This window comes from Ornithodoros turicata, chromosome 1, assembly GCF_037126465.1.
Source record: "Ornithodoros turicata isolate Travis chromosome 1, ASM3712646v1, whole genome shotgun sequence".
In the NCBI taxonomy this organism is placed as follows: Eukaryota; Metazoa; Arthropoda; class Arachnida; order Ixodida; family Argasidae; genus Ornithodoros; species Ornithodoros turicata.
In genome coordinates this window covers 168,505,731-168,577,008 of record NC_088201.1, presented here as the reverse complement: position 1 = coordinate 168,577,008, position 71,278 = coordinate 168,505,731, and the positions used below count along the sequence as shown (strand labels likewise).

General features: G+C 46.9%; 5 protein-coding genes across 5 annotated transcripts; 3 read left to right on the top strand and 2 right to left on the bottom strand.

Moving 5' to 3' along the window:
• Nucleotides 1–13,381: 13,381 nt before the first annotated feature.
• Nucleotides 13,382–13,960, top strand: LOC135389368 (uncharacterized). Its single transcript, XM_064619425.1, has one exon. It carries the CDS (start codon nt 13,382–13,384, stop codon nt 13,958–13,960), a length of 579 nt encoding a protein of 192 aa, XP_064475495.1.
• Nucleotides 13,961–14,223: 263 nt separating this feature from the next.
• Nucleotides 14,224–16,666, top strand: LOC135389362 (uncharacterized). Its single transcript, XM_064619422.1, has 5 exons — nt 14,224–14,472; nt 14,637–15,106; nt 15,226–16,003; nt 16,077–16,150; nt 16,219–16,666. The coding sequence occupies exons 1-5, from the start codon at nt 14,224–14,226 to the stop codon at nt 16,664–16,666; spliced, it is 2,019 nt and encodes a 672-aa protein (XP_064475492.1).
• Nucleotides 16,667–25,908: 9,242 nt separating this feature from the next.
• Nucleotides 25,909–27,147, bottom strand: LOC135389355 (uncharacterized). The gene has a single exon (XM_064619416.1). It carries the CDS (start codon nt 27,145–27,147, stop codon nt 25,909–25,911), a length of 1,239 nt encoding a protein of 412 aa, XP_064475486.1.
• Nucleotides 27,148–51,745: 24,598 nt separating this feature from the next.
• On the bottom strand, nt 51,746–58,317 carry LOC135372785 (uncharacterized). Its single transcript, XM_064606257.1, has 4 exons — nt 53,509–58,317; nt 53,095–53,225; nt 52,889–52,965; nt 51,746–51,939 (listed from the first exon to the last, which is right to left on the bottom strand). The coding sequence occupies exons 1-4, from the start codon at nt 53,547–53,549 to the stop codon at nt 51,766–51,768; spliced, it is 423 nt and encodes a 140-aa protein (XP_064462327.1). The 5' UTR covers nt 53,550–58,317; the 3' UTR covers nt 51,746–51,765.
• Nucleotides 58,318–61,850: 3,533 nt separating this feature from the next.
• Nucleotides 61,851–65,477, top strand: LOC135389349 (uncharacterized protein K02A2.6-like). Its single transcript, XM_064619408.1, has one exon. It carries the CDS (start codon nt 61,851–61,853, stop codon nt 65,475–65,477), a length of 3,627 nt encoding a protein of 1,208 aa, XP_064475478.1.
• The last annotated feature ends 5,801 nt before the right edge of the window (nt 65,478–71,278 follow it).

The following is a 71,278-nucleotide window of genomic DNA, read 5'->3' as shown; positions in this document are numbered from 1 at the left end:
AGGGGATGTTAATGCGAAGCACCAGCTATGGGGCGGTAGCAAAGAGGACGACAGGGGGGAAGACCTGTTCAACTACATTCTGGCTAACGACATGGCCATAGTAAATAATCCCAATTCACTGTCCACATTCCATTCTCGGAATGGGGATTCATGGATAGACGTAACTCTTGTATCAGAAAAGGACTTTGATAAAATTGGTAACTGGATGGTTCATGATTTAGTGTCAGGTAGCGATCATCGCTTTATCACATTTATTTGTTTTGACAATAAAAAGCCGGGTAGAATCCAGTTGACGGCGACAGGCAGAAAAAGATGGATTCAGGACATAGTTGGGGATGACTGGATAGCATTAATTAGAAGACAGAATATCAGGCAAATTAAAGATTTGGAAGGGATAGTTAGCATTTTACAACAACGTATCGAATATTTTAGAGTTAGGCAATTAAGATGGGTAAAGAAAAGAAATAGAAACGTTGAGTGGTGGTCAGACGAGTTAACCGCAATCAGAAAAAGAGTGCGCGCTATGCGCCGACTATTTCAGAAGGCACGGGGGGATAGGAGAACTGAATATAAAGATAAGTATTTTCAATTATTTAATGTTTACAAAGCTACTATTAATAAAGCAAAAAGAGACTTAGTTAATGAGAAAATTAATGGTATGAGCCCTGTAAGGCCCTTTGGGCACACGTACAAAGAATTTATGGCAAAACCCAAACATAGGATAATTATACCAGCAATTACGCGGTCAGACGGAACCATTACCAAAGATTATATACAAACATGTTTGGCAATTTTGGAAGCAATTTATGGCGTTAATCACAATAATTATCCAGTATTAACAAATTCTCTCGTGAGCAGCATTGGTTCGGTACATACAAATTATATAGATAAACCATTCGGAGTACATGAAGTTAACCATGTCATTAAATCACTAAATAGGCGAGCGGACAAAGGACTCGATTTTGTTAATGTAGACATTTTAGAAACTTTACAGGCTATTCACTCAAACTTTTTGACATGGATTTTGAACAAAGCCTACTTATTCGGTGTCTTCCCCGATGCATGGAAACAATGCAAAGTTATATTGCTACCGAAAAAGTAGGTAGGTCAGCTTAGTCCCAGTGACTTTAGACCAATTAGTATATCAATGGGAATGGGCAAAGTGTACGAAAGGTTGTTACATGGTAGACTCGAGTCTTACCTATACAGCAATAATTTTTTTACGGAAAATCAATATGGTTTTTACGATAAACGATCATGTACACTTGCGCTCGACCGTATAAATTCATCCCTGATACGTGTGAGGCATCGTGGACAGTGTGCAGCTTTGTATGCATTGAATGTATCAAACGCATTTACATCAGTGCGCCCTCAGCATATTATGAACAATTTGGCTGGTATTAATTTTCCACGAAATTTACTTACGACGTTATGCGACTTTTTGAACAACAGAAGTTACATGGTAATGACTACGCATGGGAACGTAGGGTTGAAGGGAGTGTCGGGATGTCCCCAGGGGTCGCCACTTCGTCCCATATTGTGGAATATCGTCATTAATGAACTTTTGTCGAGAGATATGCCGGATGGAGTTGGTATATTTGCATACGCAGACAATATAACTATCATAGTGGAGGGTAACACCAGTAAGGAGGTTGAGACGAAGTCACAGGAAGTGATTGATTCTGTTCTTCATTGGGGTCAGAAGGTGAAAATTGAATTTAACCCAAACAAAACAAAGGCGGTCATGGTGGCTAAGGGCACCAAGTATGTAGGACGCCCACCGGTTGTTAAAATGGGAGACAGGTCCATTACATTTGCCACACAGGTAACTGTCCTCGGAGTGGTCATTGATAATACTTTAAGTTTTATCCCACATCTGGATAAAGTAAAAAATACGGTGGCTGACTTAACCCTCAAGGTAAATAGGCTTTGCGCAAGGCATAGAAACGAACGGTTTAGATTATTCCATTCAATTTATAAAAAGTGCATTGAGCGAATAATGTTATATGGCGTGGGCGCTTGGTACAAAGAGTTAAACAATTCACATATGAAAAGAAAATTGGAGAGTATACAACGAATTCCATTACTAAAAATGTGCAGGGGGTACAGTACTGTGCCAAACGACATTTTGCCGGTGGTGTGCGGTACTATTCCAATTATGCAAAAAGCATGGGCCGAATGGGTGTTTTTTAATATTTTTCAGGCGCATAAAGAAATACAGGTTGGGGATAGAGTCATTCGGCCCGACGAGGTTGATGACGATTTTTCAATTTGGGCCTTGCATCCGTTGCAACGTATATCGATAACGTTTGACAGAAATGAAAAAGTAATATCGCAAGGTTGGCAATTGTATACGGATGGATCGAAAGGACAAGGTAAAGTGGGTGCGGCATATTGTGTCATTGAGGGGGGACGGGTGGAGCGATGCGGCAGGGTGGCTCCTCCGTCTCATGCGTCGATTTTTGAGGCCGAACTGGCTGCTATGGACATTGGTATAAAGGATGTCATCCAAAGTGGATAGAGAGGGCCGGTTCATGCATATACAGACAGCCTATCGCTCTTACAGGCCCTAAGCAACTCGGTACATACAAACGTAAGAATACAAAAATTAAAGGAAATCGTTAAAGCTGCCGAGCCTGGAATAACGTTCTTTTTTCACTTTGTTTACGGCCATACAGGCATCTTTGGCAACGAGATTGCCGACACATTTGCCAATGAGGCGAGGGGGGGTCGGGTGGACTGGCTGGTTCACTACTCCAAAACGTCTATTAAAAATATTATCTACGAGGAGGCAATTACAAAATGGCAGGAGAACTGGGAGAGGTTTCAACATTGGAGTAAGAATTGGATCAGGAGTGTCCGAAAGGACATTCCACCGATACCGGACTATTACGTCACGCAGGTACTGACGGGGCATGGGGGCTTCCCGGCATACCTCAGGCGCTTTGGGCTCCGGGACTCTGCACGATGTGGCTGCGGCAAGGAGGACGCCGATGTAGAACACTACCTGTTTGAGTGTTCGGAGACCCGGGGTCCGAGAGAGGTGCTCGCGAGTGTCCTGGGGGGGGCCTCTGGTAGCTGAGAGACTGACCTTCCTGCTAAATAGGGGCGGTGCCTTGCCGCCTCTAAGAGAGATTGCTGCAAGAGCAAATGACATGTAGTGTTTTTTTTTTTTTTTAACATTACTTTTCTTTTCTTTTTTTTTTCCCTCAAGTATATTTTCTAGCCATTACCGGGGTTGAGGCCCCAGTCAGCCGTTTCCGGTTTCTGGGGGGACCGGGGCGGGGCTCTGATTGATTACAGGGCCAGGGCACGCCATGGGGGGGGGGGGGGAGGTGTCATTCAGGCCAGAACTTTGCAAGCCCCTGCGTGTTCGCACGCGGGGCACAAGTAGCAGAACAATACATCATCTTTTGAGGACAAAAAATGGAAAATAACTACCCAAGTATCTGTAGCTTGGTAAAAGGTGTAGTCTGTTGTCTGGTAAATCTGAAACGACCATATGTTGGTGTGAGACACGCCCAAGGGGCCTCCTCCCTTCCCCCCTTGAGTGAGGCGCTCCCCTCATGGCGAATGTCGTACATTTAGGCATAGCGATCAACCCCGATGTTGGTTGGTTTTTTTGTTTTGTTTTTTTGCATACATGTCAAGTTTTTTTCTTTTTTTTTTCTCTAGAAACAGCTCGGAGACAGTCGTGGGCTGCTGGGGTTCGTCTGGGGCACTGCGGGTCGACCTCGAGGGCTTACGGGAAGCATGTAACGGAAGGTGGAGCGGTGGAGTCGGGTGGCTCGGAGCCGGGTCTGCCACGTGAGTGGTAGGCGTCTGATGGCCGGGTATCCCCGACGAGATCGTTTTGCCAGGTGGATGTGCGGGTCCGGAGTTTGGGCCGCCTGGGGTGTGTCGGGGGGTCTCTGTGCTCCGTTGTGCCTCGACTGTAGTCTGGTCAGTTACGCCTCGACTGGTCCTTCTGTAGGGGTGGGGGGCGGGGTTGGTTTGCTCAAGCTCCCCCTTGGCCGGTGGTAGTTGTCGGTAATAGATGGGTCCTGGTAGTGGACTCGATGGGGGCCGGTGGCGGTACTGTGGTTGGGCCCACCCGTTTCTCCCTCCGACGGCATTTGTCAGTAGCTGGAACCCAAGTTAAATGCAGGCTGTATGGGAATCTCTGTTGGTTTCTGGGTTTTGGCATGTAATGAGGCAATTGGCGACTCCCTTTTCCTCCCTCTGATGGCATCAGTACTAGCTCGCACCCAAGCTAAATGCAGGTTGTATGGGAATCGCTGTTCGTTTATGGGATTTGGCAAGTAATGAGGCAGGTGGTGACTCCTGGGGATTTCCTCTTCTTTTTTTTTTTTTTTGCTCCACTCGGCCTTCCTGTGGGGGGGGGGGGGGTTACGCTCTGCTGCAGCCGCTTCTCCGCAGGGGGGGTGGGGTGGGGTGGGGTGGGGCCGAATGCGCCGGGAGAGCCGGGGTATATAGGCACTTTTCAGAGAGCACTCTAATGTATTCGTGCACGGAGCACGTGGACGTACATGCAGGGTTCCCGGTAAGGCGATTGGACTGCAGACGGAGCGGCTACGATGGCGTGGGAGACTCGGACCCAGGGATGAGGGGTGAAGGAGGCCTGGAGCTGTGGACTGGTCGTCATGGAGAGCTCCCGGAGGTGCAGCGCGGGCAGGCCAGGCAGATACCTGGCCTGGCATTGACGGGAAGGCGGAAAGGACCGGGGTCCGTGCGGTGGCGACGGGAGGTGCCTCTGGAGCAATGAAGAGAAGCCGGCCCAGGATCAGCGGAATCGGCTCCCGGACGTGCAGCATGACAGACTGCGGCGGTCGTGCCCGGTAATGCCAGGAAGGCTGAACAGACTGCGGGCCGTGAGTGGCAGCTGCAGCGCGGGTCACGCGGGAGCGAGGAGAAGGTGCTCCAGGAGGAGCGGGCCAGGCCGCCGGCCGCGGAACAACGGTGCCGACGGACACGTATACGGCGAGGAAGCCGGCCCAGGAGGAAATGTGGGCGGCAGAGAGCAGGAGAGACGAACAGCTACCAGTGTGAGAGCAGGACGGGAAGTCGCAGACATAAGAGTGGTGCGATACCCAAGTTCAAGGAAGAAGTTGGCCCAGGTGGTGCCAGAGGTAGAGGAGGAGGCACAGAAAGTGTCCTGAACAGACGTGGCACCTGGTGAGGACTTTGAACTTGGCAGGGTGGTTTGTGGTGTCATGAGGGCTGTGGACAAGTCGGATTGAGGCTCGGATGGAGGGTCGGATTGGGATTGAGGTGTGCCCTACAGCTGGGACTGACTCGGTATGACTGGGGTGGTGCGCGTTGCTTTCTGGGTTCGGTATGGACATGACGCTATGATATGTAATAATTACAATCCTTTTTTTTTTTGGTTGTTACTTTATCCGGACGGAGACAGCCTCCGGGGATGCAATGTAAGTTGTCTTGTTACTTTGTGTACATTGTGTGATATGTCTGATGTGATATTATAATATGATGAGTGATTTATAAAAGCTGCTGTCTTTTGCCTGTTCCCCGTTCCCTTGGCTGTGGTTTCGCGACTCCCAACCCATCTCCTTCTTTCTGTATTCGTCTTATTTCCGGCTATACTAACCCTTGCTCACATATTTTCACTATCCTTAGCTGTGTCTTTTCTATCTGAGGCCCAGGCCTGCGATACCTTGTGTGGTGCGGGCCTGGGTCTCCCTCTCCCTTCTCTTTCTGAAAGTAATGTCTAAGGTCAGGCTCTAAGGTCAGGGTCTAAGGTATGGCTCATCCCCGCCTTGGTGTCCCCCTGAACCGTACTTTTTGGGGGTTCCGCAGCTGTAGCGTTTGTCACTATGTTGTTGTTCTTGTTACGTTCCCCGGTCGGGCTGGGCGCCCGCTTGCGCTCTCCGGTGGTTACGCTTAGGCTGCAGCCGGTGTCGCCGGGGGGTGCCCGGCTTGATGGGGGGTATTTTGTTTTGGTTCCGTTTCGTGAGATTTTGGTGCCTCGTCCCGACCTAGTTGAGGTGGGGCTTGGCGTGGTGGGGGGTGGTGATCTGGTCGTGGTTTCCCTGCCGGACCGGGGGGCCGCCTGCGCTTGCGGGTGGTTACGCGTTAGCTGCAACCCGTGGCGGGGGCGGGCCCGTGGTCTGGTAGGGATTATGGGAGCTCTGGTATTTCGGTGGTGCTCTTTGATTTTATTTTTTATTTTTATTGTTATTTTTTTTCTGCCGAGGGGGTTGCCTTGTCCGCGTGGTAGTTTTTTTTTTCTCTTCTTTTTGGACATGTGTTTTTTTGTTCTTTTCGTTTTGTTTTTCCCTCTCCCATTCACGGTCTTGCCTGCTGTACATGTTGGGGTTGAGGTGTGTGTGGCCGCATTGGAGGACATTGCCTCGGTTACAGTGTGTGGCTGGTGGTCTTGCGGGATTTCATATTGGCTCTCGGCTATGAGGAGTTTTTTTTTTCCCTTTTCTTTTCTTTTTTTTACATTATTAATATATACATATATTATGTATTGTAGGTATTGTTATTATTATTATTTTTTATTTTTTTATTATGCGGTGGGGCTTGCTCAGGGGCATCCTCCATTTTTTTTTTCTTGCCCACGGTGATCAGGTGGTTGTGTTGACGTTGACGGGTGTCAAAGGTGTTTGTTAGTACTACTAATGGTATTTCTAGTTTTGTTAGACATGTGCTCGTGGGGCTTATGTTACCTTGGTAGTATGTGGCTATGGACTGAGACTTCGAGTTGAAGGTACTCTGGAGCTGGTATCTGGATTGGAACTGGAGGCAGAAGCTCGTCCTGGAAGTCATTTTGTCAGCCACGTAGCGGAATTATGAATTTTTTTGCTTTTATTGTCGGGGGCTTTCCTGTTTTTTTGTGTGTGTGTTTTCAATAAAAGCCGTTGGATTGCTTGGCCCGTTCGCTTGCCTGTGGTTTCGGTAAGGTAATTAATAATTCTTTTCTATTTTCTGATGTCCCCTTTTAACTCGGGTGGGGGGGGGGGGGGGGTTCCGTCTGTCTTTCTGTCTTCACATTTTTTTTTGTCTCTTTTGCTTTTCCCTCTTTCTTGGCTGTTCCCTCTGCGATACCTTGTGTGTGTGTAGTTGGAAGTTTAGTGGCGCAAGGGCAACTAAGGCCAAAAAGTGCGATACCTTGTGTGGTGCGGAGGGGGCAGTCTTTGTATTTTTTTTTGTATGTATCTTTTTCCTGATCTTTATGTCTAAGGTCAGGACCCCCGCAAACCGCCGATAGTGAGCGGACGCACCTCAGCTGCTCTTGGAATCGACGCCCCTTCCACGTCGAGCGGCTCGCCTGCATCGCCGTCGGGTTTATTGTGTGTCTGTGCCTCGTACCATAAGTCTGTGGACCAACAACTAACAACTGGAATTCGGCTAAGCACAGTAAGTTAGTCTCTTTCTTTTCCTTTTGGGGGGTTTTTCATAGTTTTTAGAGGCACACACAAAGGGGTGTATCGATTCCGAATTAGGCTTAGCTTTAGCGGCTGGGGTGGGTAACCGCCCGCCACAACATTTTCGGTATTGCTTTATTGTGGTTATAAAGTCATCGGTACGGTTATTTTCGGGGGGTAGGGGTTTTTTTTTATACTTTGTTCAGTGTGGCGTGAATCCTTTTTGGGTATTTAATATTCGAGAATTTGTGTTCGTTTTTGCGTGATAAACGTTTCCCAAGTAGTAGCGGAAGTTTGTAGAAGATTGTTCAAACTAATTGTCGCCCTACGTTAATAGTAGTGCTGAGCATCTGTTTTTTCTTTAAGTAAATCTTTTTTAGTAGTTTTGCATCACACGTGCATAGTTACACGTAATAATAGCTAAAAGCTGGTTAGAATATAACATAGGCAGTGTAGTAAAGCTTATAGTCTGACCGAGCACCTGTTTTCTTGTTGATTAGTCATTTTGTGCATTTTTGAATTACACGTGGTCAGACTACATTAGCACTAGTTTGACTTTGTCGAGAATACCCCGGCGGTTCATGTTGCGGATATTTTATTTCATGTGTAAAGCGTTTCGTATTGTCCATAACAAAGTATGAGAACTGTCTGCGGTTTCGAGTTTTATTGATAAGCGTGTATTATGAGTTTTGTAGACGATAGTAACGATGGGTACCCCTTCACGCCATCCAATAGGTTAGCAAGATCACCGGTTAAAGTGGAAGAGGGGACAGGTAAAATGAAAAAGAGAACGTCCCTGGCAGGCGCGTCGCAGACCCAGCAGGTAAACACAGCAGGAGAGTGTAAGGGGTGGAAGCAGGGTCATTGACATGAAACTTACTGAATTGAAAGCAGAATTTCTCAAACTAGAAGCAAATCTAACGAAGCCCGTCAGAGTCAGGTTGGGTAACATCTTCTTGGAATGTGAGCGTATCATTCGTGACACCGAAACAAAACTCGTTGAGGCCGTTACGAGGGCCAATATAACGTTAGACTAAGCAGATCAAGTTGTCAAGCCACTTACCGAAAAAAAATGAGAAACTAATCGAGGAATGTGCGACAAAGGAAGAAAATAAATGGATACATGCTATGCTGTTGGAGGAAGCGAAGGACAGGATAGACGAACTTCAGAATAGGAATATAGAATTGGGGCGTGCAGTGAGCGTTATAAAGGAAAGGTTGCAGGTTGCTTCCGAGGATGTAGACGAGAAACGGAATGAAATAAAAAACCTCACAGAGAAGTTAGCAGCTCCGCGAACATCGTACGCAGAGACGGTTAGGGATGGCGTGCTGCACACGAGTTTTTCGACTCATGAAAAAGATCCCGTTATGTTTATTTACGCTAAAGAAGGTGCAAGGAATGATGAGATCAGAAACAAGATCCAGACCAAGCTAGATCCTGTGGCACTGGGTATCCCAGAGGTCGAACTTAGAGATAGAGATAGATTTTCTTCCATGTCCCACTCTTGCTGCCACTGTGTGCAGACAGCTCTCTTTAACACTGGCAGGATGTCTTGGTAGGGTAGTCCTAGAGCTGACTCCTCTTGTGCCAACGCTCGCCGAGCCTCACGGTCGGCTCGTTCATTCCCCGGGATCCCAGTGTGGCTGGGGACCCAGCAGAGACAGATTGAAAAGCCCCGGGAACAAAGTTCAGTCGCAAGCGCTCGTACTCGCTTGACGAGCTGATTCTTGGTGTCATAGCATGAAAGCAGCGCACGCACAGAGCTTAGCGAATCGGAATAAATTACTGAATTTTGAAGGTCGTTTTGTTGAATGTGCATTGATGTATGCAAGTGTATTATGTGTTGTTGATAACTCATAAACGCTGTTGGTTTTTGCCTGTTCCCCGTTCCCCTGGTTGTGGTTTCACGGCTCATTACCTATTCTTTTACTCATTTCCTGTTTCGTCTTCTTTCTATCTCCACTAACCCTAGTTGAGCTGCTTTCTCTTTTCTTAGCTTTTTCTTTATTTATGAGTCCCAGGTCTGTGATACCTTGTGTGGTGTGGACCTGGGACTCTCTTCTCTTTCTCTGAAAGTAATGTCTGAGTTCCTTAGAGACTTTGCCAGCGGCTGGCGAAGTGAGCGGACGTGTCTGTCTGGGCTCCTGCCTCCACTCTTCAGGGATGGATTAATTGGCACATTTGAACAGGCCTGCGAGGGATTTTGGACGGCTCACGGACCTCCTGGGGCGAATAATTGGAAGAATGTCGCCTGGTTTTCCAAGAGTTTTCATGGAATTCAAGACCAATAACAAGTGAAGGTTAGGCCTACCGCCGCTGGAGAACCGTGAGTCCGTTTGAGTTCCCGGGGCCTTTTGGAGTTGACAAATTGAAGGAAAACATTAATTAGGCTATCTAGAACGCCTAATAGATGTAGTTTCCGCCGGGGGGGGGGGGGGGGTTGTATTTCGCAAAAATTTCCTTTGTTTACATGTGTGGGCGGACCCGGGATGCGTGAGGCGGATGTGGTCGCCGTGGTGAAATTAGGACCTCTTGATGTGGACGGGGGGCTGGTTTTGGTTACTGGAAGGACCTTTTGTGCCTGGAGTTAATGCTTTTGGGGTTTTCCGCAGTGAAATTCATGATTCAGCAAAAAGGCATGCACCTGTGCCAGCCTGCTGGGTAGTCTAATTCCGTCCCGGGTTCGGTTCCCGGACGTGACACTTTTTTTTTTTTTTTGGAGGTGAGGTTAGGATGAGTGCAGCCCCGGATCCTTTTGCTCGGAAAAGTAAGATCCTTAGAAGCCCGCCTGGCAGAGAGAGGTCCCGTAGTGCTGAGGCACAAGGCGGTAGTGAGTATCAGGTTGTGGTAAAGGAAGTTGAGAACTTTGGTTCACCTATGGAACAACAGGTTAGGCCTGTAGAGACAAATTCGGGTGGGACTACCCAGGCCATAACAAAGGGAGAGGGAGATGGCAGGAGTAAATCTGGGTCCACTACTGATCTGCGGGAGGGAACAGACATTACCATCCTAGTTAAGAGTGACGAATGGGGAGAGTGGCCTCTCGAGCATCGACTAAGGGGACTTAGATCAGGGTATATTGGCCATATACACTCGTTAACAGTACCTAAGAGAAATGCCCTTACGGCTATATTTTTGGAATACGAGCAAATGGTCAGGCAGTTCGAGTTGATGCATCGGGAGGCCTCCTCTCAGCTGTCGTTACTGCGTGAGGTCAACAAGAAGGGCGAAGAGGTTCAGGCTGAGCTAAGGATCGAGGTGAAAGCCCTGATAGATAAGGCTGCAGCTCACGAGGGTGCTAGGGTGCTCGCGGCGAGACTCTTCGACGAGTCGCAGGAGCTGATTGATGACCTTCGTAGAACAAATTCGGAACAGGACTGTGATTTGGCAATCCTTCGGGAGAAGCTTACGGCGGCCACACGGATGGTTGAAGATATGAAAAAAAAAAAAAAATTGCAGAGCTCGAGAGTCACGTCGCCGCGGGCAAAACCTTTGCACAGGTGACTAAGGAAGTGGGGGAGCAGCTGGCCCGGGAGTCTGTTGGGGAATCCCCCGAACCATTTGTGCATAGTAACGGTAAGGATAGGCCCGAGGACATCAAGACAGTGTTGCGAGAGAAATATAGCCCAGAGGAGATCGGGACACCTGATGCAACCTTAACTGCGATGAGAAATGGGGGCGTAATCGTTAGGTCGAGGTTCCGTAAAGGCTTAGAAGAACTCATGGAGCGAGTAAATAGAGACGAGCGTCTGGAGAGCCGACTGCGGGCATCATTCCCCAGGAGTATAAACCCCTGAGTTAGGATATGTAACGTCGTAAGACGGATAACTGCGGACCAGTTGCTGTCGGTGATCAATCTTAAAAACGGGCTATACATTGGGGCAGATGACTTTAAAATACTTGACGAATACTCGACACGCAGTGGGAACACTTTTGTTGTTGAGGCCACGTGTGATGTTGCGAAGGCCTTGTGCTCGGTGAGGAAGTTATACACAGGGTGTTCTAGCTGCTTTGTCGAGGAACACGTCGTGGTCAGAGCCTGTAGGAAGTGTTTAGCGCACGATCACTCGACGGGAAAGTGTCGGGAAGAGAGGAGCAGATGTTTCCGATGCGGGGAAGATGATCATTTTGTCAGGGACTGTAAGATCCCGCGAGGGAAAGATATCTGCAGGGCATGCCAGATGGCGATTTTTGGGATGGCCGAACCGGAACTGAACCGGAACGAAATCAAAGCAACGTGAACCCGTACCCGAACCCAACCCGTATTGTTTGCGGTTCGACACCCTGCTCAGGAGTAGAGTGAAACAAAATGAGGCAATAAAAATTGCTAAAGAAAGCGGCTAGATATTCTGGCCGTACAGGAGACCTACATATACAATAGAAAATACATTAGGGATTTTGACTCTATTTTTAACGTTAAACGTTATTGGAGCTTCTCAAACGACCGATGCGGTGGAGTGGCAATAATAGTTTTTGGAAATGCCATGCAATTGTGCCTCGGCTCTTGTCGAGTGAGGACGTGTTTTGGGACTCTCCTAACCTCGAGTTAGCGCATCCCTGCCTTAACAGCCCTTTTCAGGGCTAAATGCCTCGTTCACCCTTCTTGTGTTTTTCTTTTTGCTTTTACCGGAATGAACCTGGAACCGGATCCCGCCATGCTGCTACCGCCGGCGACCCTGTGGCCTTCACGCCCGTGGACCCCCAGGTAAGTCTCCTCAACATTGACCCGAATCTTATTGCTGCCCAGGCACTCAAATCCACCCAAGAACGAGTGAGGAATCACTGTTTCTCGAGGAACGGAAACCTAACTGTGACGGTCGTCTCGCTCCAAGCTGCCAAGGCCCTGCTCGGCGTCACGTGCCTCGGAAACACCGCCGTCACCACCCGGATCCCGGAGTCCTACGCCAGGAACGTGGGAAAGATCGTCGGCGTGAACTCCAGCTACACGGACGCCCAGCTGCTGGAATACCTGCGACCCTTCGGAGCCATCGACGCCGGCCGCCAGGTACGCTACCGCCCGAACCCGGACGGCAGAACCAGGACCCAGGCAACGAGCAGCGTCGTCGTCACCTTCAAGAGCGACGTCGCCATGCCCAAGGAAGTGCCGCTGGGCTTGAACAAGTTCAAGGTAAGTGAGTACTTCTCACCCACCCAGTGTTTTTCGTTGCCAGGGCTTTGGGCAAGTCGCCAAGTACTGCTGTCTGTCGGAGCGCTGTCGTGCCTGCGGCGGGAGCCACACCTTCAAGGACTGCACGACGCGGAAGGAGCAACTGTGCGTCAACTGCGGGGGTCGTCACCCAGCCAGCTTCGCAGGATGCCCCAAGAGGAAGGCCGCCATCGCAGCCGTGAAGACCGAAGCCTGCGAGGTCCGCCCGTCCCGGAGTGGCCGCATCAACCCAGCCGTCGTCAAGCCAACGCGTCCAGCTCCCGTTCACAGCGCCGACGCCTTCCCAGCACTGCCGAAGCCAGCGGCCCCTGCCAAGAAGCCCGCAGCAGCCAATTCGGCCCCAGGTAAGAGTTCTGACGCTAATGCTACCCCCAGTGTTTGGGATCTGCCCCGACCCAGAGTCAACTGCCGACCGCCGCCGACAGAGCCCCATGGACGACGCCGGCCCCTCCCAAGCCTGCGGCACAGGCAGCTGCTGCCAAGCCGGAACCTGCACCTCCCCAGGGCACTAAGCTGGTGATGATGTTGGTCCCTCTGTTCATCACAGCCTTCCGTGCCATGCTGGCTGCGATCCCAGCTGCCAGCAACATCCCTGAAGTCCAGGCCTTCAAGGTAATGGAACCGATGCTTGCCAGTCGGCTTTCTCCTTTCAGTTATGGACAGTAAGCCCCACCGAAGCCAACAACCCACCGCACCCGCCTTCCCTCGCGTCCTGCAATGGAACTGCGCCGGACTACGGCCCAAGCTACCCAGCTCAAGCAACGCCTCACCAAGACCAGCTACAGCGTCATCTGCCTCCAGGAATGTAACATCCCGGACACGATGGGGCTACCAGGCTTCATCATGTACACCTCTCCCAGCATACCACACTTCAGCCACGGCTGCACGGCAGTCTTCGTCGCAAGGCACCTGGCACAAACTCAGCTGCCCACAGACCAGCTGTCATCAGCCGTGGTTGAAATTACAGCTGCAAAGGTAAGCTTTGGAAAGGACGAACTCACTGTCGCCTCTGTTTACATCCGTCCCAGCTCAGCGGTTACGGTGGACCAGGTACCTGACGACTTCCTGCAGCAAGTGCAGTCCTCCCTGCCAGGCCCTCTGCTTCTCTGTGGAGACCTCAACGTGCACCATCCACTCTGGGATTCCTGCAACGCTGACCGCAGTGGCCGACGCCTAGTGCAGTCTCTGGAGGATTGCAGCCAGCTCGTCGCTAACACAGGTGAGATAACCTTTTACAGGCCACCAGTATCTACTGCTATCGACGTCACCCTGCACACCCCGGACGTTCCTGCACACTGGGAAGTCGGAATGGACAGCTGGGGCAGCGACCATTTCCCGATCGACGTGACCCTGGCCTACAAGCACCGGGCCCCGAAGCGCTGGACCACCATCGTCGTGTGAGACTCCTTCCGAGCCTGCCTGAACGGAACTCCAGCCTCCCAGGACATCTGCGAAGATATCAGGACAGCCCTGGCCGCCGCAACCAAGTCCAGGACAGCGACAGCAACCGGCCCGAAACGTGACCTCAAGTACTTCCGTCTGTGTGCTGCAGGGCGCCGTGCACAGAGGGCCCTGCGTCGGAACCACTCCCCCACGCGTCTGACGGCATACCGACGAGTTTCCGCCGCCCTGCGCAGATATGCGGTCACGCTGCAGCGCTCCCAATGGAAGCAGTTCTCAGCCTCCCTGACCTGGACCACCCCTTCACAGCCAGCGAACTGCGCTTCGCCCTCAGCCACCTCGCTCTGGACCACAAGTCAGCCCCTGGGATGGACGGACTCACCTACCAGTGCCTGCGGAACCTACCGCACAAGACAACCTCACGGCTCCTGGATACCATCAACCAGCACTGGGACCAGGGCACGCCACCACCATCCTGGAAAGAGAGCATTATCGTGCCGATATTGAAGCAAGTGAAGCCCCCGGGCGAACTGAGCTCCTATCGGCCGATATCGCTCACATCATGCTTGGCTAAGTTGACAGAGCAGTTGCTACACCGCCGCATTACATGGCTACTTGACTCCGAGTCCTTTTTTCCCCCTGCATGACAGGTTTTTGAGGCAACCTTTCCTGCCAGGACTCTGTGCTGGACCTGGTCTCGGACGTGGACGCCGCCGCCCAACGCAAGTGCCGAACGGCAGCGGCGTTCTTCGACATCAAGGCTGCCTTCGACAGCGTCCCCATCAACACCGTCATGGACTCCCTCGTCGACCCTGGAATCGGAGGCAAGGCAGTTGCTTTCATTCACGCTTTACTTTCTGACCGCTCTTTCAGGGTCCGACTGGGATCGACGCTGAGCTCCCCACGTCCCCAGAACCTCGGTCTACCTCAAAGCAGTATCCTGAGCCCCCTGCTCTTCAACCTCGCCATGGCTGGACTCCCCAAGGCCCTACCAGCAACAACACCTCCCCTGCAACTCTCCATCTACGCGGACGACATCTGCCTGTGGACCAACGGCAAGGACCCCTGGAAAGTGAGGAAGACCATCCAAAAGGACGTGGATGCTACGACCGAGTACATCCGTGGCCTCGGACTCACCCCGTCAGGGTCATGCTGCTTGCCTCCATGTCAAACTGGTGTACCCTGCCCGAACCGATCCTGATGGAAAAGACACCACTGGAACAGGTACGTGTCCACCATTTTCTCGGAGTAACCTTGGATTCCAGGTCTTCCTGGGCGCCACTCGTCAATGACCTACAGACCAGATGCAAGACAACACTGAACGTGACCAAGCGACTTAGCGGACGGCACTCCGGCTGCCCACAGAGGACCCTCCTTACCATCCACAACGCCACCACAGCCGCACGGATGCTGTTCGGACTCCCCTACGCCAAGCCCAGCAGAACAGCGCTGGAATCCCTGGAACTGCTCCACCGTCGCGGACTGAAGCTGGCTCTCGCACTCCCACCTGGAACGCGGAACGTCGCCGTGTACGCCGAGGCTGCCGCTCTCCCTCACCAACTTCGAGCCACCCAACCCATGCTGAACCAGCTCACCAGACTGAACAGGACAACAACCGGAAGGGCGCTACTGCAGTGTCTAAGGGACCGACAACGGAGCCGTTTTTCGTGTACACTTTTCACGCAGGACCGGCTGTTCCAGCCCATCCCACCAGTCCCCAGCCCAGATGCTCCATGGAGGCACTTCGGGACCGCCATCCACACAACACTGCCAGGCCTGCCACGGAAAAAGGACGTACCGGATGCCGTGGCACAGTTCCTGGCCGCCCAGCGCCTTCATGAGAGCTACCAGGACTACCTGCAAGTGTACACGGACGCCTCTGTCGACCCTGGACGACGCGCCTGCGCCCTGGCCTGCTGCATCCCAGCAACACAGTTCTCCTGGGCCGAAGGATTGTCCGGATCCCTCTCCTCCACGGAAGCAGAACGCCTGGCGATCACGGAAGCCCTGGACATCATCGCCAAGACGAGCGCCACCAAAACGGTTATCCTCAAGGACTCCTACGGGCCCTGTCGAGGCTGAACAACAGTTATGAACACTACCCTCTCTCTTTCAGAGCACACCAGAAGCTGCAGCTTCTCCTGGCATCCGGACACCGCATCGCGCTGCAGCGGATCCCATCCCACAAAGGCATCCCCGGCAACAAGATGGCGGACTCCCTGAGCAAGCAGGCCACCACCAAGACCCTGGTCCGCCAGGCACCATCCACCACTGAGCCAGGCTAAGAAGAGCATCGCCCTCCATGTGCGCAGCTTCCACGCGGACAAGCCCACGGTGGAAGGGACAGCACCCCCACCCGAGACAGCACTGTTGCTCAGGCTCCGTGCGTCGTCTGCCTTCACACGGGCGTACCGCTTCACGATCGGCCAGGTCGACAACCCACGCTGCGGAACCTGTGGTGTCCAGGAGAGTGTTGCTCACCTATTCACCCGCTGCAGAGATATCGCTTCTCAGAGAGATCTTTTTCAGAACCTGTCCAGCGCCGGCATCACCGACCACAGCCTGGTTAACCTGGTCTACCCCAAGGGCACACGACACCATCGCCGACGTATCCAGAGGGAGCTGCTGCAGTTCCTGAGCTCTACCGGCCTGAACACCCGCCTGCAGCTGCCACCCTCCGGACCTCCACAGCCTGACACTGCTTAGGGCAGCGTAGGACACCAAGAGTCACCCGTGACCCACCCAGACCCCTCGGACCACCTCTCCAGCTGCCGTCGCCTCCCTCCACCGCCTGACGTCTCCCACGGCAGCGTAGTACCCCCAAGGACCTGCCAGGATCCCGAGAGCCAGGACCCTGAGAGCCTCCCTGACTCACCCAGACCTCCAAGACCACCCCAGCAACCTTGGACCCTTGCCACCCCGACCACACCTGACTGATTTCTTCTCTCCTCTCTCTTTCACTTTCCCTCACTCTTCTCCCACCCCTTTCCCAGCGGGTGAAACTTGCTGTCGGTGTTGACAGGCAGACCTCCCCGTTTTCTCTCTACGCCACTCCACTCCACTCCGGTATGGAAAGAGATTACGAGGACAAATTAGTGAGAGTGAGTCTAAAGACAGGTGTGAAGGTGGTCAATGTGTATGCACCAGTGAGAAGCAACAATCAGGTCCCCCTTTTTGACAACTTAGATGACTATGTAAATAACACGAGAAAGCTAGTTATAATGGGCGACTTAAACTGCGTCGAAAACGAAATAGCAGACAGATTCCCAGCAAGGGACAGATATATTAGCTACGGCGCAAAAGCACTAATAAACTTTAAGAAGGGCTGCAATTTAGTGGATTGTTAGACTTCCCTAAAACCAGGAAAACCAAAAATGACATTGAGAAATAAAAACTACCAAGCAAGGCTAGATCGAATCTATGTTACGGAAAGAATTGAAAAGCAGATTAAGGGCGTACGAGTCGATTTTTCGCCTGTGTCAGACCACGCCCTGGCTTCTTGTATACTTGAAAAAGTAAAAATAACAAGAGGGAAGAGAACATGTAAATTAAATACATTGCTCCTAAAGGATGACAGAATAGACGAGGAAATAAAGAGTATGTTATCCGAAAACTTAAAAAAAGCAATCTCACCCGGAGAATGGGATAATTTTAAATATAATGCGGCGAGAATATATAAAGAGTGGGGCAGGAAGATCGCCAAAGAAAGACGATCAGAAATACGCCCCGTAGCGGATGCTGGGGAGGAAGGGCAAGTGACGTTGTGATCACCAAGAGATCTGCATTTTTGGGCGAAGTAAAGCCAGGTGACTTCATCATGGCTGATAGGGGATTCCACCTTGAAGAGCTCCTTGCTGTGCGTGGTTCATCAGTCATAATACCATCATGAACCTGACGGAAAATCCAGCTCACAAGGAAAGATGTTGAAATATCCAGAAGGATATCTAGGGTTAGAATACAAGTGGAAAGGACAATCCGTCAGCTGAAGACGCTCCACATATTGAAGGCATTGTCCCAATCAGCATGTTAGGAAAGTGTGACAGAAGCCACGCAAGAGTGAACAAAATCCGTATAATTTGTGCAGCTCTATAGCGAACATGCAGCTTCCAATATATTGATTTGTTGCCTGTATGAATGTGTAAAATCATTTTACTTTTCCATTTCTTCAGTAAAGGTACATTTTTCGATAAGGCAGAACAAGCTGTTTTTCGAGTTTTAGTCTAATTGACGATGATGCCAATCGGGGGTGAAAACAGGTTCAACCAGGTTTAACCCTAAAACACAGGGCCCCCTAGCCCCCTACAACGGAAGTAGTTTTATCTTTTATTTTTTGCAATGTGAACAGAAGAAGAAGTTGCTGTCAATGTCATCACTTTCAGATGCAGTGTCAGTTACCTCTGCATCCAGGAACCTTCGTGGCAGCATCTTCACTATTTTTGCACTTGGCACAGGATCCTGCGCCAATGACATTCATGTCCAGTGTTTCAAGTGTTGGGGGTTCACCTATACACGTTTTAAGAGCTCCATGGTATCACCTCTTGTGAGTGACGAGCTGGACCCAGCACATCGCTGCTTGGTTTGACTGGAGCGTTTCGTCTTCGAAAAGCCTATTTCGCAAATTGGAGCTGGTTGTACCTATAACATTTCGGACGTGACCTTCAGTACCTCACATCGTGACCTGTAACCTGAATTTGAGGGCACTGACCTTCGTTCACATTAAGGCACAGCCAACAGTACGTGGAGATTTGACCACAAGGCATTGTGTCCCTCGACACTATCTGAAAATGCATGCCAGCAAGTCGAACAACCTTTCCCTGGTTCTGTGATGCCTCCCATGCACAAAGCTGAGATGCGCAGGAGATGTGTGCCTGGCCATGTCGGACAGCAGCTTCAGTACACAACAGAAGAGCTGCAACGTGGTTGTACACCTCACCAGCCGCTGCAGTGGACAAGTTCTGTGAAACACATGTCACGATCAACTGTCACGAAGATGCACGACATCCCACTCGTGTTTGAACACGCCACCGTGAATAAAAATAAGATTCGCTACTTAATGCACAACGACTCCAGGCAGTACATACCCTGCCATGCAGGTGCAGTGACCACAGGCTACTGTTCCTGATGCTTCTGACACAATTCATGCACGGTAGACGGTGGCATCACGCTGTCCAGAGTACACCCCTCTTATAGCGAAACACTTCACTTTGTAACTCCTTTCAGCTCATGCACGCGAATGTCTCGAACTTTGCCGCACACGAAGTAATTATATGCTTCGAGGGATCTGTATGCTTTCCGTTTCTCACCTGTCTAGAATCCACGGGTGTCTACCAAGTACGCATGCAGCTGGGGCCAGGTTATCTTCGGCAGTTTACTCGGACTTTTTGTCAAAAAGCTTGGCGTTCGTCGGGTCGAAAAGGTCAGGGAGCAGTACGGCGCCATCATACGACAATTTCTCCATGTACCTTCGCTGATCATCCACAGATAAACTCTGAAAATATGCGCTCGACATGCTGTCGCAAGTAAAAACAGTCCAACAAAACTGAGCTTCAAAGCTTCCGAAACAACCGCTCGTGAATGAGCACTCGGAACACACCACCGCAAGCCATTTTGGCAACCGGAAGCCACCACCTTGATAGTTTATGTTTTCGCGGGAGAAGGGTGTATACGCTTTCCAGCCTGATGTCACGTTCGCAACGTGTGTGCAAGCGCTCGCCCACGGCAAGCTACGTAAACAGAAAGAACATCGATGCAAGGTTGGCCTTATCCCGCATGGGACTTTCACACACACAGCTTTTACGATGTTATGGTTTTGAGAAATCGACGTGGTGCTTTCAATGTGTCGCAAATCTGCAACGCGTTAGAGCATCTCTTCGCTGACTGAGTTTCTTCGGAGCACGACTCATACGAGAAACGTACTCAGGATCCTGTCTTGTTTACGTCGTCGCCCTGCGTGTGTTTTTTGTTTGTTTTGCACTGTTTTCAGGGCGTCCCTGCTTATGAGCGTGGAAGTTGCCGGTGTAGAGACCCCCTTCGAGTGCGGCGGGTGCTGTGCTTAATTCTGGCCTCCTTTACTTCAGCATCTCTGCAGATAAGATTATTCTACAAATCATCAAGCACTGAATTGATTGTTCTGTTCAGCCAACAAGGATTCATCGTTACGTATATAGGGTGCCGACAGGTCGGAAGAAGAAGACGCGAAGAAGAAGTTACTTAGAACTCCGGAAAGACCCTGGAATAAAAACTAAGGTTCTTGTGTCGGGCATATTGCAACGTTGTGATTGTCTCTTGCTGGGATGAAATTTCACAAAATGGTAAGGTCTTTGCAACCTAATGTATATACTTGCCATTACAGTTACCCGCAAAACACTGAATATCCTCTGGATGCGCGAATAATGTCCTAAGGAATTCATACGTCCGACGGATATACCTCAGATATCCATTGGATGTACAAAGCTGTTAGGACATTATTCCTACATCAAAAGGATATTCGGTGTTGTTGGGGTACTGAGCGTACTTGTCATCTGATAGGATGCACTTGACATCACAGACGTCATAATTGCAAAAATAAGAGGCCACTGCTTAATGCCATTAGAATACATCGGAGTCATTAAAAATTTGTTGTTAACTGAGACCATGTAAACAAAATATAAACAAACTTCTCCTTGATGTTAAAATGAACGAAATACCCCATAAAGAAGGATGTCCTATACCGACTTCAACAGTGGTGTTTCAAGGATGGAGCAAACAAGAATGGACCATGGCAAACACACTCACAGAACAACAGCTAAAACAACAGCTACGAACAAGCCTGTGCTGCTATTTTATTCATTAATTGCATTGTACTTATTCGTTCAAAGTCATATATTATTGATTAAACACTTTTACGCACCTGGTCACGGAGTTATCTATCTTTCCATGCTCATTCTTTACAAACTCCTCTCTCGACTTCATACTAGCATTGTGAACAATTTCACTAGCATAATCATGTCACCATTACATGTCAAACTATCATCACCACCAATGCCTAAAAGCTCCCCACATCTCAAGCCATGCTTAAGTATGCCGGCTCCCAAGAGCACGTCATGCAGGATACTTATGTAACAGAATGTAACGTTTACGAATCCGACACGAAACAGGTACCACGGTATCCCGGCCATATCCGGTTGTGTTTCCTGTTTCTTCCGTTTTTGGTGCAGGGAACACGTGCTTTTAGGTCTGTCAACTTCGCTCCGTACGAAAGCTATGTATGTCTTTGTGCGGCTTCTAAACGAATTCGACAAAAGTTGTATGCCCTCCCAGAAGAAGACGTCAGAGATTTCTATCCCAAGCACGAGAGAGATTTCGACAACAAGGCCGTTTACTTTGCCCTGCGAAGGGAAAGTGCATATCCTTATGTTAGCAGGTAAAGTAGGGCGCATACTGAAAAATAGTGTGAATGCATCTGTGGTTTTTCTAACAGAAACCTAAGATTTCTTGAAAAAAAAAAAAGCAAACCATGAAACGTGTGCCAGTGCCGCCACTGCATGCATCAGAATGCGAAGACGCCGCGTCGAAACAGAACACTCTCTCGCAAAACAAAAGGCAAGACAGGTAAGTCCCGATTAGCGCACGTATATGTCATCATATGTCAACACAAGTGACTGCATCGTTCCATTTTCATGAAAGGAACGGAAAAAGAAGAAGGAGAAATTGCCCGCTGCCCATGATCTTGCCTACAATACTATTTTAGAGGAGCACCTCAAAAGTGCAAGAGAGAAGATTCAGCCCAGAGTCAAATCTCTCCCGAAGGTATCACATGTGGCTCTAAAATCATATTGCCTTTTTGGTGTCACTCTGAATCCATGAATGCACAGATATGTGATGTTAACATGCATGAACATGATGTCCTGTATGTGCTTACTTCAGCCACAGAAGAGGCGCGCAGTAAGCATATCTAGCATTGACTCTGAGAGTGACAATGACCCAACACTTGTGGAGGCGTCACAGCTGAGAGACGCTGTAATGGAATGATGATGATGATGATGATGATTGGGATTTTTTTGGCGCAGCGACAACGAAGGTCATAATGCGCCAAGCTTGGTGATGTAATGTAACTTAAGTTAAAACTGTAATGATGTACTTAAAACCACAAGGTAGCATAGATAAAATAACGGCATTAGAATAAGAACAAAGGGGATTAAAAATTTACAACTTGTCGAGAATACCTACGTCTCTAAAAAACTTAAAAACGTTCTCAAATTGAACAAGAGGTTCATCACCCAGTAAAAGAGCTGGGTGAAGAGGAATAAAGTTCTTATAGAAGTGTTGAAAGTACCGTTGGCGATGAGTGTTGTACAATGGGCATTCTATGAGAATGTGTATGATGGAAAGTTGTGTGTTGCAGTTCATACAATGCGGCGGCTCCTCTCCCTCAAGTAGGAACCCATGTGTAATATGTGTGTGTCCTATCCTTAGCCGGCAGCGTGTTCTCTCTTGAAGCCGGTTTTCAAGAGGATAAATACACCTCCCAATTTTACCTTTTATGAGACGGAGTTTATTATTGTCTTGAGTTCCCCAAAATTGCTGCCACTTTGCCTTCATTTTGTATTTTAGCACGCGAACTAAATCCTCAAACGGCACATCAAAAGGAGTAACATCATCGGACTGCAGGATGGCAGCTGCAGCCCGGTCAGCACATTCATTTCCTGCAATGCCCACATGGCTGGGCACCCAGCAAATGGTTAACTTGTATCCTTTGCTAGTGATCAATGATGCTAAGTGTCTCGCACGTTGAATAAGGAAGTTTTTTGTTTTGTGGAAGCTACATATCGCTTGCAAGGCACTAAGAGAGTCAGTGTAGATGACTGATGATGTGATATGGTTCTGCAAGATAAAGTTAAGCGCCAAAATAATAGCATAAACTTCAGCGCTGAATATCGACATCACCAGATTTAGACGATGTGCCCTTGTCGATGTCGTCGTTACCATTGCGCACGATACGCCTGTGCTTGTTTTTGATCCGTCTGTGTAAAGGTCCACATGATCACCAAAACTGTTCCTCAGGTGTTGAAATTCTTGCTGTAGCACAACTGAGGAAGTATCGGTTTTCCTGTACTTGGTTAATGAGCAGTTGGACTGTGTTGGTGCTGACCATGGAGGAAGATCTTTGCCAGATTCGGATACCAAGGAATTGTATTCATTGAAATCATAACATTGAACCTGGTGTGCAATACGCATGGACAAGGGACATGTAGCAGAGGGTCTGTTAAGAAACAGCTGTCTAAGACGTGTACTTTTGACGCATGGAAGCGCCGCATGTTGAGGGTAACTTTTCGTCCTCACCGCATAACGGATAGCGAGATAAGTGCGTCGCCTCTCGAGGGACATCTCATCACATTCAACATATAGGCTTTGTACTGGTGAAGTCCGGAAGGCCCCGAGGACTAGTCGTAGCCCTTGGTGGTGTATGGGGTCCAGACGTTTCAATGTGGAGGGGCGTGCCGATCCGTAGACGATGCTTCCATAGTCTAGCCTTGATCGGACAACAGAGGTGAAAATACGGTGAAGAGTCTGTTGATCTGCTCCCCAAGACCTGTGCGAGAGGACTTTTAACAGATCCAAAGATTTTGTACATTTCACTTTCAGGTTACTTATATGTGGCAAGAAAGTGAGTTTCCTATCAAAAATGAGACCCAAGAATTTGTGTTCCGGCCTGACTGCAAGAGATATCCCGTTCATATGAAGAGATGGATCAGGAAGCACCCCTCTCCGCCTTGAAAAGGGCACGCACACAGTTTTGTCTCCTGAAAACTTGAAGCCGTTCTCAGTGGACCATTTACTCAGTTTGTTAATGGCAAGTTGCAACTGTCTTTCGCATGTGGCTAAGTTAGAGGATGAACATGAAATCTGTAAATCGTCGACATAGAGTGAGTATGTGATAGTCGCGGGTAACGCTTTGGCAACAGAGTTCATTTTGAGAAGAAACAGGGTGACACTCAGCACACATCCCTGCGGTACGCCATTCTCTTGTACAAACGGGCGGGAAAGAGTTGTACCGAGTCGCACCCTAAACGTTCTTCCAGTGAGGAGGTCCGAAATACACTGGAAAAGGCGCCCGCGTATTCCGCACGATTTGAGATCAAGCAATATGCCGTATCGCCAAGTCGTGTCATATGCCTTTTCTAGGTCAAAAAAGATTGATACACAGAGTTGTTTTTTAACGAAGGCTTCGCGAATAGTAGTTTCCAGACGAACAAGATGATCAGTGGTAGAACAGCCAGCCCGGAATCCACACTGGTATCTGTCAAGCAGGTTATGTTGTTCTAGGTAATACACGAGGCGGCTGTTCACCATTCGTTCGAATGTCTTTCCTAAGCAACTCGTGAGTGCTACAGGCCTGTAGCTTGTTGGGTTTGAAGCTTCTTTCCCTGGCTTCAAAAGCGGTATGATTGTTGCAGTCTTCCAATTGGAAGGAAGGTGCCCTTCTTGCCAAATTAAATTGAAGAAATATAGTAGTGCTTCTTGGGAAGTTTTAGACAAATGCTGGAGCATGGAATATGTTATACGATCTGGTCCAGGTGATGTTTGCTTTGTTATTGACAGAGCTTTCAAGAGTTCAATCATTGTGAAAGGCATGTTGTAGAGGCACCTGTCACCTCCACTGCTTTGAATTGTTGCTTTTTCAGCACTTTTCTTAATTTTTATGAAGTCTTTACTGTAATGTGACGAACTGGAGACGTTTTGGAAGTGCTCGCCAAGGACATTGGCCTGTTCACTCATGTTTTTGCAAGGTACTCCATTAACTTGTAAGAGTGGTATTGTGAATCCTGTGTAATCGCCCTTAATTTTTCTAACTCTGTCCCAAACCACTTTAGAAGAAGTGTTGCTGTTCAAAGATGACAAGAAGCTCTTCCACGATGCACGTTTAGCTTCTTTTCTTGTCCACTTAGCTTTCGCTCGAGCTCTCTTAAATTGGATCAGGTTGTCTGGAGTCGGGTACCTACGAAAGATACCCCACGCTCGATTTTGATCTTTCCGCGTTTTCCCGCATTCATCTGTCCACCAAGGTTTGGGACGCTTGGGGAGACGGCCAGATGTCTGCGGGATAGATCGCTCAGCAGCATTTATAATTATCCCGGTGACAAAACGGTTTGCATCTTCAACAGACCTACCAGCTAAGGATGATGCCACAAGACTGGCTTCCTTTTGGAACAAGTTCCAGTCAGCCTTGGACAGTTTCCATCGTGGTGGTCGTGTAAGAAAAGTGTTTGTGGAACCACGAATTGTCAGGACTACGGGGAAGTGGTCACTCCCACGAGGGTTCTGTTCAACGGTCCAGTCAATACAATTATAAATGGAAGGACTACTAAGAGATATGTCTAAGGATGAAAAACTTTGTGTTGAGGAGTTTATATATGTATGTAATCCTGTGTTTAGTAGACAGACTGGTCGTGAAAGGAATAACCTTTCTACCATTTTTCCCCGGCTATCTACCTTTGAACTGCCCCACAAGGGATTGTGGGCATTCAGGTCACCTAGAATTAGGTATGGCTGAGGAAGTTGGTCACAGAGCTGTTCCAAATCTCTCTGTTCTATTACCACTGAAGGGGGCAGGTACAGTGAACATATCGTAATGACCCTGTCCAGGCATACCTGGACAGCTACTGCTTCCAAATGTGTCACGAGTGGGATCTGTTTTGCAGGTGTGGATAGTGGAAGGACCACAGCCACACCTCCAGATGTACGTGTGGTGTTAATACGATCCTTTCTGAAAACATTGTGTCTGCGAAATGGGTTTACACTTTGTTCATTCAGATATGTCTCTTGTAAGCAAAAACAGACTGCATTGTATTTTTCAAAAAGGTCGTGAATGTCATTTATATTTGAAAAGAGGCCTCGACAATTCCACTGAAGGATTACCTGTCCCATAATGAAAGTAGTGATAAATAGCAACAAAGAGAGACTGTACATTATGTGGGAGGTGTAACCCTTGGGGGCTTATGTTTCCCTAGGGACGTACTACCCCTGCCTCGGCCTCCTTTTTTCGTTCTCTGTTCCTTCCATGGGGAAGGATTGGGGGGAAGGCTTGACGATGATTTCTGCGACATGCAGTCATCATCGTCAACATCCATCGTGTGTGTGGCAGCCTGGGATGAGCCCCCTGTGAGCCCGTCCCAAACTGACAGCTCGCCATCAACCTCCGTAGAGGTTGTGGCCGCTACTTCCCGGCTGCCCCCCTGAGCAGCTGGTACCAGCGGAAGCAAGCTCTCCGCAGGCTTTTCTTGTGTGGGGGGAGTGTGGGGTAGAGACCCAGAAGTCTGGGTCTCTACAGATTTCCTCAGTGGTGCTACTCCCCTGCGCACCACTTCGGAGAAGGTTCCCTTTTTTGAAAACTCAACCTGCGCTTTTGCATCTCTGTACGAAAGATTCTGTGTCACTTTGACCTTCAGTATGTCTTTCTCTTCTTTCCACCGTGGACAGGAGCGAGAGTAGACAGGATGATTACCTTTACAGTTTGCACATCTGACATCCTTCTCACAGGTCTCTGCAGCGTGATCCGTGCCTGCGCATTTCGGGCAGGTGGCCTGTCCACGACAGACCTGCGAGCCGTGGCCAAAACGTTGGCACTTAAAGCACCTCCGCGGATTTGGGATATATGGCCGGACGTGACAGTTGATGTACCCTGCTTTAATGGTAGTGGGAAGCTTATGTAATTGAAATGAAAGGACAATGTGTTTAGTGGAAATCTCCTTACCGTCTCGACGCATAGTTATTCGCCGCGCTGTCACAACACCTTCATCCTTTAGACCTTCTTCGATTTCAGCATCTGAACAATCAAGAAGTTCATGCTCAGATATCACGCCCTTCACTATGTTCAGCGTACGATGCCTCGAAACTGTAACAGGTACGTCAGCAATTCTGTTCAGGGAAAGCAGAGTCGAGCTTTGCTGTCGTGTCTGGACATCGATCTGCAAGTCTCCTGTAGTCAACTTTTTCGCGGAGTAGGACTTCCCTATGGCTTTTTCCAGTTCCTTCGCGATCACAAATGGTGATACTTTGCTCAGGGGCTTAGACTCGTTTTCTCCATGGATGATCAGGACCTTTGCAAACCATGGTTCTGGTGTGAGGTCCAGTGATTGTGTTGCTAGTACATCGGTGCGGTGCCGCTTTCGGTACCGATCATGTTTTTTTGAGTTTGAAGAATCCATAAAAGAAATGTTGTGGTTCAGTGCAGTGGTGCGTCGCCCACCATGGAGCCCAACAAGGGAACGTGTCCCACACGCTAACGCCTGCCTCTGCACTATACCCTAGTGCAGCTTCTGGAGAGTGAAAGGACTGCCCAAGGTTGACCCTTGCCGCCAAAGAAGGTGAAAAGAGGAAAAGGAAGGTAGTGAAGGAGTGGAGAAAGAAAAAGTAATGAAGGGGGAGATGGCGACTAGCTGAATAATCCTGGCCGGGTCTTCCAGGACCACCCGACTATGGGAAGCAGGGGCCAAAGCGGTGTGTTGCTTTCCCGGAGGGGCCCCGAAGGGTCCTAAACAACCTCCGGGTCCACTCAACCGCCAGGATCCCCCTTTCCCCAGACACGGGAAAGCCACGCACAGCTATACGTGGGGGTCTCCCTCCTGCGGCGACCCAACCGTGAGTGCAGGAGGGGGCTACTGCGGCTGCTGCCGGGCGATGGGGGCGCCAAGTTCCCGACGCCGGGTGCTGTAATGGAAGAAAACAAACGCCTCCAACAGAGTATGGACACGAAGCTGTCTGAAAGTAAGTTTGGATGATGACCTAGCAGAGCTCAACCCGTTATCTTTTGTTCATTGCTCACATTGACATTTGTTTCGCTTCCAGTACACGCCATAGTGACACAAATGTCACAGACCAGAGGCCAACCTGTGCACTGCACATCATGTTCTGCGCCAGGTGGAGTGATAGTAGCCTTTCTTAATAATTGTTGCAATTTTTACCATATGTCGAGATATGTATGATTTTGGTCTTGCGGACACTGATCCCAGTTGAGCAGAGCAGCAGAGGGCACGTCAAGATACTAGGTAACTCAATTGGATTTATTCACTGACGTCACCTCGCCGCCATACTGGTCACTCGAAGTTATGTTCTCACATTTGTTTACTGCCATATACGTTTTTTGGATGACTATAAACGTCAAAAGCATGAAAATTGCTTGGATGTACTACAAATCACACAGCACAATAACTTTGAAACACCAAACATACGGTGAGTGCGATATGGGTGACGGCTTGAACGGGACCTACAATATGGAGGTCGATGGCAGCACATCTGCTTACTAGCCACAGTGGCGGTCTCCTGCAGATGACGTCATGTGAATAAACCCTATACATACCTTAATTACATTAAACTCACATGGCACGCTTATTTTTCTGCCTTTCCTGATTGAGTCTGGGTTGCAGATGGTTGCTGTATCTGCAAGACGAAACGCCGATATGCAGGATGAGGAAAAAGAAATGCACCAATACATTTCATGCACCGCCACCGTTCAAGGCTTCTACCCTTCGCCTTTCATCCCCTCGGCACGGTACGGATAACACCTTAGGACTGGGGGCTGGGTTCCGTGGTGGTGCCACTCACCAAACACCAGCCAAAACCGGTGCCCCCTGCGGGGTGTAACCGTAATTTAATTGCCGTGTTTTGTATAATTTGTACTCTAAGGAAAGTTATTTCTTCAATTGAGTTTCCATGCCGGTGCTAGGTACTGGAGTAGAATCTTAGAGTGATTATAATGACAACTTCAGAAATGTTATGTGGTTAAGAACACATTTATCAGCTTGGGTACCAAGCAAGCATGTGGGTTGTTTCACAAGATTGTTTTCAACAAGTATTGCGTTTGATACACTGTGTTCCAAATTTTTTCATGTTGCCGCCTTGGATATTAGTAACCGGAAGTAGTAGAGAAGTAACACAATGACATTTCAGGACTAACTGTAACTGAGGTATAATTCAGACTCAGTGACATTTCCTGCAACTTATTACTAGAGCCCGGATTCCTAGGCAAACGCTTTTTTTTTCGTGTGGTCCCAATAGTGCCCTTTCAATACACGAGCGCGAGTTGGGTGCTGGAGAACCTCCTCTATCTTTTTGATAGTGCCTATCAATGCCTATTCCGACGTTGGTGCCTATTTTGGTGTAGGTGCCTAAAACCCCGATTAAACATCGAAAAACCCCTATAATAGTCCTTAAGAAGTGGCGACACTCTGTTGTGCAGGCGAAATTGACATCGATCACCTCGCACGACATTTTAAAATCATCGATTATCTCAAGGGTACTGGAAAGTAAGCTTGGAATTTAAAATCTGTTACTCTGCCAGTACACTCGCTTACTCGTTTCCTCTCTCCCTTCGAGAATGGTGTCATTGTTGCATGGGTCGCTATTATAAAATATAGACACGATTCGTAGCGGTTTTGTCGAAACATAGAACTTTCAGCATCATTATGTGCTTACATCTAAAACAGCTTTTTAGTTTCCATCTGTTTCCTTTTTGTTTACAACGAATTTGACACACGGTTAAATTTCGGGGAGGGGATGTGACGTATGAAGGTCGCCCCCTTTCGTGCAGTTGGTGCCAGCAAGGCACACGAGCGAAAATGACGTCTCGTCCAGTGTGAGGAGACTTGATCACCCATATTTCCTGGTTCCTGGCTGTTGCGAACCTTGTGGTAATGCCGAAAACGAAATCAAGAAGCCGGGGCCTAAAAAATTCAAATTATGACAAGAAGGTCACGTCGCCACCCACGAAGAACGCCAAAGAAGGATTATTGACCTACACTTGTTGAGATCTCACCTTTCACCACCTTTATTTTTCTGTCCCTCTCTCCCGTACTGCGACAATCCAGTCGCTGACCGATCGTCACGTGCACCAGGTTGATGACACCATCACCACCGCTGCAGCAGAAGCCCCTCCGCAACTTCGACGGTCCACGAGGATCAGGAGAGCAGTAAAGAGATACTCACCGTAGGGTGGAGGCAGAGCTGTGAAAGTTACTTTGAAAATCTAATGAAGTTACAGTTACTAGAACTGAAATGTAACTGAGTTACAGTTACTCTCAAAAAGTAACTGAGTTACTTTAAAGTTACTTTTTGTTGGGACACGGGGGCCACCAAACAAATTATTTCAATCCAGACGCTGACCGATCGTCACGTGCACCAGGTTGATGACACCATCACCACCGCTGCAGCAGAAGCCCCTCCGCAACTTCGACAGTCCACGAGGATCAGGAGAGCAGTAAAGAGATACTCACCGTAGGGTGGAGGCAGAGCTGTGAAAGTTACTTTGAAAATGTAATGAAGTTACAGGTACTAGAACTGAAATGTAACTGAGTTACAGTTACTCTCAAAAAGTAACTGAGTTACTTTCAAGTTACTTTTTGTTGGGACACGGGGGCCACCAAACAAATTATTTCAATCCAGACGCTGACCGATCGTCACATGCACCAGGTTGATGACACCATCACCACCGCTGCAGCAGAAGCCCCTCCGCAACTTCGACAGTCCACGAGGATCAGGAGAGCAGTAAAGAGATACTCACCGTAGGGTGGAGGCAGAGCTGTGAAAGTTACTTTGAAAATGTAATGAAGTTACAGGTACTAGAACTGAAATGTAACTGAGTTACAGTTACTCTCAAAAAGTAACTGAGTTACTTTCAAGTTACTTTTTGTTGGGACACGGGGGACACCAAACAAATTATTTCAATCCAGACGCTGGCCGATCGTCACGTGCACCAGGTTGATGACACCATCACCACCGCTGCAGCAGACGCCCCTCCGCAACTTCGGCGGTCCACGAGGATCAGGAGAGCAGCAAAGAGATACTCACCGTAGGGTGGAGGCAGAGCTGTGAAAGTTACTTTGAAAATGTAATGAAGTTACAGGTACTAGAACTGAAATGTAACTGAGTTACAGTTACTCTCAAAAAGTAACTGAGTTACTTTCAAGTTACTTTTTGTTGGGACACGGGGGCCACCAAACAAATTATTTCAATCCAGACGCTGACCGATCGTCACGTGCACCAGGTTGATGACACCATCACCACCGCTGCAGCAGAAGCCCCTCCGCAACTTCGACGGTCCACGAGGATCAGGAGAGCAGTAAAGAGATACTCACCGTAGGGTGGAGGCAGAGCTGTGAAAGTTACTTTGAAAATGTAATGAAGTTACAGTTACTAGAACTGAAATGTAACTGAGTTACAGTTACTCTCAAAAAGTAACTGAGTTACTTTAAAGTTACTTTTTGTTGGGACACGGGGGCCACCAAACAAATTATTTCAATCCAGACGCTGACCGATCGTCACGTGCACCAGGTTGATGACACCATCACCACCGCTGCAGCAGAAGCCCCTCCGCAACTTCGACGGTCCACGAGGATCAGGAGAGCAGTAAAGAGATACTCACCGTAGGGTGGAGGCAGAGCTGTGAAAGGTACTTTGAAAATGTAATGAAGTTACAGTTACTAGAACTGAAATGTAACTGAGTTACAGTTACTCTCAAAAAGTAACTGAGTTACTTTCAAGTTACTTTTTGTTGGGACACGGGGGCCACCAAACAAATTATTTCAATCCAGACGCTGACCGATCGTCACGTGCACCAGGTTGATGACACCATCACCACCGCTGCAGCAGAAGCCCCTCTGCAACTTCGACGGTCCACGAGGATCAGGAGAGCAGTAAAGAGATACTCACCGTAGGGTGGAGGCAGAGCTGTGAAAGTTACTTTGAAAATGTAATGAAGTTACAGTTACTAGAACTGAAATGTAACTGAGTTACAGTTACTCTCAAAAAGTAACTGAGTTACTTTCAAGTTACTTTTTGTTGGGACACGGGGGCCACCAAGCAAATTATTTCAATCCAGACGCTGACCGATCGTCACGTGCACCAGGTTGATGACACCATCACCACCGCTGCAGCAGAAGCCCCTCCGCAACTTCGACGGTCCACGAGGATCAGGAGAGCAGTAAAGAGATACTCACCGTAGGGTGGAGGCAGAGCTGTGAAAGTTACTTTGAAAATGTAATGAAGTTACAGTTACTAGAACTGAAATGTAACTGAGTTACAGTTACTCTCAAAAAGTAACTGAGTTACTTTAAAGTTACTTTTTGTTGGGACACGGGGGACACCAAACAAATTATTTCAATCCAGACGCTGGCCGATCGTCACGTGCACCAGGTTGATGACACCATCACCACCGCTGCAGCAGAAGCCCCTCCGCAACTTCGACAGTCCACGAGGATCAGGAGAGCAGTAAAGAGATACTCACCGTAGGGTGGAGGCAGAGCTGTGAAAGTTACTTTGAAAATGTAATGAAGTTACAGGTACTAGAACTGAAATGTAACTGAGTTACAGTTACTCTCAAAAAGTAACTGAGTTACTTTCAAGTTACTTTTTGTTGGGACACGGGGGCCACCAAACAAATTATTTCAATCCAGACGCTGACCGATCGTCACGTGCACCAGGTTGATGACACCATCACCACCGCTGCAGCAGAAGCCCCTCCGCAACTTCGACGGTCCACGAGGATCAGGAGAGCAGTAAAGAGATACTCACCGTAGGGTGGAGGCAGAGCTGTGAAAGTTACTTTGAAAATGTAATGAAGTTACAGGTACTAGAACTGAAATGTAACTGAGTTACAGTTACTCTCAAAAAGTAACTGAGTTACTTTCAAGTTACTTTTTGTTGGGACACGGGGGCCACCAAACAAATTATTTCAATCCAGACGCTGACCGATCGTCACGTGCACCAGGTTGATGACACCATCACCACCGCTGCAGCAGAAGCCCCTCCGCAACTTCGACGGTCCACGAGGATCAGGAGAGCAGTAAAGAGATACTCACCGTAGGGTGGAGGCAGAGCTGTGAAAGTTACTTTGAAAATCTAATGAAGTTACAGTTACTAGAACTGAAATGTAACTGAGTTACAGTTACTCTCAAAAAGTAACTGAGTTACTTTCAAGTTACCTTTTGTTAGGACACGGGGGCCACCAAACAAAAAATTTCGTAGAAGCGTCTATCCGTGTATTGAAGGACATAATCCTCTGCCGGACCAAGGCCTTCAATGCCGTGACACTAGCAGATTTCGTTGCAACGGTGTGGATAAAGTATTTCGAGTCCATGTATTTTAAAGTCCACGTATTTTAAAGTCCACTCATAGCCAAGTTGCATCCCACCACCTACTGTACGACAAGCTGGTACGCCAGATGCCACATGAGGCTGCAGAGTCAATTGTGCAACTGAGTAACAAGCTCTACAGTGTTCCAAGCAGCAATGCAGGTGTAAAGACGTATGAGGTGTCTGCTGACCTTGGTACGTACACCTGTTATAGTGGCCTCCAGAGAGTCTTTTGCCACCACCAGGCTCTCATCCACAAGGTACATGGTGTCATCTTCCCAAATGCCCCAGTGTCGACAACAGAAGAACGTTATAAACTGGGAGAGCTGGTGCTTGGGGAGGAGTGTCCACCACCAACTTCTTTCGCAGCGTTTCGTAATGCTGATGATGGCGTGGCTGACAAAAGAGATGTTTGCACCATAGACGACATGCAAACTCTCTCATGTGAACCTACAGTAGAGGAGTCCCCCTGTTATGAAGCATAGCCATCCACCTCTGGCCAGAGCCAGCCCAAGGAGAAGAGCACTGTACTCGTAAAAAAGCTTGATGTCCATACTGACCATGCTCTTTCCTGCCATTTTAGGTTTCAAATGACTGACGGGTGGCCATCCAGAAAGAACTACTGTGTATAACCTCTCTGGCTGCAGGAAATGCCACCCTTACTCAGTGCCTTCAAAGAATAAGCGAGCGGCTGAAAAATGTTAGGACGCAGGGTAGTGCGGTCGAAGTGGCCCTCAAGATTAGTCACGCTGTAGCAAGCAGCACAAGAAGGGGTGGACACATACATGTCCAGCGGACAGCAATTTCAAGGCACCGTCCAGGTGTAACAAGGGGCTCGCGACGCATACCGGCAGGACGTCCCCCAGGCGAGCTACCACAGAAGAGGCTTAAGAGGTGTCACAAAATAGGTGCTTGTATCAAAGACAATGCTCTATCAGCTAAGTCACATGGCAAATGTCACTAGTGCACTGCATGTGCCTTCGGAACATCTTTTTTATTCTTTTTTCATAGAGTACGGATATCAAGTGAAATGCTATTTCAACTTTTGTCCTGTTGTTTTAGTCTAATTGGTTTGGTCTTCGTGTTCAAGACAGGAAGGGAGGGGACCACAAGAACATTGAAAAATGTAATTCTCAACGCTGTATGAAATGTTCTTATGTTCATGGGGCTGGACTTACCAACGATAACCTTTGCCCAACCATATAATATTTGCCTTTACATTGTGATACAGGTATGATCATGAGCCACACCATACTACACCACAGGGGTCAGTTGTAGACTAACCTGTTTTTGCTTTTGGCATAGCACACTGCGTTTGTGTCTCATCTATTGCATGACAGCCGTATCAGTCATTGCAGAACAGCGCTGTAAAGCAATCGATTATAAATAATGTGGTCACTGTAATTAATTCATGTAATTTCTGTGTAGTTAGTTAGTTCCACAATTACGACTCATATTATGTAAATGTGAATGTCGTTTAATTAATTGTGCACGTAACTTCTCTTCTGAAACAGAGTAGCTTGCCAGACGACGCATTGCACCCTGCGTTGAGAAACTGATCGAATGTTGCGCTGGTGAATGCAACGAAAGCGAACCCAATATGAACCCGTGTTTGAAGCTTTAGCTGTGTACAAGATCTTTAAAACTGAAAGAAAGTAAATGAGTGCAGTTGGCCACTCAAAATAAATTGCCACAACCAGTCTGTTTTTATTTGCCTACAACTTAAAAAATAAAGAAAAAAGAGAAAGAGACGGCATGCACAAGAATAGCACACAAGTAAAAGAAAAGATGCAGTAATAATTGTTATGGAATGTAATGAACTGCACAAGATGCATGTTCGGCCCCTAAATATAACAAAAACTGCTCCACGTGCTGCGTTTTCCCTTGAGTCTGGCGATCTGAGTACCCTCCATATGCAGCGCCCCCGCGGTGACACGATACCACGTGATGCAGTGCGGCAGCGACGGCGTCGTGGAGGAGAGCTGACAGGCATAGTCTACTTAATATAGGAGGCATTGGTTGCACTCACGTCATCGTGAAATACAATGTGCCGCACATTAAAGATTTCTTGGCATAGATGAACCTCGTCAATTTAGTGAACTGTTGCGATCCAACGGTCTCTCCTTTCCTTCCCATGTGGCTTTCCGTGAAACGGGTTACACGAGGCGTGGATATCATCGCGTTGTTTGTTTGTTGTAGAGCAATAGTTGCCTCTCGACGACCATCGATTAGGATTTTCGCTTTCCATGGCACAACATGCGAAGAATTCGGCAAACAGAGAATGTGATAGCTAACGAGCCAGCGAAACAGAAGAGAGCTATCGCCACCGCAACAGCGGATATATGCGCGCTCCTGCCACAGCGTGGTGCTCGTGTCGCTCCAAAGCTGTTGCGCAGCTCGCCTACATATCGAACCTCGCTTCAATCGCCTCAGTCGTTGAGGCGCCCAGAAGATCGTTCCAACCGCGCCCAATGTTAAAAAATTGATATTTTTTCAAATGATAAACAGTTTCACTGTTTCTATTTCACACTTTTTTTCTTTCTCTCTGTCGATAATTTGCGCCCCAAAAAGTCTTGCGCCCTGAGCGACCGGCCCCCATGCTACATTTCTATTGGGGTCTGAACACAATGTATATGCGCTTAGGCATTACATGTGTTGCTATATGACAAAAACTATCCCCATTTGGTTCACAGAAGTCTGAATCAGCACCAACAAGTATCTCCAAAGTGGCCAGAAAGTAGTGAAGTCACCACCGCCCAAATTTCGGTTTCACAACAATCATCTTTCATGATTTTTGAGCCAATTTTATGCAAAGTAACCAAATCTTGCAACTTTCTCCCCTCACCCCAAACCTCTCCCCCCACCCTCATACTTTCTCTGCAATTTTCAGTCAATTTCATTTTAACTCTACATGATATGATCAAATGTTGCTCATTCAAGAGAGAGAACAATAGACTGGGCACACTCCGTGATATGTTTTCAGCCTTACATCAGGCATGTTGCTGTGCTGCCTCTTTTTATTTTCCCATGCTCTGGGATTTTACGGGTTTTATTATGGTCTACAAGTCAGCTCAGTTTCTACGCTTTTTAACCTTGTGTCTATCCAAGCGGGCTTAGGGCTGTGTTCTGTCGTCTCTTTTTCATGCCCCCCCGCACTGGATTTTTATTGCTTTCATTACTGGTCCCACATCTAACTTAAATTTTGAAGAGGAATCTTTGATTTGAGTTGCTTTTAACTTGTAACAGGCACGTACTGGTAGTTATGAATTAGGAATTTGATGAAGATGATGATGATGATGATTAGTATTTTAATGGCGCAGCAGCAACAGAGGCTATAATGCGCCAAATCATTGCTAAAAATGTCACTAGTTAAAAAAGGAATGCTAAGGTTAAAACCAGTAAATGATACAAATTAGCTTAAGTACTGTGGTTTCAGAAGAATATCGTTAAAATTACAAGGCGTTTAAAAAACCAGTGTCTCTAATAAAATTATAGACTCTACTAAACGGTAAAAGAGCGTCATCACCCAGCAGTAGGGCTGGGTGAAGCGGTAGGTGATTTCTATAAAACTCCTGGAAGTGACTATGGCGAAGAGGTTCATACGATGCACAAGAAATAAGGATGTGTAGAACAGAAAGGGGTTCCCCACAGTGTGCGCACTCGGGTGGCTCCTCTCTGTGAAGGAGGAAACTATGGGTGAGGTGAGTGTGGCCAAGTCTTAGCCGTGTACGGGTTACTTCATGTGCTCTCTTTTCCAAGCTCTGTATAGGGTGTCCTATGTTATTTTTTACCAGGTGAAGTTTATTGTGTATCTGTGTGTCCCAATATTCCTGCCATCTTTTGTTTATCGTCCTCTTGAGATGGGGCTCCAAGTCCTGAAAAGGTACATCAAACGGCGTCACATCAGCAGAGAGCGCAGCAGCGGCAGCTTTGTCGGCAAGCTCGTTGCCTGCTATCCCTCTGTGGCTAGGCACCCAACAGATGATAAGAGAAAGACCTCTGTCTACTACTCTGCTGGCTATGTACTGAGCTCGCTGCACAAGGTGGTTTTTCTGGGGTTGGATATTACATATGGATTCTAAAGCACTAAGAGAATCTGTATATATGACAGATGATTCGATGTTACTTTCTAAAATGAAGTTCAGTGCTAAAATGATGGCATAAACCTCAGCGGTGAAGATGGACGTGATGCTCTTTAAGCGGTGCATCCTAGTAGATGAACCGGATACCATGGCACAGGAGACACCTGTGCTTGTTTTGGACCCATCTGTATAAATTTCAGTGTGGTTCTGAAAACTACTCTTCAGGTGCTCAAATTCCTGTTGTAGCACTAAGGAAGGGGTCACATGTTTTTGTACTTTGTAAGGTAGCAGTTATATTTTAGCGGTGGTTGCCATGGAGGTACCCTCGGACTATTTTCTGCGATCATATAACTGTAAGCAGTAAAGCCATAGAGTTGAATCTCATCTGATATTCGCATGCTAAAGGGAGGGATTACTGCTGGTTTGTTTAGGAAGAGTTGATTACAACGACTGTTCTTAATGCAGGATAAAGAAGGATGTTGAGAGTAGCCTCTTATCCTTAGTGCATACAGAGTCCCAAGAAAGAAACGACGTTTTGCTAAGGACCACTCGTTTGCTTCCACATACAGACTTTCAACAGGTGATGTACGGAAAGCCCCCAGCAGGAGTCGCAGTCCCTGGTGATGTACCGGATTCAGAGCCCCCAGCACAGATTGGCGTGCAGACCCGTACACAAGGCATCCATAATCTAGTCGTGATCGGACTGTACATGTGTACACGCGGTATAGTGTTTCGCGATCTGCACCCCAAGATCTGTGTGAGAGGATTTTAAGGATATTTAAAGATTTCAAGCATTTCACTTTTAAGAGGGGATACGACCTCAAACGGCCCCATGTATTCTCTATGGGCGAAACAATGCGATCTTTTGCAGCTAATACTGAACCGATTTGGACCAAAATGGCCTTGTTCGATAGATTTTAGAATTTCAAAAAATTCGCATTGGAGACATTTGCAATTTTTTTTGCAGAAGTTTTTAGAAACCTTACAAAAAGCTGCAAAAAATTTATAAGTTCGGTCTCTCGCTTTTGGAAGTTCGTAGCTCGTTTACTGTAGCACATATGTGAAATGTAATCAGTAGCATTTACGCAGAATTGTTTCTTGAATATTTACGTGTCCATGTCATGTCTGTCCATGCCTCCAGTTGTTCACGATATTGAAAAAACTTAAGGTATGTACGGCTCCGTGAACTGCCCCATCTTGCCATCGTACGGTAGCGCCACATTGCTGGTCAGAAGAGAACTTCATATCGTTCCGCGGAATGCAGTCACTGTTCTGGCACCCTATCCCAGAAGGGGTTTCCCCGGCAGCGGAAGCGCGAAATTGAGGTCGTGAAACCTGTCTGAAGAGGTCCACGTTGAGTAGGTCGTCGCAAAATAATGGGAAGGCCTTGAGTGAGAATAGGGAGAATAGGCGGCATAGACCAGGAAAGCTTCGCTACACAGCCACACAATATTCGTCTCGCATCGCATGCACGTACAAAGAACGGTAGGGTTAGGGGAGGTGAGGCACAGTGAGACCGAGTGGTGTTATCATTTGCTCTCCCGATGTGTTGAAATTGGAAGACAGTTTTCTTTCTTCTTTTAATGAGGTAATATCAAACAGTCAAAGACTGGATTATGGAAAGGCCGAAAAATAAGGAATTCCAAGAGGATGTCTGCGAAATAAATAATTTATGAATAAAACGTTGAAAAAGACTCCACGTAGAAATTCACTTTTTAACAGAACTTTTTCAAAAGAAGCTCTTTCTCTATCCACAGCTGTAAGATCCACCCCAGTACACGAGGGATGCTGCCAAAAAGTGGCATGCGCTGGACAAGGTCAAACAAAGTTATTTTAAATGCATAAAAAGCATTTAGCACATTAATTCCCAATACCTGTCCTGAGCACAGCGTTGTGGATCTACCTGATGTAGCAACTTTTCGAATATATATTTTTCCTTTCTTGGTGGCCTCTGGCTTTCGATAGTTCAGTCTACCGAGTTCTCGGGCTCGGGGTCCAATGATGGGTGTAACAGGGGTGTCACATATTACACCCAAAAGAAGGGTGCTTATTGGGGATATTGACTCAAAAAATGGCAAGTTCTGAAAAAAAAAAGGCTTGCTCTCAAAATTCACGGAACACTATTTGCACTGATGTACTGCAACCTGCATTTGCAAGTCTGAGGAAGCCTATCAAAAGACCAAAAATTAGAGGAGATGGTGTCGGTCTATATATTTGGCAACCCGAACGTGATTGTCGTCATGTACAATAAACACTTGCAATAACACAGTCATCTCTACTTTTACTTTTTGTTTTCTGCCTAAGTGATCGAAAGTACGTTATCTAAAGGGAAGTTTGGTGAAACGATTTATTCCCTGTATTAATTCTCAACGATTCTATCCTACTTACTTTGTAGAGCTCATTTTTTATCGCAGTTGGAATAACAATTTCCGTAACTTGGTTTCCTTACTTTTCGACCTTACGGTAATTCGGTTTTCTGGCTTTCCGGCCTGCTGATAGTTCGGTTTTCTGAATTTTCAGCCTTCTGATCGTTCGATGTTTTAATTTTTCGGCCTTTTAAGTTCCGACCTTCTGATATCTTGTCTAGGTTTCGAAGGATACATGTATGTTGTAAGGATCAAATTTAGGTTCACCTGCACATAGGCGCAAAGTAAATAAACTAAAACTGGGTGTCCGCCCATTTCATCGAAAATCGTTTGGTCGAATGCCGTTTGATCGACGCCATTTGTTGGAAAGGCGTTTGTTTTGAAAGGAGTTCAAAGATCCGTGGAGGGGGTCGTACGCACCTGTTTTTCCGTAAGTTTTGATTCGAGCATACGGTGCAGGCAATCAGTGTCCTCCGCTTTTTTATTTATTTCTTTGCTTTGTTCAGCCGCCGAAGAGGGGAGGCCACTGGTTATTTTAAGACCTTTATTCATTTACGAACAACACAGCTGAACAGAAAAGTGGGTACTATCCGACGAATACACATATTGAAGAATATGGCCTGTATGGTTTGTTTGCTGTACTAATTGTCCTATTCACACTTGTATGCATTACCACGTTATATTAAATTTTCCTCCAACACAATAGGGCCTGACGTTGGGAGCAGCAGACAGTATGTGCTTCTTCAGGGCACCCTTCTCAAGTTCTCATTGCTGGTGGCAAATTTAAAGGGGAAGTTCTGAAATCGAATATCCATATGTGTGCGAAAGCCGCTCGTCTGTGGAAACTATAAGAAGGAAATTTCGCCATGGTACAACAAAACATATTAAATTAACAGCATATAAAGCATTAGTTCCGAGTGGCTCGGGACTAACATCTCCATTTTTTTCTTTTACAAATCAATCAATCAAAACACTAGGAAGGGAGTTGCCTCAGGACAGAAGCCGCCGATATTTCGAACAGAACCTGTTCTTCTTCTGTTCTTCTGAGACTGTTCTTCAGAGACTGTTCTTCTTCAACAGTCTCTGTTCGAAATATCGGCGGCTTCTGTCCTGAGGCAACTCCCTTCCTACATCTCTACCGGTTCGCTGGATTTCTACCCATCTACAACCAAAACATTAGTTCCCCTCATTTAGAGTATGCATCTGCAGTCTTGAATCTCTGCACATCCACGCTGTCCGAGAAAAAAAAAAAAGAAAGAAGACAAAATGCAAAGGTCTGCTGCACGGCTTATCTTGTCTAGGTTTCGGAGGACTTATTCGGTTAATGTTTGTAGCGACAAATAAATTTAGATTCACTTGCACACAGACGCAAGGTAAATACACTAAATCAGAATAGTCAGTTAAATACAAAATGCGTCCGCAAAATGTTCTAGTGTGAGAACTCGGCGCCAAAGCAAAATCAGCAGGTGAATATAAATAAGCGAGGGCCAAGGAAATAGAACATTTGGACTCCGCGCTGCGTCCAGAAAGTCAGACAAGCTAAGATAGCAAAACGTCAAGAAGTCACCCGATGCAGTCCACAAAGGGACAAAAGGGAAGAATTGGCTTTCGTCGGGACCTCCTCCTTTCTTTGTGCAAGATGGAAACAATAGTAGTGAGTTGACCTTGGCAACCCAAACATGACGTGAGATCCCTGCATCTCGATAGTCAAGAAGGTCACACGTGTTTTTGGGACTACACAATCCTGCGGAGGAGTGAGTTATTTGTACTAAGGGTAATGGTTACAGCTTCCTCCAGGCTGAGACCCGTATGTTCGTGTGGCGCCATCTACGAGCGAAAAAATCGTGAATCGGAGATGCCGCCTCACTCGTATCCCCTCTTAAGCTCTTTATGTGGGCTCCAAAGGTGAGCTTTGTATCGAAAATGACACCAAGGAATTTGTGTTCTGATTGGACTGCCAGTTCGCATCCGTTTATGCTTAGCTTGGGCTCCGGGAATAATCCCCTTACCCTAGAAAATGGTACACAGACTGTCTTTGCAGCTGAAAACTTAAACCCATTTTGAGACGACCATTTGGCAAGCTTATTAATTGTGAGCTGGATTTGCCTCTCACACATGGCCAAGTTAGTAGACGAATATGCTATCTGGAGATCATCTACATACAAAGAGTACATAATTGAGGGTGGAATCGCATTGGCAATAGAGTTCATTTTGATAATAAAAAGTGTAACACTCAGTACTGATCCTTGTGGCACACCATTTTCTTGTATGAAGAGACGAGAGAGTGATGTGCCCAGCTGTACCCTAAAAGTCCTTCCCTGAAGGAAATTAGAAATGCAGTGAAACAGACGCCCACGTATTCCAAAATCGTGCAGGTCCCGGAGGATACCATACCGCCATGCCGTATCGTAGGCCTTTTCTAGATCAAAAAAGACCGACAAACAGTGCTGTTTTCTTACAAATGCCTCCCGAATGATAGTTTCTAGACGGACGAGATGGTCATGTGTAGAACATCCGACTCGAAAACCACACTGATACTTACTAAGACACTGATTTTCTTCTAGATAATAGACAAGGCGGTTGTTTACCATCCGTTCAAACGTTTTGCCGAGGCAACTCGTGAGAGCTATAGGCCTGTAACTGCTTGGGTTAGAGGCGTCTTTTCCTGGTTTTAAAAAAGGAAGAATTGTAGCTAGTTTCCAGCGAGAAGGAAGTTGCCCTTCTTTCCAAACTAGGTTAAAGAAATGGAGAAGACATTCTCGTGCTTCAGCTGACAGGTGCCTTAGCATCGAGTATGTGATGCGACCCGGTCCTGGGGCCGTGTCTTTCGATGGCAAGGCCCTAAGAAGCTCAGTCATATTAAAAGATTTATTATATGCGAAATGTTCACCATGACCTGCAGATATGCTCTTCTTTTCAGCAGATGTTTTCACCTTCAAGAATTCCTTACTGTAATGTTCAGAACTGGAAACGCTCTGAAAGTGTTCGCCCAGGACGTTGGCTTGGTCTTCCAAACTGTCACAGGGAGACCCATTGATTTGCAGAAGAGGGGTAGAAAAGTTACGATAGTCGCCTTTAATATTTCTCAGCCTCTCCCAAACTTTCTTTGAGGGTGTATTTGATGTCAATGATGAGACAAAGCCTCTCCATGATTCTTTTTGAGCTTGCCTCCGTGTCCATCTCGCTTTCGCCCGTGCTTTCTTGAAGTTAAGTAAATTCTGTGCAGTGGGATACCTACGAAAGATACCCCATGTTCGATTTTGTTCCTTTCGTGTTTTGTCACAGTCGCTCGTCCACCAAGGCTTGGGGCGCTTGGGGATGCGACCAGATGTTTGTGGAATGGACTCAATAGCTGCCTCTAAGAATGTGGTTGTAATAAAGTCATTAGCCTGGTTGACATCCATATCAAATAAAGACTCCGATGGAAGTGTGGCTTTCTCTTGAAAGAGGTTCCAATCAGCTAAAGATAGTTTCCACCGTGGTGATCGTGTAGTCACAGTGTTTGGTGTATTGCTTAACTTTAGGACTAAAGGGGAGTGATCACTTCCTCGAGGGTTGTCTTCTACTGTCCAGTCTATGTCCTGGAACAGAGATGGACTGCAGAAAGAGAGGTCAATTGCTGAAAAGGACTGTGTGGCACTATTTACGTAGGTTGCAGCTCCTGTGTTGAGCATGCAAATTGACCTTTTAAGCAAAATCCTTTCTACCATCTTCCCCCGTCTATCGATCTTTCGACTGCCCCATAAAAAGTTATGGGCATTGAAATCTCCAAGTATAAGATATGGTGACGGCAGTTCATCCAGTAAATCTTCTAGTTGTTTTTGCTCTACCACCACTGATGGAGGTAAATATAAAGAGCAAACTGTTAAGACCCTATTAAGACAAATTTGAACAGCAACTGCTTCAAGACTTGTTTTCAGTGGTAGGTGCTTCGTAGGAACAGAATTTCGTGTGAGGACTGCAACACCGCCAGATGTACGTGTTGCATCTAAACGATCTTTTCGGAAGAGGTTCCACTGCCTGAGTGTGTGTGTCTGTTGGGGGTGCAGGTAAGTTTCTTGTAGTGCGACACAGAATGCATCATACCTGTCCGAAAGATCGTTGACATCATCCAGATTTGTGAAAAGCCCTCGACAATTCCACTGTACGATAGCCATAAGGAAGAAACTAAGAGGAATATATACAAAACGTGTCTGCATTATGGAGAAAAGTGTACTATTCAAGCAAAGTATTATAACTTTTTCTTTGGGGGCAATATGGGCTGTCTCGGTGCTTTCTTCTGAGCAGCCGCCAGTTCCTTAGGTGATATATCAGGGAGTGAGCCACTCCCCGATAGACCACCTTTCGGCTTTCGTTTTGACTGGGAGCTCGCGCTCGTGAATGAGCTTTGCGAGCTTGTGTCGTCATCGCACTCCATAGAAGTCGTTCCTATGGGTGGCGATGACAGGAGTGGCGTCGATGACGGTGACGCCACGGAAGTTTGGGTGGTTGGAGGTGGGTCATTACCTCCTTGGTCTTCACTTGTGTTTGAGTCTGTAAATACTATTGCTTCTGTCTGTGTGCACTGTGTGATCAATTTTGCTTTTTGTTTGACTGCTGCTGTAAATGACTTCTCAAAAAAGATGGGCGATACTTTTTTTCTGGCTTCTGGGTAGCTTAAGTTTTAGGTAACCTTAACGTGCAAAATTTCTTTTTCATACTTCCACTTCGAACAGGATCTGGAGTATGCTGGATGGTCTTTGGAGCAGTTGACGCAGCAGTCTGGCCCTTTACATTCTTTAGTCTCGTGGCCAGACTGACCACATCGTGCACAACAAGCGGAGCCACGGCACGAGTCCGCAGCATGGCCAAACCTGTTACAGCGGAAACACCGGAGAGGATTTGGAATATAGGGACGCACATCGGCTGACAGATATCCAACTTTCAATTTCTCGGGGAGTGTTGGCTGGTCAAATGTAAGCACGATGTTCCTGGTTGTTATGTACTCATTATTTTTCCTTATTTTTATCTTACGCACGTCGATCACTTGCTGCTCTTTCAAGTTGGCAAGGATCTCCTCAACCGGCACATCAATTAGTTCGGGAACTGCAACCACTCCACGACAACTGTTTAATGTCTTGTGAAGTGATGTAGCAATCTGTATATCAAGCATTTCACGAGCGTTCAGGATTTGTTCACAATCAGCCTCAGATGTACATTTTATAAGGAGGTCTCCTGATCGTAGCTTCCTTATTTCCGAAATGTTTGTTGACAAGGATGTTACTGCTCTTTCAATAAAGAAAGGTGACATCTTTCCAAGAGGTACAGTTTTTCCATTTTCTGGAGACATGGCTGACAGCACGATGTACTTGGCACAAAAAGGTTTGGATTTTTGTAGGAAGAATTCGGTCCGGGGACGTTTACCGCCCCCGATCGGAAGGGAATTAGAATGTTTAACCATGCGAGGTTTAAGAAAATGAATGTTCCTAATTGTCACCCACACTTCACATTCATACATGTGGGAAGGTCCCGGAGTTTTAAGGAAAACCCATCGGCCGGAGCTTGACCAAGACCCCGACCGCCACCGTTCAAGGTTTCTGACCCTTCACCTTGCATCCCCTCGGCACGGTACGAATAACACCTTGGGACTGGGGGCTGGGGTCCGTGGTGGCGCCACTCACCAAACACCAGCACTAGCCAGTGCCCCCTGCGGGGAATTTGATGAAGAGTTTCAATGTACACATACAAAATAGATGCTACGAAGACATCTTTCTCGTGTTCTTCTACTTCATGTATTCATTTTTCTTTTCATGAGAAACAGTTGTACATTACTCAGCACTACTGAGCTGCCTCTTGTATTGCCACATTGATAGTAGATCCAAGGCTGTGAAGTGCCAGAACCGCAGAGCATGGGTGGAGTGAATGCTGCTACCGACAGCAGATGCGAGTCACAACCCATCACTGCTTGTGCGTCAGTGGAGCCGAAGGTAAGCACATGTGCCAATGTGACACCTTCTGTTGGCATCGAAGAAACCACCTAGGTGGCTATACTCTGAAACTCAATCTATTAGCTCGTTCCTCTTGTTTGTCATCAGTCACTAGCTCTTCATTTGATGCGATGAAGACTGGTGCGGTGACTGAGACGTGCCTGAAGTGGAAAGCTCTACACCTTCTGGTGTTTGCATGAGAGAGCAGAGCCATTTTCAGCATAAAATTTCTTGTGCAGATGCACGTTCTCATTTGAACTTCCTGCATTTCAGGCTGACCTCGATGAAGGAGTCACCATAGCCGCTGACAAGCTATCTCTCGCCATGGAGTGCACTTCCGACTCCATCTTCGTAAGGGAAATAGCGAGGGCCATTTGGGCACCACAGGAACTGCAGGGCCGCGGTGTAACAGGCAAGCCCTGCCAAAGGTTCCTGAAGGATGGGGCAAAAGGAAAGCGTGCCTTGACTCCTCGGAAGCTTGCGGCATTAAAAAGTAAGACACATTCTCCTCCCTATCAGGGTAAATACGTGGTGAACAAGCACACCCAGGTGATGAAGGATCCTTTTTAAAAGTTATAGTACACTTAAAATTGAACTAATTTTTACTAATCATAGGCCAGAAGTAATATGTCCACAAGTTACTAAGTATGTAAGTCCTTGTACATGGTTACCGCAGCCTTACTTTGTATTACTAATCTTTACATCCATCCATTATCTTTTGAATAGATAATAGACTCGTATTTCTTTCACTAACATCCAGCAAAGGAGTTGGAGATTGTGACATTTTTGTGCAAAACACTACAGCTCGGACCCGACTGAGCCTGCTCCAATTTATTATTGCTTCTGACTGATCTGATTATGGCTTCTGACAGGCTAGATTGGATTGAAATATTTTTTATGAGTATTAAGAAAAAAAAAAAAAGTAGTTCCTTGAACGGTCAACTTATGATTCAAGAAAGAGGGAAGTATAAGGAAACTTCTGGAAAATATTAACATTTTTCAATAGTTTTCATATTGCATTTTTGCTAGATGTACTAGCTCATGTACTGCTATTAACCCCATCTAGAGCTTTCACTATTGCTCTTACTATTGTTCAGTTACTCTGAAATGGCTCTGCGACCAGAAATGTTGCCAGTTTTATCCTACTTATTTTTATTCCTAGCACTGAAAGCATTTCAGCGTGCCCAAATTTTGCTGAAGAATGTTGGTTTATGTAGATAACTTACTGTTTCCGAGAGCGGTATTTTACTTGGTTAACTAACTGATTTTATTAATTTCAGGTTGCTTCCAGGGCTATGCCACCAGGAAGGTGTGCAGCAAGGGGCGAACCTCGACTGAAAGATTGGACAAAATTAGTGGATACCTGGCAGATTTTCTAAAAAAAAAATGTGACATGTATGAACAGTAAATAGTGTTGGAATTTTACATTCTGTGTTTGTGTTACCTGGAATCCATACAGATCCATAGACATGAAGTCCATACAGGGTCGTACATGTACGGACTCCATACCAGGCCATAGGCCAATGGAGGCCATACAGTGCCATACACGTATGGAGTCCGTACAAGGCCATAGGCCAATGGAGTCCGTTGGACCTTTCAGTTATACGATATAGCTTTGAACGGATTGATTGATTATGTGTTTAATGGCACAAAGGCAACAAAGGCCATAGAGCGCCAAAACTATGCTGACTGTGTCGGAGACGATTATGGGAAAGATGATGTGAGAGAGAGTGTGGTAGTTAAAACCTATCTACAGGTATGAGCGATGAGCGATGATTGATTGACCAGGATAAGAGAGAGGGGGATGACGATAGCAAGCGAGCATGGCAGTTAAAAGCTATCTACAAGTGTGACAATGAGATATTTACATGAGGAGTTCGGTGATAATGGATAAAAGCGGAGCAATGCTTATCATCTACATCTGACTAAGAAACCCACACGTGGTCAAAAATTTGATTACGTTATCAAACGGCACAAGAGGGGTGTCACCCAGTAGAAGGGCTGGGTGGAGTGGGACATGGTATCTGTAGAATGCGGTGAAATACTGTTGGCGTTGGTGTTCGACGCCAACACGGAACGCTTTGAACGGAAAGTTGTATGGTTTTTTCTACTAGGGAATGCACACCTTTCCAGACTTGAGAGTAATTGTTCCTTGTAAACTGATCTGGCCTACTATTGGTACCCAACACAAAGGTGGTGAATGTAAGCTCATTCTATATTTTCAGCTATTTCTAGTTTGCTGAACGAACGTATTATCAGTTCCCACACCATCGGATATAAAAACTGTTTTCAGTACAGCACTGCCGTTGCTTTTGCCGTTATTTATACTGTTAACACATTAATGGAACGGCATGATAAATGACAGTACCATCAAGATCAGCAAGAAATAAAAAGGGTTTGTTCTTGTGTGAAAGTATAATTTGCTATTCTTAACTGCTTGAAGCAATGCTAATCTGGGCAGAAGCTTGGCTGGCTCGGCTATGCCAGTTGGAGGTATTTGTTGGACAACGAACCTTCGTACCTAACGGAGCTGTCACCATTTCGCCATTTTCCCCTGAGCTTGTGGATTCTCAGAGTGAAGAGTGTAAAGTCTAATAGAAAATTCTGTTCACGTAGAAGGGTGAATCTGTATATGCTTGGAAGGTGTCGCAATGAACACCCCCCTCACGAAGACTCGTTCCGTGATGGCTATAGAGTCGTCTCCTGTATTAGCTGTATGTATTTCATTGCTAAGCTTATGCATTGGTGGATATTGGTCTCTCTCACTCTTTCTCTCAAGCACAATGAACAACTACACAGCTAAATAACTCATGTGCAACGAACACACAGGCGGTTAGCCTGCAGTTTCACTTGCTTTGTTGTAGAAGTGCACCCTGAGGCTCCACTGCCTAGCCTACTTTTGAAGCTCCTTATGCATTGCGTGACAGCAGGTCAAACTAAAGGCTGGTTCACACTACTGCGTTTCACAGTTGCGTCTTACGCTTGCGTTTACGTGTTTTTCTTCGCGCAGCGGACTTACGTTTGAGGGTCCGTACTCCCGTTCACACTACTGCGTTCAGGCGTTAACGTTCGTCCAATGAATGAGACCCGTTTGCAGCGCCCCCAACCTTGGCTACCGAGTCCAGTAATGCCGACCACCAGCAGCTCTTCCGAATTCCTTGACGATGTTTCGAAGTTCGTCGCCGTTTATATGGGACGAGCACGACCAATTAACTGGGCTTTGATAGCACAAGTGATCTCCTCGTCGCTTCTGCTGCATTACGAGCATGGGTACGGAGGCTTCTGCGTAACCGTGAAAGCTTCGGCGAATATCATCACCTTGTGCATCAAATGAGGCTATACGACGGGCCAACATACTTTACGTACTTTAGAATGACAAAAGAAATGTTAGTCTTGCGACAGTGTTCCTAATTTGGTCTGCTGCACACTACTTCGTGCAGCGAGTGTCCTCATGTGTCGTCTACTTATACACAGGTTTGATCAGCTGCTGTCAATGGTGGAGCCGCATATCAGTCGGATGGATAAGTCTTTCAGGAAGGCCATCCCTGCAGCGGAAAGGCTGGCGCTGACACTGAGGTATTGCCTCCCCAAGCATTGTTTGCACATTTGTGTTTGTGAGTGTATATATACCTTCCGGAACCTTCCGGAATCTTCCAGAACATGACTCACTGACGACTGCCTCGCAGTGGAATTGTACCAACTGTGACGACACTTTTGTAACCTTTTAAAAGACCTTGTACATAGATTTTCGTCTCAGTCCCGAAGAAGGCGGAGCTTCCGCCGAAACGTAGACTTCCCCAGACCCTTAGTTTAAATGCCAGCTTAATAAATAACTTCCCCTACTCCCTACTTCAGTCTCTGGTGTCTTTTCTCCCCTATCTATATATATATATATATATATATATATAAAGAGGGGGGAAAAGCGGCGAAACATGTGTCCTCTGGTGCTGTCGCATCGTTCAATGAGTATCTATATATATACAGTAAACTTCCGTTAATTCGACCCTGATGGGAACGCGAAATTTGATCGAATTATCCGAAGGTCGAATTAAAGAATAGGCAGAAAAATTGTAGAGGTCAATGTCACCTTTGTGCATTCCTCTGCTGTCGCTCACGCTTGAAACGCGCATCTCGACACATTGCACATATAGAGCGCTCTCTCTCGCGCTACAACATCGGTGCCAGGCGTGTCCTGCCCGCGCAAGATGGCGGAAGCGAAACTGTAGACGATTTCGCGGAAAGCTCGCAGTGTGCGTGCGTGCACGCACCCACCCACTGAATGCGCTCGGCGATATCGTCTTCAGTTTCGCTTCCGCCATCTTGCTCGGGCAGGACACGTCTGACGACGACGATGTCCACTTCCACGAAGTCATCGAAATTCGAAACTCGTCGAGCGCACGTTGTGTATCGGACTCTTGTTGCACGAACAGTTTCCGAACGAAAGCCCGGTGAAACGTAGAACAATAAACGGAAAGCAAAAACGAGAAAGAGACGTTTCCTCCTCGCCCGGCACGAACCACCACCCACCACCACCAAATGAATTGAGTTTTATTGCATCGTACGCCATTGGCTTTGCGTACGCAAGAGATGCGTGGTGGTTCTGCACAATGCGCGAAGCTCTATGTTTTGCGCGTGCGCAGAACCACAAACGCTATCGTTTACGTACGCAAATACGATAGCGTTTGGTGCACAAAAACTCGCGGTTATCGGAACGGATCGGTACTGTTCAATCGTCGTCTGCCGATCTGCCACCTGAACTTTAGGGCGAACTTTATCTTGTATGTGCGGTGCGGGCGACGCGGATGCCTGGTTCGCGGACGCATCGATCGAATTACACGATGTGCACCGATTTCACGGTCGAAATAACGAACTTTTTTATCAATAGAGGCATACGGGCATTTGACGGGACCTTCGAATTCGATCGAATTAAGCGGAAAATCGAATTATCGGAAGTCGTATTAACGGAAGTCTACTGTATATATATATATATATATATATATCTTGAAAACTTGGAGTTGGATCGGACGGCTACGTAATTATAGTTGAAATAAATGGGAGACAGAAGACGAAAGTAGGGGAAGTAATAAAAAAGGGGTTTATTAAAACTTAAAAATCGTGAAAGTTAGGGAGGATGTCTACGTTACGGCGGAAGCTCCGCCTTCTTCGGGACAAAAGAGCTAAAGCTCTTTTGTCCCGAAGAATACTGAAATACTGTTGGCGTTGGTGTTCGAAGTGAGGACAGGATGCCAGTACGTGTAAGACAGTCAAGCTGTCACCACAGTGCGCACAAGCTGGCGGATCCTGACCTCTGAGTAGGTGGTGATGCGTGAGCCATGTGTGTCCAATCCTCAATCTCGCGGAAAGAACTTTGGCCGATCTGTTGATGTGTTCAGTCCGATGCGGGCGGGAAACGTGTGGCTGTGTGAGGTGTAGCTTGTTATTTTCTTCCATGTCCCACTCCTGCTGCCACTGTGTGCAGACAGCTCTCTTTAACACTGGCAGGAAGTCTTGGTAGGGTAGTCCTACAGCTGACTCCTCTTGTGCCAATGCTCGCTGAGCCTCACGGTCGGCTCGTTCATTCCCCTTAATCTGAAAAAGGCTGTGTTTAACTACAGACTGTCAAGGGCCAGGAGGATCATTGAAAACTCATTTGGCATTCTTGCAAGCAGATGGCGTATTTACAGACAGCCAATAATAGCAAGCCTGCCAACATTGAAAGCAATGGTCATGAGTACAGTATATCTGCACAACTACCTCCGCACATTAGATGAAGCAGAAGCTGTTCAAGATAGTTGCTATTGTCCACTTGGGTATATAGACACCGAAAGTATGTCAGCTGATGTTGTGCCTGGGAGGTGGAGGGCATCTGTGACATGCAGTGATGCCATCAGGGATACGTCATCCCTGAGCAGCAACATGTATTCTAGCGATGCACGGAAAGTGCGGGATACATATGCAGACTATTTCTGCTCTATTGGAGAGAAGCCAGATCAATACAGCGTAGCTCGTCGTGGATGCCAGCCAGAAATGTAAGCTCGAGGACGCACTGAAATTATGGGTTTTGCGACACTTTCTATGGCTGACAGGTGCACCACCATAAACATGTAAAAAATACAGTGACACAGTTTTGTAAACTATGTATTCATTAAACAGTTACTCATGACCATACATCACATCAAAACGAAGCTGCTGAATGCGCAATTGCATAAGATGCCTTTGTCTATCATCCATCATAGCAAGCATTGGCCAAAGGCTCAGCAAAAAAGAGTGTCGCTGTCCCTCATGTCAACGTAATCTTGCGAAGGTGCTGAGGCTCTGCTCATTTGCCTTGTTGCGGACACAAGCACCTCCTGCAGCATTGCAATTGTTCGCTCCGGCCTTCTGCGCTTCGGTCTTCATGATCCTGGAGAGACCGGAAATCCTGCGTTGGCGTGAACACAGAGAGGCCGACGAGCCGTCCTGCAAATTAATATACTGAACAAAGGTGTGAAGAAATATTGGCATGTGGCAGGCCTGTGTGTCATGACAGAGCCTGAAGTTTTCTGGAAATATTTCTAAATTCGTGGGGTAAAAATTGGGTAAATAAAGACATGCTCTAAATTCATGCGAATTCAGGCGAAACACCTTCCAGTCCGCTAATTTTGGGGAGAAATCGGGCTGAGTTTCTCAAACTAACTGTAGTGGTTTGGTACACACAGTGACGTAACTGCATTTGCTGCGGAACAAGTTAGTGTGTATTCTTACAGACGTCGCAGTGAGTGCAATTTACTACTTAAATTCTGGTTTTGCCCTAAAGAGGCAAGCTTCAGTTCTGGGAAGAATCGGGTTAAAACCTAAAACTTCAGGTTCTAATGACGATTAGTTTGTGATAAGTCTTCATAAGCAAATCATAAGCAACACTTAATTAAATTCCAAAGGCCTCTCTGGTGATAAGCTAAGTTTGGATTTATGCACTCGAGATTTGATGGATAGCAAGCAGGAATGGGCATAAATACAGTTTTTGAGTATTTAAATAAAAATACAAAATACTTTGTTGAAAGAGGTATTTAAATACTCTGCATAAATACTTTTCAATATGTGTATTTAAATACCATAACTACTACCATAAATGCTGTGAACATCTCATTCGGAATTAGAGAACTGTTAACAATCAGAACAACAAATCATCAAGGAAAAATGGCATTGGTTTGTTATTAATCATGACAATTTTAATATCACAAGTTTCTGACTGCATCTTCTAGGTATCCTCTGTTCGGCAGTAGAATTACATTCACAAAGGAGAACACCTCTGGACAGGTGACGGTGGTCTTATATTTGGTTTATATTTTAAATAATATTTTAATTACAATGCCTTTAAATACTTCCCATCCCTGACAGCAAGTACCCAAACCTCTGACTATATCCTTACCGAACTTCCTTCGGTTACTGGTGACGGAGCGGTCTGTGACAGGGTTTCTTCTTGTGTGCCTCCAATCAGTGAAATGGCTGTAATAAAAGTGGTTCACTTAGGGAATGTTGCTGTGGGCCGGTTTCTTAACAGCAGTCCAACGTTGTTAGTAATAGATTGTGCACTTGTAGCGATGTAAATGTGAAGTGATATCGACCGCATTTTACCTTGAGGGTCACCATCCACTGCTGTGGTTTCACTGATTGAAGTTGTGTCCTCCCGTGTACTGGACAGAAGGGCACCTCTTTGGGAGCACAGAGCCAGGGGACAGAGTGAGAAAATGAAACCCAGAAGTGACCTGTATGCGCACATAACATAATATAAGACATAAATATGACTTCATCAGCTTTTTTTTTCTGTTTTTTGTCTAACAAGTACTTTGCTATATCTTGCTGCAGGTAATGCTGTGAGTAAAGCTTTACAAGTTAAAATACTAAGGCCCGGATTCTCGCTCCGCCCTGAGGGTTAAGTGCACGCGCAGGGACCCTTCCGTCCATTCACGAAGCATGGACAGAAGGGCCCCTTCGCGTGCGCTTAACACTGAGGGCGAACCGGGAATCCGGGCCTAAGTGCTCACGTACCGAGGCCTGATGAACCTTGAAAGGACGCTCTGAGGCTTCATAAGGGCCCATGCTTCCTGGGTTGAACGGCCAGACCCACTGGGTTGTTTCGTGGCACGTAACTCGCGCGCATACCTGTCCCGCAAGTTTCTCCACGTTCTTTGACATACTCCTTGCGGTCATCTTACGCACTACAGTTGTGGAGAGCGCATCCCTGCTGCCATGGCAACAATACGCCGTAAGCACACGCAAGATGCAAGCGCAACCGTAAACGCAGTAGTGTGAACCAGCCTTGAGGCATAGAAAAAACAAACAACGGCGCGTAGTTTGTGGAACCCCCAGCGAGCAGCTCAATCCGCATTTCTTCCTAGGCCTAAAAGAATTCTTGCATGTACCCGCAGCTGCTATCGAGTCACCAATTGTGACATTCGTGCTGCACTGCACGTGCGCACTGTCATTGTCGTCGTAGCCACATCTACGTCACGTGCGGCAGCGAAACCATACCACACTACGGCACCACTACACTCAAGCACCTCTGACTAGACGTGAACAATACAGTGGTCTTTGGTTATGCGTGAGTCACCTTGCGAATTTGGTCAGCATTGTCCAGAAGCGGAGACACAAGAGCGTTACGACCGACCTCTTTCACTGACGGTAACGGAAAATGAACAGTCACTGTCTATTTTCTTGCCTCAATTTTTATTTTTGTTTAATTCCCTTGATACGAATTTTTTCCGCTATCCCGTGAGATTCGTATCACCGAGATTCTACTGTAGTACACAACACAGAAGAAGCACAAGCAGAAGTTGGTGCACATGGGGCAACATTTTTTGGGCCCTGAGGAATACAACGGACAACGCACGGAGCAGTAGTCGAAAGCACGAGAGTTGTGATGTATCGTCGACTGTGCTCCTTTCTGTGCAAAATGTAAACAAATGATGACCCGCACGGCGGGTGGAAGGCGCTGCGTACAGCCGCTCCGTGCAGTACAACTCCTATCTCCTGACCAATCAGCAGCGTTTTTCTCCTCTGTGTTCCCACTGGGTTCTGCGCTGGCTGCAGCTGAGATCGATCAGGAATGGGGCGGGTCCTGCTAAAGTGTAAAGTCACACTTTCAGAAAGGACTGACACAGTTGGCTGATGCCACAGCAGGAAATTATGATTTATCCAGAATGATGAAGGCTTCCCTCCGAAAAGGACTGAAAAAGACTCTCTAAGGGAAGTAATAAATGGGCTTAGTATCAGCGAAGACGATTTCAAAATCATCTCCAGCCAGCAACAGGGGAGTTTCTGTTAATTATGTTGTAGAAGTTGCTCCTGAGGAGGCGGTGTCCCTTGTGACAAAGCGTAGATTAAATATGGGCTGGTCTATCCAGTCTATACACCAATGAATTTTTGTTCTAAAAATGGAACAATTTGTAGCTTTTATAATTAAAAACCTAATGACTGAAGGTTAATGAGGACATTGTCTTACCGGTTTGCTGGTGCCCTCTTAAGGAGAGCGCTTCAGCATATGCTATGTTGCAACTCACTTAGTGTCGAAAAAAGTGATATGTATATTTTTTTAAAAATCTGTTCGCATTTAGCTGGGACAACCTACATAGTGCAAGTAAGAGAAAGAAGGAGATGACATAAAATGCAAATACAACTGAACATAAGGATGTGAACCACTAATGGCAACATGTCGCCATGTGCAGTTCATGTCCTTGTGTTCAATTGTATGTGCATTTTACGTCGCCTCCTCCCTCTTACATACACTGGTATAATTCTCTTGGATGTATTCTCTGTGTAAAATGAAGAAGTGCGGCATCTGCACGAGAGCTTGGTCAATTAAGTTTGTCATGTTTCATTCTTTGTAATTTGTTTGTAGCTGTTAAGCTGTCTAGCAGTATGTCAGACATGTTGATTCTTAATCTTCAGGTGCCTATCACGAGTATATATGCTTAGCCAATGAAGGTCGTGCCGTAAAAGCTTGTCCATCGAGTCACTCAGCACTCAACAGAATTGTCAGTGACAAAATTCAGTACCTGCCTAAAAAGAATTGATCTAATAAATGTATTTTCCCTATTTAGCTCAATTTTGTTTGCGATGATGAGTACAGCTATATGTTACACACTACACTTACTGTAGCACGTGCATACCAAAATGCCACAGAACACATGCTAAAAAGTAAATGTGCATCAAAGCACTGCAGGAACCCTGCAACCTACAATTCCAGCAAAACACTTTGCTGCACAATAGCTCAATTACAGTAAAACACAGCAGCGCTGCTGTATACGGCAGAGCGTCAAAATTGCCAGCGTTCCTGTTGTATTCTGCCGTATTAGGCTGCAGCAAGTTTACAGCACATTTACAACTTATATTTTTGACAGGAGTAAACTGCACATGACAGTAGATTGACTACTGGTATGATTTATTAGATTCATTTTCCAATGAAGCAACAACTACAAAATCGTAGTCCAAGGCCTTGGATGACAAAGGATTTGATGGCACTTGTTCAAAGGAAAATTACATTATACAAAAGAATTTATAATTTCTAGGAAGTCTGAGGAATTCCTGACTTACAAACGCATATCAGAGTTTGATAACTATAGGCTGGCGGCTATGGCATATCGCAAAGCAGTTAACACAAATAATACGGTACTCCTGTCATTGTTCACCGTTATTGTGCTCCACACAACACTATCCACTTCATACATGTCATAGCTGGCATGCTCCTGGTCCCCAAACCAGTTACGGGAAATAGTTGTTGAATTTTGCTAGCCCACCGCTTCTTGATGCGTGTAAAGGTAGCAATATTGATGTTTTAGTGCAAAAACATACTGTTGTGCAGATAAAGAACAGCTTGTCATCGATGATTTCACAGGAGTTAAAATAAATCTGCTGGCAACGTATCCACTATTCTTCTCTGCGTATCTTGACACTGTATATAAGACATTCACTTCCCTCCATTTTCAGTGTTTACGGGCAAAGCAACCAGTGGAGGCTTATGCCTTTTTGAAGGATGACGTCTAAAAATTTGTGACGGGAAGCCAAAGTACCATGATTGCTGGCGACTTTAATTGTATCTTGGACAAAGACAAGAACTTGTCCGTAGGAAGGCACTTGAATTCCAAAGGGGCCAGGGAATTGGAATGTTTACTGCAAAAATATGGTCAACTTATGAGTACATACCCCAAGATGGAGACAGGCAGTATACCTGTATATGGAAAGGAAAGTCTGCAACCAGACTGGACAGATTTTACTGCACAGTGAATTTAAGTGCAAAGGAAGTTAACATAGCCGTCATAGGCTCAACTGGATTGATAGACCATAAGTAAGGCCATTCCTTTTCGCGGAATTGTGGGTCTGCCGCGGAATATGAGGATTTGCGCGGAATTTCGCGGAACTGCACGCTTAACTCAGTTGATGAGCTGAACAGGCTTTGCTCGCGTCGGGTCAGCTTGCATCACAGCGGAGATGTGCCAACCAGATAAGGCGCCGTTGGCAACGCTGGTTGCGCCGTGGGACTTACTAGGACGCGCTGTTTAGCGTTGTCTACTCGCTACAGCCACTAGATCATCATCATCATAATCATCATCAATACTTGTTTCGTTTGACATTCACGCTCGCACTTGGGAAGCAAAGACGCAAAACAGCGAGTTCGTGAATACAGTGTTGAAGATTTCTACGAGGATGGCGGCATAATCTTTTGTCGTTATTGCGCGAAAAATCATCGCAAGTAAACAATCGACGATCACATAAAAAGTAACAGCCATAGAAAGAACGCTGAGAAAGGAAATGTACAGGCTTCTGGATCGGGTCTGCAGAAGCAGTCTAAGCTGCAGACATTGGAGACAGTGATGACAGCGAAGGAAGCAAGAGACGACCTGGTGCTGGAGTTCCGGGACACGCTTGTATCAGCGAACATACCAACTGAAAAGATTGATCATCCAAAGCTGCGAAACTTCTTGAAAACGCGTGTCGCAAACGGGGGCTCCGTCCTGTTGTCCATCCCTTTGCGGAAAAGACTTCCAGAGTTGTTCGGCAGGTACCAGTTGGCCCTCAAAGGATATATGTTCAAAGGTGCCAGTTTCAGTGGTTGTGATGATAGGGCAAAGTCAGTAAAAAACATACTGTTTGTGAACGCATCACCGAATAACGTTTCGTTACGGCCAGTCCTTGTGGATGTGACGTTCACAGAAGAGGTAAACGCTGTTGTAAAATTGTCATGAAAGCTCTCACTACGTACGGTGTTGAGATTGAAGATGTGACGGCGTTCGTGAGTGACAGCACGCCGTACACGAAAAAGTCATTTCGCGAGTGCATAAAGCCGCTTTGCGGAAATGCGGTTCGCGTGACGTGCGTCGCTCACAGCATCAATTTAGTCTGCTCTACAATGCACAAGTCATTTCCCTTGGTTGACAATTTCGACGCGGAAATGAAGAGAGCCTCTCGACTCTCCAGCGGGAAACGTGCATTATACAAAAACCACCTAGAAGATGTGGGGTGCCAGAGCCAAAAGCGCCGTCGGCGCCCGTGAGAACACGGTGGAACTCTTGGATAGAGACTGTTGCGCACCACTCAGAGTACATTGATCACTACCTCTCTCTTCTGGATAGGGAACAAGAGAGGTATGGAGACGCTGCTGGCATTGAAAGCTTGGTTTCAATGATGAATGAGCACCATACAGAGTTGAAGTACTTAACTCGCTGCATTGCCGTTTTTGGTAAAAAAAAAGTAGCCTGCTTGATAAAGGCGACAGAGGGACAACAAGTAGCCTCACACAAAGTCTTCAATGCCCTATTTTCACTTTAGGACTATCTTAAGACTGCGTCACTTGAAGACTACAAAGCACTTATGGAGCCAGATGGCGTGTCACGTGGCAAGGCTAATCACATAGGGGGGAAATGAAAGCAGGAATGGTGCTGGCAGCACAAAAGGCACAAGAATTCCTGGAACGTAGTGACAGCTGGAAATTCTTCAACAGCATGATACTCTAGATCCACTGCAAGTTAAATCCATGTCACTTGAGCTTTCAGACTGAGAGAATACCAGGCATCAAAGGTGCTTCAGACATTTCAGCAGAATGGCTGCTGTGTGTGGAAACAGCAAAAGGACTAAAGTCTAGTGACCATGATATGGCCCCATTTGTGTCAAAACAGACGAACCCGCTGGCACAACCCTTTGACATATTGGCATTCTGGAGTGGAATGTAAATGCTGACCCCTACTGTGGCATTCATATCTATCAAGTACCACTGTGTGTCAGTAAACTCTGTAGATGCAGAAAAGGTCACTTAGCAGGTACAACATGATAGTCACTGACAAACGTCACTCCCTCTTAGAGGAAACTACAATGTATCTTCTTATGCTTAGTCATGTAAGGTGCCAACGAGGAAGACGAGAGGGCAGGGCCATGAGCAAGAAAGAAGATAGGACAGTTTTAGTGTTGGGTTCCTTCTGGAACGAACATTACAATTGGAGCAGCCATTTTTTGGACTTGTAACCATGTTCCTCCACACCAACAACTAAGAAAGAGTATTTTCTGTGCGAACTAGGACAATTTACCTTTTACCGCGGAAAAATGCAGAGTTCAAGGGTCCCTGCAGCGGAATTCAGGATTTGCCGCAGCGGAACAAGAAGGGCCTTAACCATAAGGCGGCCACAGCCTCATTTGGCAGAATGGTACTGACTGAACTTTCGAGTGTCCTCGTGAAGAATTAATGCATATTTATTAGATGAAACAGGAAATAGACAAAAGAATACGAGACTCCAGCGCCGGCCTCAACAGGGTGAAGAGCAAATCCCTTGATGGGAAACCATATAAATGATTGCCAAAAGATGGTGCAAAAGGTGGGTCAGGGAAAAAGCGAGACAGCGACGACGAGAAATCAAAAGCCTCCAAAAGCACTTGTGAGCGATCGAAACAAGGAACTCCATCCTCATGGGCATAAGTACAGTCACTGTATAAGCCACAGTACCGGAACGCTTTTCCCCATTCAGGAAGCCGGCCACAGAGTTCATTGGCATCACGCTTGACGGGACACAACTTCTGAAATGGGACGCTGTGCCCACAATACCGGGAAGCGACAAGAGTGGAAGGAAACCCCGGAAGAAGCTACCAAAAATTGCAATTTTTTACACCTCCTGAAAGATCTTTCAGCATCTACACATGGAGACGCTCATGCAGATGGACATCGAGGTGGCACTAATCCAAGTGATACACTACGTGTTCCCTGCCGCAAGTCACAAGGGCTGCCACTTCCACTTTGCCCAGGCTGTGTGGAGGAAAAGTACAAGAGCCTAGACTGTGCAGTGTATATAGCGACGATACAGAAGTGGGGATCTTCATTAGGAAGGCCATTAGCCTAGCGTTCGTTCCTGTGCTATTGTTGTCCGTTGCCAGGAGCCAACCAGACAGTCGCCGGTGCCGAGAATTCGAGCTTTTATCATGTATATTGAAGACGCCTGGATGATGGGAACCTTCGATATCAAGCAATGGAACCATCATAACAACTGCAGTGCCTGGAGAAAATATAAAAAAGGAGGTTTGGCACAGATCAATGATGTCGCACGTTTCGTCTGGTTTCCGGAAGAATATTCGTGAAAGTGATCCAGACCTTGTTCTTCCAGGAAGATTAACGGCATGCTTGGAGGGCGCATCTGAAATATCAACACATTCGTCAACCTAAAAAGGAACAACGAAGCAATAAGCTGGGTGACCCTCCTACAGCTTTCCAGTGGTGACAGAGCACGAAAACCAACCACGAAGTGGCAAAAAGAAGACTAGGAGAGCCGAAAGTTGGAGGAGAGCCTGAGCCATGGGGAGATGAACCTTATCGAATTCCACAACAAAATTAAAAACAAGGACCTCTCGTGTGAGGTCCTTCGTCCAGCGTGTTTCCTTGTCTCTGCATTGTTTTCATCTGCGGGCATATTTCTGCCTATTGTTGAAATGAATTTTGTGTACGTGGAGTTCGCATTTGCCCAGGGGAGGTTAGTGACGACCTCAGACTACGTTAAAAACTTTGACTCTGACAACGAACACGACTATGATGTGGATTTCAAGTATTCTGTGCATTGGCTGGCAGAAGGCTGAAGGCTGAAGGCAGAAGGCTGGAAGAGATGGCTGGAAGAGATGGCTGGAAGAGATGGCTGGCAGAAACTATGAAGCTAAGATACTTCACATGGCAGGTAAGGATACGCAACACTTTCTTGCTACATTGTGATGATGATGATTGGGAGTTTAATGGCGCATTGACAACAAAGATCATAATGCGCCATAAACTGAGGTATGGTTGAGACAGTGGTGATGTTATGGTTATTTAAGAGTAAACACGATAACTAATAAAAGATGAGTGTATACGTGTAAGACTACAAAAGGCTAATAACGCCAACGTCTCTCAGGAAATCAAAGACGCTTGTAAAAGGGACGAGAGCCTCGTCACCAAGCAATAGGGCTGGGTGAAGAGGTAAGAAGTGTTTATAAAATTCCTTGTGACGTTTAACCAAGTGGAGCTTGTTATTTGTCTGTGTGTTCCAAAAGGCTTGCCACAATCTGTGCAGTGACTTCTTGAGTACCGATCTCATGTCTTGCACGGACATCTCAAAAGGTGCGATGTCATTTCCAACTCATTGCCTTTGATGCCTACGTGGCTGGGCACCCAGCATAGGATGAGGGAGTACCCCTTTGTTCTTATCAAACTGGCTAAAGATCTTGCTCGCTGCACAAGAAAGTTCTTTGTTGTGTGCTGACTACAAATTGCGTTAATGAAACACTGACAGATTAGCAGCTGACGTCTTGATCATTAACATCTGCAACGCTAATTTTACCTCACAGGCGACCACTTGATTCGCTATTTTTTCCCGGATGTTAACCACGCTGTTCGCTGAAAGCTAACGTCCTTTGCAGAGACGATGGCGTCCGTTACCAGAAATGAATCAGAGCTGGAGCTTCACAAACTCCTTCAACCAGCAGATCTTCTCTCCTACTACAACAAATTCATCGAGATAAGTGAGCCAAAACTGGACTTTATGATGATGATGGTGATCGTGGTGATCGTGATCATGGACGTGACGCTTTCGTCGTCAACCAAGCAGCGTCGAAGGACCGCGGGTTCAAAGCCGTATACGATACCAGCAGAAGTTCGGTCATCTCCTCGTCTGGGATTGTAGCCAAATACACTGTCCTGTTGTGGTGTCGCGCAGAGACCATAGCGCGCGAGTGTAGGAAGCACGATGAGGATCGCTATGAATAAAGGATTCTGGAATGGGATGTCTGGCTGAGCGGACACAACATTTTGGCGACGTCGGGGAGAACCTACCTTCTGCGAGATGTTTTTGGATTGAGGACTCATTCGCCAACGTTACTTTCTAAACGTCATGAACTGCCCCGGACTTCCTGCTGTGCCGCCGTTTCTTGAGCGACCAGGCAAGCCTCCCGTTCCATGGAGTCAATGGCGGCGGATGTTCGATAATTATATGCTTGCCATCGACGGAATATCCTACAGGCCTGATCGTCAAAAGGCAATGCTCCTTCATGCTCTTGGGACAGAGGGACAAAGAATTTTCTACACGTTGTCAGTTCCTGCCGTACCGTCGGAACAAAGCAGCGGAGACTCCACCACAGCCACGGTAAATGTGTATAAAGAAGCTTTGGCAACACTTGAAAAGCGGTATGCCGAGAGTTATAACGTTATGGTGGAGCGCAGGAAATTCCGTCAGCGTTCTCAGCTGCCGGACGAAAGTATCGAGGAATACGTGACTGCTCTTCGAGGTCTCGCCATTACCTGCAATTACGGGACCATGCTTGACGAAACGCTACGGGACCAACTTGTGGACAAGGCCCTCCTACCCCAAGTACGCGAGCGACTTCTACTGGAAGGATCAACACTTACTTTGGAAAGGGCTACACAGATCGCGAGTCATGTTGAGCAGAGCCGCAAGGAAGCCCAGCGGATCTTGCAGGAGAACACAGCTGCGGTTGAAAAAGTGTTCAAGAAGCCGTTCAAGAGATCAGCTGGCAAGCCCGCAACTCCCAAGCCCCAAGCTCAAGGGAAGAATGCAACTACTTGCTTTCGTTGTGGTTCACCGTACCATCTGGCGAACTCGCAGGAATGCAAAGCCAGGTACAAAGAATGTTTCAAGTGCAAGAAAATTGGGCATTTCGGAGCCGTATGCAGAGGTGCAAAAAAGCAGCAACGCGGTGCCACTCGCGAAGTCGTAACTGAAGGCGCACATCACGAGGATTACCCGTCCAGGACAGAACCTGCAATACTATTGGAAGTGCAATCATCTGCGAAAAAGGCTATCCACATTACAGCAGAAGCCGGTGGAAAGGACGTCACGTTTTTAATAGACACGGGTTCGTCAGTTTCCATAATTTCGTCGGTTGTGTATCAGTCCACATACGCCGAGAAGTTCACCCTGCAGCCTGCGTCAATCGAACTTCACGACTATTCGAGGAAAGAGATCCCAGTGCGAGGGTGCGTCATCCTACCTGTCAAGTACAAGACACGTAGCGCGACCCTTCTCTTTTACGTCGTACATCATGGAACGACACTATTGGGGCTCGACGCAGTTGCTGCGCTAGACTTGCGGATTGACGGGGCACTCTTACAGTGCCTGGAGACAGCAGTTACAACCGGTGCCAGCGAGCGAATAGCAAAGTGCGAGTTTGCGAACCTGTTTTCACCGGAGCTGGGCCTAGCCAAAGGCTACGAACACAAAGTCAAAGTACGGACAGACGTGCAGCCTACAACTACTAAACTCCGAAGGCTACCCCTACAGATACGTGACGATGTGTCTAAAGAACTAAAGAAACTGCTGGATATGGGCGTCATTGAGGCTATTGATGCATCGCCCTGGGTATCGCCACTTGTCGTGGCCAAGAAAAAGGATGGTCGGATCAGGCTATGCGTAGATCTGCGGGCACCAAACAAAGCTGTCGTGCCAGATTGCTACCCATTGCCGAATATGGAAGAGCTGCTGAACAAGTTATCCGGTGCAAAGATATTTTCCAAGTTGGACTTAACAGCAGCATACCACCAGCTCGTACTGGCCGAAGAGAGTAGAGATCTCACTGCGTTTATAACGCACGAAGGTCTATTCCGGTACAAGAGATTGTGCTTCGGGCTGGCCTCCGCGCCATCTGCATTTCAGAAGCTTTTGGCTAATGTGCTGAAAGGATGTACAGGGGCGTTACACTATCTGGACGATATCATCATATTTGGGAAGAATGAAGAAGAGCATGAACAGAATCTACGTTCAGTTTTGCAACGGATCTCCGATGCAGGGTTACGGTTAAATCACAAGTGCGTTTTTGGCGTCAGCGAGCTCTCTTTTATCGGTCACACAGTAAAGGAAGGAAAACTGTTTCCACTCCAAGTCACTGTCGTCTACAAAAAAGGGAAAGATAACGAGATTGCAGACGCGTTGTCGCGACTGCCACTTCCATATCATGCACAGGAGCCCTTCGAAGACGACGTGGTGTGCATCGTCACAGAATGCATCTCAAAGGAGCAGCTCCAGCGTGAGACAACTTCCGACTCAGTAATGCAGGACGTTCTGCGCTACATACGAACAGAATGGCCTTCGAAAGCGGCTCTTCGAGACAACGCTGTGCCGTTCTTCAAGGTTCGCACGGAGCTGTCAGAAGTTGATGGACTGCTGCTGCGAGGGGATAGGATTGTTGTGCCACCTGCGTTAGTGTCAAGGGTAATTGGTCTGGCGCATGAGGCACATCCGGGCATAGTGCGTACAAAGCAGCGCTTGCGTCAACTGTACTGGTGGCCTGCGATGGACAGCAACGTCGAAACTGCTATCCGGGGCTGCGACATATGCCAAACAGCGGACAAGTCCGCGAAGACGGCACCTGCTCCACTCACTCCTGTGAAACTTCCAGAGGAACCTTGGGAAAAAGTCAGCATGGACGTTGTTGGTCCTTTTGAAAAGGCCCCACAGAACTGCCGGTACATGATCACCTTGATAGACTACCATAGTCGGTGGCCCGAAGTGTGCTTTTCGAATACAGTCACAACTTCAACTGTTATCGGGTTTCTGCGCCAAATCTTCAGCAGGGAAGGTCATCCCGTTGAAATTGTGACTGATAACGGCTGCCAATTCATTTCCCACGAGTTTCGTACTTTTCTCCAAGAACGAGGAATTCGCCACATACGCTCCTCAGTCTACCATCCACAAGGAAATGGTATGATCGAGAGGTTCAACAAGGTACTAAAAAGTTTCGTTCAAGTGGCACAGTTAGAGAACCGTCCAATCAAAGAGGCCGTACTGGAATACATCGGGGTGTATCGTGCTACACCTCACGCGTCAACGGGACTAGCTCCAGCTTTTCTGTTACATGGAAGAGACATACGAACACGACTAAATACCATCGGTTTTCCAACACGAAAATTTTTGACCGAGCCAGCATCGGAAATTAGTCGCCTCCGAGAGAGAATTGAGAAGAAACAAGCCCGTCTTAAAGCTTACATTGATGAGAAAAGAAGCGCAAAGCAACAACACCTCGAACCAGGGGACTTTGTGCGTGTCAAGCTTCCTGGACACATCTACAAAGGTCAACTCCGGTACTCCGAACCGAGGAAGATCATCAAAAAACGGAGCAACAATTCGTTCCTTCTAGACGATAACAGAATTTGGAACAGCAGCAAGCTTTCTAAGGTTCCGAAAGAAGCGTTGCCAAGACTACTCCGAAGGCCTACTTCCGGATCGGATGCAACACCAGTGGCTATGTACTGGAACGTACCTTCGGATGAAACTCCTCACCAGACTTCTCCAGACCCCAGTTGGCCGGATGACAACGGATCTGGATCCGGGGCCGCCACAGCCCAGTCCAGGCAAGCTGACGACGAACCTGCTCAAAACTCTGCCACCACGAGCGGAACGACTCAGCAAACGAAGACGGACAAGGTGGACGTTCCTGCTCAGGAAGTGCAGCTTAGACGTAGCTCAAGAACGAGGAAGCGACCTCAACGTTTGGGTTTTTGTTGAATGGGTTTATTGTGTGTGTTATCGTTGTTTTTGTCGCGAGGGGGAAATGTGGTGTCGCGCAGAGACCATAGCGCGCGAGTGTAGGAAGCACGATGAGGATCGCTATGAATAAAGGATTCTGGAATGGGATGTCTGGCTGAGCGGACACAACACCTGTGTGATGATATTTAGCCAAGGTTAGCTAACACTCGATATAGTACGAATACAGTTCCTGTTCGAGGCAAATCCCCGAAGTTATTAGAATACATATTTCCTTTCTGGGACCACGACGAGGCGAAGCATCCAGTACAAAATATCGTCTGCACGCCACCACGGTTGCCTACAGTAAGGGATATGTTCATCTTGATGTAATTCGTTTGCAAAAATATGTTTCAAAGTCAACTTTAACCTAGCAACCGCAGACGTGCTTAGCACGTCGCCCGCTTAAAGGGACTGTCGCGTCCATATGCGTGTGCATGAGATCGAGAGCGTAATGTTCGGCACCGCTTTGCAGTCTACGTGGTCACGTTTCTCTCCCGAAAACAGTCCTCACACGTAATGGCAAAATCTCCTCCGATATGAATTGCGTCGACCCCATAAGTCCATTTAATTAGCCTTAGTCTCATTTACTTTCAATCACCTTTTCGCAACCGAAAGTAGCCGCACGAGGTAATCTCGAGTGTCATTAAAATCCTCCTGATTACGCTTACTTGCCTTAATCAGTGTAAATTTCCTCTTTAATTCGCATTAATTACCTTTAACTACATTTATTTACCTCCGTTAACCCTTGGTTACCTTCGCGGTAATGTCTAATTTCATTCATACTTTTTCAGCTATGATCACATTCATTACCGTTAAACTAAACTTTCTTGCTTTAATTTCCCCTAATGGCCTCTAATTGCTCTTACACCTTACTCGTCGTTACCTTCAACTACTTCAATTCCATACCATTTGCCTTCATTTACATTTACCTCTTATCTCTCCTTTACATCTCCAGTTCCAACTCTGCCTCGGTGGGGCTTCACCCTTCTCACACACTTACAGCTTTTTTTTTTTATGTTGTTCTTCCTTTTGACACTCCAAATGCTGACGCACTAAAAAGAGGCGCTGCTTACCACGCAATGCCTATTTGGACTCACGTCTGGTTCTCGGGAGATGCCACGAGATGTAAGTCACAGCCAGCGTGACCGCACCCATAGAAGCTGGTACAGAACACGATTGACACGTTCTCACTGTAAACGCCGACTAGCATACGACGTTTCCTGGATGTTTTCTCGGCGGGAAAATGTCTACGGCCCGAGGGTTTCCGCTCGGTTTTGAAAACAATAGTCCTGTTTCGCTTATATGTAGGATGAACAGCTAGGTGATTTAAGTCGAACGGCGTATGTGACCCAGTGTCTTAACCAATCGCTGCCGGGAGAGTTTGGTCACGCCGGCGTGGACAGGCAATGAAAGAAGTAGACGACAAAATTGCCGTACGGACAAAGTGAGAAACAGAGTTAAGAAGTTCAATTGGAAAAGAAGGACACAGTAGCTTTTTAATTACGGAAGCAATCAAAATAGGTTGTTCTATTACAGAACACCTTGATTGTCGCAACAAATGCTTCTCTCTACTTTTTAAAGCCCTACGCTTTCAGAAAATGGTGGCCTGTTTCGTAGAGGACTACAAACCCTTTTATACATGAACACTACAGGGTATTTCGCCCAAGGTGAAAAAAAAGTTCTAACTGGCTACGTGCTTGCCGGGGGATCGTTGGACTTACGGCAGTTACCTTCTGGAAAGTTCCCACCATTCAGGAAGGCTTTGGACAATTTTTAATTGAGGGAAATTTATTTTTTCGATTGAACTTTGAAAATTGCCAAGCGAACCTCATTTTTTTACATAAATATGAAGTCTTTCACGGATGACCACACCTTCAACCGAAACTATGCACAGTATCGCCACAGAAAAAGTCTAAAAAAACTGGTAAAAATTCGGCTTTAGCCCCACCTTCTTGATTGTAGCAAAGAACACCGCATCGTATTTGCGGGGAGAGGAGAAAGTGTCCCTGCCTCTTGTTTCACCTTTCTTTGCGCGGAGTTGACCTTGATGCTGGTGACAACAGACTTATCACAAAGAAGCCAAGACTAGTGATGGCAGGGACACTCGTCTAAACGCAGATTTCGCGCGCGCTTCTCAGGAAAAATCAAGCAGGCGGGGCTAAAACGTAATTTTTACTAATTTTTTCGACTATTTCTGTTTCGATACTGTGAATAGCTTTTTGGGTGTGCGGTTATCCGTGGAGGACATCATATTTCTGTAAAAAAGTGAGGTTCGCCTGGCAATTTTCAAAGTTCTATTGGAAAAAAAAAATTACCGTAATCAAAAATTGTTCAAAACCGTCCAATGATGGCCAAAGTTTCCAGAAGGTAAATGCCGGAAGTCCGACAATCCTACGGCGAGTACGTCGCCAGTTATAGTTTTTTGTTGCCTTGTGTGAAACCTAACCCTGTTATATTTGCAATATCGTCTCCTTAACCTGACCCCCTTTTCGCCAAATAACGTATTTATAGCTGGTTTTGAGTCCTGCCGGACTGCCTCTTGTTGTGGTACCTCCGTGTTATCGCCGCGAAGCAACTATGGCTATGAGCGGCTTACAGACGTGGACAGATGGAGAGAGGACACCAGGAAGGAGTGGGGGACAGCGGGGTTAGTATGCGTCCTGGGCCGACTTCGGAGGGAACCGTGCAGATATTACTTTGGAAAGACTTGGGAAAACCCAGGGACAACCTCAGACAGCACAGCCGGTGACGGGAGACAAACCCATGTCACCTCCCAGTCTCGCCGTGGAGAGCGATCATGCTAACCACTATGCCACGGGAGCTGGTCCCTCCGTTCTCATAACATTGAGGTGGCTACAGGAGCGATGTCGAAACTCGCAAATCATGTCTGGCTATTCCGATGACTGTCATGTTTCAATTGTTGACGTTATACTTCTTCTACGTATACTTCCACTCTCCGGACTAAAAACGCCGCAAGCAGCTCTGAAGGCCAATGATCGCCGAGCCCGCCCAAGGAACCTTCGCGAAATCCCCGTGTGCGAGTGGGCTCTGACGGGTCGACGATATACCGCAGTAGAGCTCGGCATCTTTCCCACGAGGAAACGTTGCACGCAAACGTTGAGTTTGCAGAGCAGTCACTCGTATGTATCGCGGCTGACTCGACTCTTTCGCATATTTCTTGGGTTTACTCACCTTTCAACGTCTGCTATTCCACCGGTAGCCACACGCATTCCCCTTCAGCTTGCTTCACTGATACTTTCATAACACATCGAGTCACGTCAGTTGATAGTACAACTGGGTACATTAACCTCACTTTTGGAATTGTCTTTAGGCGTGGACAATGTTCAGCAGCTTTATGACTCTACGGCGGACGATTTCCAAGAAGTGATTGACCTTGTTGATATGGCCACTTCACCTCAGGAGACTGAAGAAAGCACTGGGACAGTGGACACGGCAGTCAGGTAAATGAAGAACCAAAATTGGAGAAATGACTCCATCTTCGTGTACCCCATATTAGCATTCTGTATCGGTATATAATGGCACACTGAAAGCCGGCTAGGGTTGCTTCGTTGGCTCACTAATCCGTCCTTACACGCGAAGCAGTTGACGAGCTATTTTCTGCAATCACCGCAATACACCTAATTAGTCTAACTGCGTAGATGAATGTCTCACATCGAAGCAAATGATTACATAGGTCCCTTGGGGGTACTGGACCTCCACAGGCATAACTAGAGGTAGAAATGTAGAATAGAGATATAGAGGTGCCAGTAGTATAGTGACGACACCTACCCACGACAGACTCGATCCTCACATGTGCTGTTGCCACATCAACCACGTTGCCATTTTATCTCGGAGCACCGTTAAATCAAGAAAGTAACGGGAGTTTCACATTGTAGTGAAGAAGATTTCAACTCTCTGTGCATGTCGATCTGCGACTTAAAACGACATTGCTTTACAGTCGCGGTAACGTCCACTGCGGCCGACGAATCAGAAGGGGAACTTGACGTATTACTTGGAAGAGCGGATCTTCTCTCCTACCACGGCAAGTTCATCGCCCTAGGTGAGCCGGAAAACATGCAGTGTAGCTGTGTGCATCGAATACTAGTGGGATACAGACAGTTTGTTGTATTCGCAGATGTCTTGGTTCGAACATTCACTGGGACCGTGTTTACAGATCTGTTAGCCTTGTCCACAGTGAGGAAGATAGTGAAGAGACAAATAAAGCTGAAAAGCTGCCTATTATGCGATACATATTTTGTCACACTCTCACGTTCCCGTGAGAGTGTGACACCCACTTCACAGTTCCCACTCCACAATGAATGTAGTAAAACGTCTTCATGAGACTTGGAACGTGTTTAATTTAAATGTTCAAACTGACTTTAGGCGCAGACAATGTGCAGCAGCTTTTTGACTCGACGAAAGAAGAGTTTCAGAAGCTCATGGATCTTGTTGACATAGCCGGAAAACCTTTTCACGTGACGAGGTTCAAGAACGAACTGGAACAGCGGACAGGGCACCCAGGTGAGCTACGCAGACTCAACTGAGGCACGCACTCGGTGTACTCCGCCTTAGCATTAGTGCGCGCAACATTAGTGCGTAACAACACTTAAAGAATGTCGATATATATATATATATAAATGTTTAGTTGATTCAGAAGTTACACGCCCACCAACTGTTTTTCCAATCTCCGAAATGCGCCTAGTGTCCTATTAACTAACGACGCGGAATGAATGGAGGAAGACCGTATGGACCGTATGATGGACACACCTACATACGCAGTTCTTTTTTTTCCTCAATTTATACGCTGTGTAATACGTCGTGCGCACAATGCAAACTAATAACGTCTATCGAGGTCTGGCAACCTATTTAGATGCGTAGATAAACAATCAACCACTGTGTGTGTACTTATCTACCACACAATGTACACCGTTTCTCTGTCTTTCTTTTTTTTTTTTTTTCGCTATTTAAATGGACCCGAAAGAGGTTGATGTTTTTGGGTGTCATAGGGCTAGCCGAAGCTGGTATATATAACGTAGTCAATGTTCAGTATTTCAAATAAACACAATGCAACGTAGGAAGATTCACAAGTGCGTGCTACATTGCGATGCGCGCTGATTGTGAGGTGTTGTGAGGTGTATGTGATGAGGAATTTCACGTCAAGACGAGGAAAGGATACGTCGTCAAGACGGAATGTCCCACCTGTATATAACTGCCCTGAGGTGCTTAGCTTAGGTGCAGTTTTGTGGGTAAGAATCAGGTTCAACTATAAACAAGTGAACCTCGATTTGCAATGCCAGTTCAGGGAAAAATTGTGTTTAACCCTAAAACTTCAGGGTGTATACGAAGGGTGGTGTCAAACACTGTCTTTTCCCCAGCCACGTACCCCTTGGGATGGCCAGACCGAGGACACACGTGTTTAATTTAAGCGTTCAAATTGACTTTAAGCGCAGACAATGTGCAGCAGCTTTTTGACTCGACGGAAGAAGAGTTTCCCCAGTCACGGAGACACTTGCTGCCCACCGTCTATTCCTGGCGAGGTAAATGAAGAAAACGCCACAAGATAGGCATCTGAGTCGCATTGCAGATGCCATGGCAAGAACACATGGTGTGAGAAGAAGACTCATTGAAGGAGATCACTCTCTGACGGTAGCAGACGTACTTGCGGAGTATCTGGCTCTGGCGCTGGAGAGGTGAGTCTTAGCATCTAAAGGCACCAAATGTGCTTCCTAGATGTTCTCCACTACTGTGCTTGAAGCTAGATGTTCTCATTTGTTCGCTAC

Bases quoted from the DNA above. Each gene is read 5' to 3' on its own strand.
- LOC135389368 (XM_064619425.1), top strand. From the start codon at position 13,382: ATGGGGCTACCAGGCTTCATCATGTACACCTCTCCCAGCATACCACAC.
- LOC135389362 (XM_064619422.1), top strand. From the start codon at position 14,224: ATGGAAGCAGTTCTCAGCCTCCCTGACCTGGACCACCCCTTCACAGCC. The intron at 14,473-14,636 runs GTGAAGCCCCCG...CTTTCCTGCCAG, and splicing joins TCGTGCCGATATTGAAGCAA to GACTCTGTGCTGGACCTGGT. The intron at 16,151-16,218 runs GCATCCCCGGCA...CTGGTCCGCCAG, and splicing joins GCGGATCCCATCCCACAAAG to GCACCATCCACCACTGAGCC.
- LOC135389355 (XM_064619416.1), bottom strand. From the start codon at position 27,147: ATGGATTCTTCAAACTCAAAAAAACATGATCGGTACCGAAAGCGGCAC.
- LOC135372785 (XM_064606257.1), bottom strand. From the start codon at position 53,549: ATGAAGCCTCAGAGCGTCCTTTCAAGGTTCATCAGGCCTCG. The intron at 53,226-53,508 runs GTACGTGAGCAC...GTGCGCATACAG, and splicing joins TCAAGGTTCATCAGGCCTCG to GTCACTTCTGGGTTTCATTT. The intron at 51,940-52,888 runs GTAAGGATATAG...ATTAATTTGCAG, and splicing joins CAGTAACCGAAGGAAGTTCG to GACGGCTCGTCGGCCTCTCT.
- LOC135389349 (XM_064619408.1), top strand. From the start codon at position 61,851: ATGAACTGCCCCGGACTTCCTGCTGTGCCGCCGTTTCTTGAGCGACCA.